This window comes from Phyllostomus hastatus, unplaced genomic scaffold (assembly GCF_019186645.2).
Source record: "Phyllostomus hastatus isolate PE091 unplaced genomic scaffold, TTU_PhHast_1.1 phas_scaffold_345, whole genome shotgun sequence".
NCBI lineage: Eukaryota > Metazoa > Chordata > Mammalia > Chiroptera > Phyllostomidae > Phyllostomus > Phyllostomus hastatus.
In genome coordinates, this window is record NW_025334024.1 from 4731717 (window position 1) to 4800301 (window position 68585).

A 68585-nucleotide genomic window follows, 5' to 3' on the forward strand; every position below is an offset into this window, starting at 1 on the left:
TGGAAGGCTCAAGCTCAGACCTCCATCACTCCTGGATCCTCACATCAGAACTCAAAGTCTCTTTAAGTGCAGATTCCATCCAGCAAGGTGACCTTGAGCAAGCCTCTTCCCTAGGCCTCCGGACCTTGTCTGCAAAGCAAAACTTGGAAGCCAAGAGACCAGACCTCAGAACCTCTTAAGAAAATTAAGAAGAGCCAATGTACATTGAGCGCCTACATGAGAAGACGATTTTGCAATTTCTGTCATCATCACTTCTTCGACTGTCCTCACTTGACCAGGGGAAAAACTGAGGCCCAGAGAGGTGGAGCGACTGACCAAGGGCACACAGCCAGGCAGCACAGAGCCGAGGCAGAGCCGAGGCCGAGATGCGGACGCCAGAAAGTACGCCTCTGCCTCCTGGCCCACACCAGCCAAACCCACAGAAGGGGCTCACTCTGTGGCTTCTGGTGTGACCCCCAACCCCTCCCATTCTCATAGTTTTTACAAACAAGAACAATGAGGCTCAGAGGTACTAAGTCACCTGCTCAAGGTCACCCAGCCGTTTACACTGGAGTCAGGGATCCAGGTGCATGTGATTCCAAACACACACCTCTTCCCGGTCCAGTCCATCGTGCAGCCTCCAGAACTCCCACCCAGTGGTGGGAGGCTGGGCTTCTCTGAACCTGTCCCAGACCTGGGCTGGTTCAAAGCATTGAAAAGTTCCTCCTGCAGCCGCTAGCTGAATACCTGCCCCTCACCAGCATACCCTAAGGAGCCTACAGAGTGCCGGTAGCTGCAGATGCCCCGGCCCCAAGTTATCCTCTGCTCCTTCCCAGTTATGCTCCTCCTTGGAGGGGAGGGGAGGGGAGGACAGCTCTCCTCGCTCTTAAGGCGGTTGGCAGAGCAGCGGCTGGCTGCCGCTGCTCCAGCTTGCTGCCTGGCTGATTGAGAGATTACTCCTAAGCCCTTCCCATTTCCAACCCCTTTCCCCCACCCCCCACCCCTTGCAGGACCACACTGGCTGTCCCCGTGGGACACGGAGTGCAGAGCTTGGAACCAAAGCAGGACAGCTGGACCCGCTCCCTCCTAGCATGAACCCCTCAGACTCTTGCCTCTCATGGGGGAAGGGGCTTCTGGGTCCCCTTAAAACCCCTACCCCACTCCCCCAGGGCTGTTCTGCAGCTGCTGGAGAGAGAGATGCAGAATGAATGAATTTTGGGTTTCTGGAGGAGACCAGGGAAGAAAGGTTGGAAACTAACTCTGCCAGAAACTGCTTGTTTGGAATTTTTAAAATTTCCCTTCATTTCCACCACAAACCTGTCTCTTCCCAGGACATCAAGACATGGGCTCCTCTTGCCTGGAAGAGAAACAGCTGGAAATGGGCTCCCTGAGACAGGCGGGTGAGTTAAACTCCCGGGGAAAAAGTTGGTGTTTGCTGCAGGGGTGGGCATCGGCAGGACACTGAAACACCCTTGGCCGAAGTGCTGTTGCAAGGGACTGCCTTTCCCGTGCTTTGGAAGGAGCTTCATGTGCCAGCTGTCTGGTGGTGGCGGGAGGCAGTGGATTGCCAAGTTGGGGGTGTGCAGGGAGTGCAGAAAGTACAGTTTGGGGGGTTCTAGAAAGAGACCCAGGCTGGGAGATAGAGCCCTGGGTTGGGTTTGGATTCGTTGTGTGACCTTGGATGAGTCACTTCAGCTCTCTGAGTCTTGGCTTTTGCAATCAGAAAATGAAAACACTTGGGAAGGGCTCCCTGGATTTCCGAACACTCTTCTCTCTGCAGGCTGCTCGTCTTCCTCCGGCCATACATTGTAAACGAAGCAAGGCACACAAAATAGCCTGACGTGGTGTGGCGAGCAAGTGTGAAGTGTACAGGCTGTGATTCCACTCTTCGCTGTCTGCCGGAATCCAATTGGCTCTGCAATTGAGAGGAACTTTTCTTTCCATTCAGCAGCTGAGTGTTTCTCTTGGCTGGAGTGCATCTTGGAATGTAAGGTTATAGATGCTCTGGAAACAGCTCTGGCTCCCATGAATAGCATAGGGAATGGTTGCAGGATGCTGAGGATGAGCACTATCATAGAGGTGATTTTTCAAAGGGCATGGGCAAAATCTAAAACCCTACTCTAAACCGGGAGCCCTGGTTTCAGATAGGTCTCAAATAGAAAGGGCATTAGAGGCCCCCTCATTTTGCAAATGACAAGATCTAGGCCCAGAGAGGCAGGGTAACTGGCTCAAGGTCACACAGCAAGGGTGGTGAGACAAGCACCCAGTGAACATGGAGGAGTGCTGTCATGGAGGGTAAAAACGTCCAAATGAGAATGCAAACAAGAGGGACAAGGTGACCATTGTGGAACTTCTCCTGAGAGTCAGGTGCCACGCTAAGCAGGGTCACATTCCTTCTTACTTAACCTTCCCGGGCCTTTGTTTCCTCATCCGTGAAATGGAAACATCACTGTCTATTTCATGGGGTTACTGAGATGAGTTACAAGGTGCCTGGCTTGTCAGAAGCATCTAGAAGTGTTCTTAATACACACTTCATGCATATTACTGCGTGGAACCCTCATTGTGCCCCATGAGGGGGGCACTGCAACCACCCCAGTGGTATAGACGAAGCAAAGGGTATAGGGTGGCTGGGTAATCCACCTGTGGTGGCAGTTCTTAAAGGGTTGGAACCTGGCAGTGACCTTGAGAACCTCTTACACACTGAAGCCCTATTTGTACCAACTGTACCTTGCAAGGTTGGTACAAGTTTTGTCATGGAATGAATGATGCTGAAGTCAGAGAGGTTAAGGCACATGCCCGAGGCCACACAGCCTGAGAGTGGCACAGTTCTGACTTGTCCGGCTCAGGACTGAGCTCCCCAAGTCCCGGCCCACATAATGTCTAATTCCAGGGAGATCTGCTGAGAGATAAGTATGCGCTTCTCCAGGAAGGGAAGGGATGGCATTGTCTCCTTTTGTTCACTGAGAGATGCCAAGTGCATAGTAGGTGCCCAACAAATCTGTGTTAGAGGAAAGATTCAAAGAACGAATAATGCAGATACAGTGGCAGGAAAGCAGGCCCAAGAAAACATCTGGGACATCTAGAACTCTGCCCTAAGGCTGATTCCTCCTGCTTTCTTGCTCTTTTCCCCTTGGGTGCCAGGACGTCGACGGCAATGCCCATAGCCTCCAGAGTCAGGGGCCTGCATGCCAGGCACCACCACTCCGGCTCCTGCAGCCCTCTGAGTCAGCTCTTGCCTGGCTCCGTGGAGCCGCCGTCCATCAAGGGCCATTACTACCGCAGGGCCCGGAAGGTGGGTGCGCTGGACGCCTCCCCAGCGGCAGACCTGAAGAAGGAGATCCTGGTGAACGTCGGGGGCAAGAGGTATGTTCTTCCCTGGAGCACGCTGGACGAGTTTCCCCTGAGCCGCCTGAGCAAGCTCAAGTTCTGCCGGAACCAGGAGGAGATCGCGCAGCTCTGCGACGATTACGATGAGGACAACCAGGAGTTCTTCTTCGACAGGAGCCCCAGCGCTTTCGGAATGATCGTGAGCTTCCTGGCGGCCGGCAAGCTGGCCCTCCTGCGGGAGATGTGTGTGCTGTCCTTCCAGGAGGAGCTGACCTACTGGGGCATCGAGGAAGCCAACCTGGAGAAATGCTGCCTGCGGAAGCTGCTGAAGAAGCTGGAGGAGCTGGCCGAGCTGCGCAGGGAGGAGGCGCTGCAGCGTCAGAGGGAGGCGTGCGGCCCCACCGTGGTCGCCTCGCGCTGGGGGCTCTTCATGAACTGGCTGCGGGAGATGGTGGAAAACCCGCAGTCGGGGCTGCCTGGGAAGGTCTTCGCTTGCCTGTCCATCCTCTTCGTGGCCACCACGGCGGTCAGCCTGTGTGTCAGCACCATGCCCGACCTGAGGGCCGAGGAGGACAAGGTAAGTGGCTTCTGACTGGGTTCATTTCTCCATCGGGCACAGTGCCCAGGGCCCACACGACTTAGGGTTCATGAAAACATTTTAATGTGTTTGAAAACAAGAAGGAAAAAATGAATATTATCCAGCATGGATTACATTTATTTTTAGACCAACACAGTCATGAAAGAGAATTTTTAATGTATTTTGGGCGGGAAGAGGCCCACAAAGGCCAAAGCACCTTGGGACCCACAAAAGTCACGAGGTGGCCCTCTCTCTGATCATGAGCCCTGGGCATTGACAAAGCCACCTCTGTTCTTAGCAGGCCTGGCAGGTCCAGCCTCCCTGCTTCCGGCTCTGTGGTCATTGGCAATTGGTTTCATTTCTCTGAGCCTCAGTTTCCTCCTCCATAAAAGGAGTAGAGTTCTGCACACTGTAGGTGTATTGGGCAATATTCTGTGCCATGCACTAGGCCAGGCCAGGAACCCCTGCCTTCCTGAGCCATCATTCAGCGGGCATCCCAACTCCTTTTCCAGATGAAGGGATTGAGCACAGGACATTTGGCTTTCTCACAGTTACAGCAGACACAGGCCCAGGAGGCAGAGATACTCTGTCCTCTGTTTTCCTGCTTCTTAGTTCACTCCTGAGCTTCTCAGTCATTCTTACTGAATGGGGAAGTGAGAGATATGTTAACTTCTAAGTGACTCTGCCCCAGGAGGCCAGAGCAAAAAAATTTCTTGTCTATTCCTGCGCTCTCTTTCCAGGAGAAAGGAATGCGCTCTCTTTCTCTCTTTCCAGGAGAAAGAGACCCCCGACCGCCCCAGGGAGTCAGATGATCTGAGAAATGAGTTGAGAATCTAAAATTTTGTTGAGAAGGTTATTGGAGAGCTTCAAACTAATTTAAAATGTTGCTCCTGCCCAGCTTTATACTCCTCCGTGGCTCCCCATCACCCTAACTTACAGAGCTTATATTACTGTACTTGGGGGGAGCCCATAAATGAAACACATGCATAAGACAGTGCAGCCCGTACGCGAGCCATAGCCATGGTCAGTCAGCGTAAGTTCCCTTCCCTTAAAGATGCATTCCAGGACAATAAGCTAGGATCAGAGAACGTAGATGGAGAACCAGCCAGGTCCTCACACAGAGCAGGCTCTCAACAATGATTTGTTGTGTAAAATGTATCTCATCCAACTTATAAATGCTTAGTCCTAAAGCAAACTAACCTGAATGTTAGACGTGCAGACAGCTTTTCCTCCCCATAGAGGACTAGAGTCCCAATTGCAGGCATTGCTTACATTCTTCAGCACAATATCATGTGAGTTAGGATCCTGCCCGTCCACAGAAATATTTACATGTGGACACTGCAGGAAAAATACTAGGACCAAAACAATGGCCTTGGCCCCCCTGTCTCAGAGGGTGCCCTTGATCCCAGTAACTGAGGGACGACCCCTGGATTTCTACCAGCCCGCTCCTGTCAGGGATTTCCAGGGAGCCAGGATTTAGGCTGGGCGGAGGAACAAGGACTTTCAAAGCCTACTGCTTTGAGAATTACCCAGGGTACGAACCCAAGCCTGGTTTAATGCTCGAAAGCTCGGGAAACAAATCAGAGGTGGAGAAAGGGCTGCAGAGCCAGGCAGCCCCAGATCTGAGCAGAGCAATCAGCTGTCACTCCTAGTCCTGGGGTCGGAGAATGTCACCTTGTGAAATGGCCTTTCCTCGCACTGCGTGAGAGGCTGGGAGATGCGGCCCTCAGAATAAGTGTCTATTTCTGTTTCAACAACAATAATAATAATGCAGGGAGCCAGGAGGCAGAGGACAGGGCTGTCTTTGTTCTTTCAAGGCCATGTCCTTCCATTTACGTAAGAAGATGATGTTCTCCCCCCACCACAAGTGCCTGGTGTTTCATATTTGCCTCCGGGGACATCAGTCCGGCGATCAGGCAAACGGGCTGCTACGTAGGCCATGCTGGCTGGCTCCTTCGGGCTTTACCCACTCAGCGTGTTTTTGAGGCTCACCCACGGTGTAGCATGTGTCAGCACCTCACGCCTTTTTGTGGCTGAGTAATAGTCCATGGTCCTTTCCCCCATAGTTCCTTATCCATCTGTTCGGTAATGAATGCTGCAACTTCCCACATTCATGGCTCCCCTCTGCCCAAGTCCTCTGCAAAGATCCTCAACTCTGTCACTCATTTCTCATGCCCTTCCACACGGCCTCAGCCTTGCTGGGCAGCTCTGCTGATCAGAGCACTTTCCTTTCCTTTGGGGGAGGCTGAAGGTCACTGCCAGCTGCAGCTGAACACTCATTCCTCCTCTCTTGACCTCTTTCTTCCTCTTCACTAGTGCTGAGATCCCAACAGCTGCAGACAGACAGTATCTCTTCCTGGAAAGGAGCCAGAATCTCTGTTTCACTGGTCCTGGGTTCAAATCCCAGCTCTGGTACTCCCTGGCTCGGCCCTTGCATGAGCCACCCTATTTCTCTGTGCCTGTGTTCTGTCACCTATCAAAGTGGATAATGGCCAACACCTACTCAGAGAGTGGCGGTAGGATTAAGTAACCTGATTTATCGTGTGCCAGCCCAGAGTGCAGCTCGCTGCTTTACCCACCCTTCGGAACTCAGCTCACACCCCTCCCACCTGCTCATCTGCTTTGCTCATCAGCTTCTCTCCCAGCTCACGGAACCCACACGGCAGCGGCAAAGGCAGCAGCCAGTCCACTCAGATGTCTTCTCTGTCTGTTTCCAGTGCCTGTTAACATCCTTCATGCAATCAATAGATCTTCCCTGAGGGCCTACTCTGTGCTGGGGACTCAGTGGTGACAAGTACAGGCACAAACCTGGTCTTTCTACCTGCCTGCAAGTCTTTGCTCATTTCTCTTCCCACTTTAGATTCTACTTTGGTCCCAGAGGGTTGCTTGATGCATGTATCGGGCTGCAGCTGTGCACAGCACCCTGGGCGGTCACGGAACCGCAGTGGGGCTCCGGCTTGGACCGCGGGGGCTCTGCGTCTCACTGCCCCTCATGTCTTGTACTGTGGTCTAGGCATCTTGCTAAGGTGCTGGGCTGGGGAAGAAAGGCACGGAAAGATTTTTAAAGGATCAGGTAGAACTATTGGGGACCCCTTGAACCTGCAGCAGGCTGCCCAGAGGCACAAATGGGGAACATCACAGGGCAGGAAGGAGGGAGGGAGGGAGGCCTGAGCTGCTCAGTGGAGCTCTGGGACCAGCGCTGAGCTGAACTGGAGGTGAGAAGTGGCCGAATCTGGCCACAGTCCCAGAGGGGGAGCTGGCAGACTGCGGCAGGTTCAGCGAGGGCCCATTCTAGAAGTTCCATCTGGGAGGGACTCAGGGCCCAATTCTTGACCTTGGAGCTTTCCCCACACCCTTCTGTCTCTCACAGCGATGCCTGCCAGCTCTGCCTTGGGAATATGGCCAATGGCCTTCTCACGAGGGTGCAGCTCAACTTTTGGGCTGTAGTTTCTACCTCCCGCGTTTGATAAAAAGCCTTGTGCTGGAGCCAGCTCCTCCTCCTCCCCGTGCCTCTCCTGGATCACAAATCAGCTCCATAGAGAACTGTTCGCTCTCTGTGTTTCGTGATATTTCATAATTATCTAGGGAATTCTTCTTAACTTGGTTTTTTGGTTTGGGGGGGTTTCTCCCCAGCTGAGTGTCCCTGTGTTTTGGCCAACAAGAAGTTTTCCCCATTTCCTGGAAGAGGCCCACCTTTCCTGGGTCTGGAGCTCACGCTGTTCCTCTGGCCTAGGCACGCTCTCTGTCCCTGGGCCCGGCCCCTAGTCCCCATCAGCTTGGCTCCACACACCCTCTGAGCCCCTTTTCCCAGCGTTGGAGAGTGGGGGTGGCTGGGAGGAGGGAGTACAGGGGGTGGGGAGAACTGGGGAGGGCAGGGGAGGCTCAAGGCAAGGGGGGAGTCGGGAGAGAGTTCTGGAAGGGCCACATAGGAGGCCAGAGAGGGCAGAGAGGAAGGGAGAAGCCAGGAAGAGGGATGAATCAGCATGGCCAGGCTCAGAAAAGGGTCAGAATAATCAGCCCAGACTTGAGGACAGGGCCAGAGGCACAGATGGGGGAAGTCACAGGCAGGCAGGAGGGAGGGAGGGAGGGAGGGAGGCCTGAGCTGCTGAATGGAGCTCTGGGACCAGCGCTGAGCTGAACTGGAGGTGAGAAGTGGCCGAATCTGGCCATATTCCCAAAGGGGGAGCTGGCAGGCATCACTGGGAGAGACAGAAGGGTGCGGGGAAAGCTCTAAGGTCAAGAATTCTGCCTCGAGTCCCTCCTTGATGGGACTTATAGAACCAGCCCTCACTGTATCTGCAGCAGTCTGTTGGGCAGTCTGTCCAGGTGGACCCTCGGGGACCTTGGCTTTGCCCTCATAAAGTCCTGCCCGCCCTCTGGCCCCAGAGCCCTTCAGAGCTGCTCTGCTCTGGAACTTGGGGACAGAAGTAGGGGCACGGCTGCGGGGCCCCACTCATTGCCTCCTCACCCAGGACTGACTCAGCCACTTCACCCTCACCCCTGGTTTCTCTCTTTTTACAGTATACTTCACATCCTATAATATTCATCCTTTTAAAGTGCACAGATCAGTGGGTTTTAGTTCACAATTATTCAATCATCACCACTATCAATACTTTCAGAACATTTTTGTCACCCCCAAAAAATCCCTGTACACACTACTAGCTACTCCACATCCCCAAACCCCCCAGACACAATCAGCCACGAACATACTTTCTGTCTCCATGGACTTGCCTTTTCTGGCTATTTCATACAGATGGAATCACACAATCAGTATCTGGCCTTTTGTGCCTGGCGCCTTTCACTGAGTGTAAGGGTTTCAAGGTTCATCCACGGGAAGTGTGATCGGTACTCGATCCTTTCTCTTCTTTCAGTGCTTCATGTTTCTTACAACTGGACGATGTCCCACTTTAAGAGTCCACCAAATTTCGTTTGTTCGTTCTCCAGCTGGTGGGCATCTGGGTTGTTTCCACACTTGGGCTGTCATGAAGAATGCTGCTCTGGGTGTCCGCATGTGAGTTTGCTGCGGATGCCTGTTCTCACTTCCTTCAGGGACACACCTAGGAGTGGGGTGTCGGGTCAGAGGGGAAAGGTCTACCTGAGGGACCGCCAACCGGTTCCACAGTGGCTGCACATTTGCAGTCCCCCAGCAATATTAGAGAGCTCTAAGTTCTGCTCATCCTCGCTGACCCTCGTTACTTTGTCCTTAGAATCATAGCTATCCTAGTGGGCGTGGAGTGGTAGCTCACTGTGGGCTTGATTTCTGGCCCAGTTTCTTAAACATTTATTTATTTTTAAAAATGTATTTATTTTTAGAGAGAGGGAAGAGGAGGGAGAAAGAGAGGGAGAGAAACATCAATGTGTGGTTGCCTCTTGAGCGCCCCCTCCTGGGGACTTGGCCTGCAACCCAGGCACGTGCCCTGTTGGGGAATTAAATCGCTGACCTTCTGGTTCGCACGCAGGCTGGCACTCAATCCATTGAGCCATACCAGCCAGGGCCTGACCCGGTTTTGTTTGTTTTGTTCTAAACTCTTCATTATGGAAAATTTCAGGCATTTACAGTAAACACAATAACATAATGCACCCCAGGCACCCACAGCTCAGCTTCCACAACTGTCCACATGTGCTATTCTTGTTCTCTCTCTTTCTCCGTCCCCTCCCTACTCCAGTTGTTTAGTATCATTCATTTTATTTTCATTTACAGTTTTATAAGTAAAATTTATAAGCATTGAAACGCACACTCTATTTAGCTGTTCAGTTTAATAATTGGACAGCCCCATCGACCCAGAAAATTCTCTCAGGTCCCTTCACAGCCCATCCCTACCCACCCAGATGCAGCTACTGTTTGGGTGATGTTGCCCACTCTAGATGAGTTTTTCCAGTTCTTGAACTTGACGTGAATGGGGACGTGCACCTGGGTTGTCTCGCACCACATCTTGTCTGTCCACGTGGTTGCACTGCTCACACCTCCAGCCTCCTCAGGCTGACTCACGTGTGCCTTCGCTGCCTGAGGGAAACAGAGCACACCTCATTCCTGCTGAGACAAGGGCCACCAAGAGAGTGACCAGCCGTGCTGGTTTGCCCAGGACTGAGGGGATTCTGGTGACCTGTGATTTTTCATGTTCAAACCCAGAAAAATCTGGGCAAACCAGGATGTGTTGTTCAACCCACCTGCAAAACACAACTAGAAACGTCCTTGGAGAGAAAAAAGTAACATTTCGTTCCTTTCTGTCTATTTTTCTTCAAATATTGGCTGGTCTGGGAATTCTTTTCTTAGCTAGAGTCCCATAAATCCCCACTGCCCCAAGGCCAGCAGCGAACAGGGCGTTTCTCTGGGGATCAGGGCTGGGAGGTCGGTTTAAGGATGCGGAGTGGAATGGCAGTGCAGGGGGTGAGTCGGCAGAGAGGGCGCGTGCTGCAGTGCAGGGAGGTGGCCAGGCCAGCTGGGGCCAGGCCTCAGGAGGGAGGTGGCTGGTGCATGCCTTGAATATCCAAACACCAGCACCAGAGGCAGTAGGGGGACCCACAGAGCTCTCAGGAGTCACCTTACTAAGCTATTGGGTCACTGGCCTGAAACAGCTATTCCCAGCAACCCTAGGCTCTTAAGCCAGGAGGCAATCTCCCAGAATGCCAACGATGAAAAAGACCTTGTAGGGAGAATCTACCCCGGAATTTGAAAAACTTCCAGATGCCCAAATATCTGCATTTGTAACAAACACCGTGGGAGATTCTGATGCAAGGGGTTCTAATTCAGCTTTCAGAAATACTGTTTCTGTTCCAATGTCTTCATTGGAAACTGGAGCACAGAGAGGGGGAGTTACTGCTACTTGGCCACAGAGCAAATTTGTAGCAGGATTGGTGAATCAGGATCCTAACTCCTGAGCTCTCCGGGATCCTGAAGCAAACCTGGGCAGGTGCAGCAAAGACCTCCCAGTGAGTTGGAGAATTTCCTCAGGTTCCTGTAGAATCTAGTGATGGGAGGAGGATATTGTTACCCTTAAACTGACCAGGCAGGCCATGTCTGTGACCAGTCACTCATCTCAAAAAGACAGCTCTGAAGTGTAATGTGCCTGCAGGTGCCGCAGCCTGTTACCTCCTTTACAGGCAGAGTTTCCATTCATCGCAGCAACTTCTAGGGCAGAGAACCGAAAGCCCGGAGGGGCTAAATAACATGCCTGAGTAGGCGGAAGTATGGGATTTGAATCTGGGTTACAGGCTCCACACCCTCAACAGCACTCCCACCTCCTCCCACCCCTTCCGTAGACCGGATACAGGTCAAGGGGGAGAGCTGTCCAGCCCTGGACAGGCAGACAGAGGGCAGAACAGACCGGCCCATTTCTCTTCCACCAGTGGCCAGACATAAAGGACATTTCAGTTTGGTATTCCTGTGGGCCCAGGCACTGGAAATAATTTCTTTTTCCACTGCAGAGCCTTTTAATACAAAGAAAATTGCAGTTGTCAACATTTTGCTTTTCACTGAGGCAACTGGCTTCGGTCATGCATTTACTCATCCATCATAAATATAAATGTATATAGTCATATATACTCATATATATTCATATATATATTTGTATATTCCGGTTCTCAACTCTGGCTTCACATTAGAATCATCTACGGAGCTTCTGGAAAATTCCACTGCTCAAGCTCAAATCTAGATCAATGAAACAGAATCTCTGTTGTCCCAGCCCAGACACTGGGTTTTTTTCAAAGTCCCCCAGGTGATTCTGCTGTGCAGCCAAGGCTGGGAACCACTGTTCGGGACCAGAGCCTCTCAGGCTTTAGCACGCATAAAAACACTTGGGGGTCTTGTTAAAATGCAGACTCTGATTCCTCAGGGATAGGGTAGGGCCCAAGATTCTGTGTTTCTAACAAGCTCCCTGGCGAGGTGGATGCTCCCGGTTCGAGGACCACACTTTGAAGAGCAGAAGGGCTGGTGGGATCCTGTTAGAAGTCAGAAGCAGGGAGTGTGGATGGCAGGATGACGAATCCACAACAGCCCCCACCAGACACTTGTGGGAACAGTCACAATCCATGTCACAGGGCCTCTCTAGGGATGTTGGGAGCCCTCCCAGCAGCCTCCAGGCCCCCAGAAACACCTGCTTCTCTAGTACTGTACCCCACCCAGAGCCTCACTCAGGGCCTGGCACAGGGCGAATGCTTTAGACGTTCTTAGGTGAGTAATAAACAAGGGATGGCAGGAAAAGGAGTCACGAAATAGAGTGTCGTGGCTGAGAGACCATCTACTGTGTGTGTGAGCTCAGGCAAGTCATTTCACTGCTGGGAACCGTGTCCTGGGTCATAAAGTGAGGCCGCACTGCCCACTCACGGTGTCACTGTGGGGCTTAAGTGACAGCACTAGAGCAGTGCCTGGTCCACAAGAGGGGCTTCTCCCGGAAAAGGTAAAGTCTGGCTGCTATGACAAAGAGTCCCCAAGATGGAATGGCTTTGAACAAAATAGAAACTGATTACTCCATGAAGAGGAGTCAAGGTGAATGGGCAGCTGTCATTCTGAGACTCAGGTTTTTTTTTCCTACCCTGATGCTCCATCCTCCCCTGGGCTGTTGGTTCAATCTGCTGGGTCCAAGTTGGGTTGCAGGGCCCAATGGGTTGTCCCAGCTCGTGGGGAGAAAGCATGTGCAGGAATTTACACCCACATTGTAAGTTCTGGAACCAGAGGTGGCATGCATCATATATGTTTGCATTCCACAGGTGGGGACTTGGGCATTTGGCCACACCTAGCTGCAAGGGAAATTGGAAAGGGGGCCTCTGGCCTAGCTGACCAGGCTCGTGCCCGGCCACAACTTGATAACTATGTAAAAGGGGGCTCTGGTAGCGTGGCTCAGTTGGTTGGAAAGTTGTTTCATGAACTGAAAGGTTGCCGGTTCAATTCCCAGTCAGGGCTCATGCCTAGGTTGCAGATTTAATCCCTGGTTGGGGTGTGTGTGGGAGGTAACCATTTCATGTTTCTCTTTCACACTGATGTTTCTATTTTCTCCCTTCCTCTCTCTCTCAGGAGAGAGGAAGGGAGAGAGGAGAGGAATAAATAAAAAAATAAATAAATAAATAATTTTAAAAGAGGGGATTTTGGTGGACAACTAAGAGTCCACAGCACAGCTCAATTGAGATAGATAATATATAGAAGAAAGAGAGAATATATAGTACACATAGAATACATAGGAGTATATTAATATGTAGAATCTACATGTAGATATCAATATCAGTATTCAATATATCAATATTCCACATATTCCATAGATAGATAGATAGATAGATACCAATATCGATATCAATACATGGGATGGCTTTCTGGCATAGTTACTTCCCCCCATTTCCGGTGCTTTTGCCCATCCGCTCTACCCTGCGTTCCGTTGCTTCTCTAGGGTGAGTGCTCTCAGAAGTGCTACTACATTTTCATCGTGGAGACTGTCTGCGTGGCGTGGTTTTCCCTGGAGTTCTGCCTTCGGTTTGTCCAGGCCCGGAACAAGTGCCAGTTCTTCCAAGGGCCCCTGAACATCATTGACATCCTGGCCATCTTCCCCTATTATGTGTCCCTGGCGGTGTCGGAGGAGCCCCAGGAGGAGGACGACAGACCGGGTGGCAGCTCCTACCTGGAGAAGGTGGGGCTGGTGCTGCGTGTGCTGCGGGCCCTGCGCATCCTCTACGTGATGCGCCTGGCCCGCCACTCGCTGGGGCTGCAGACGCTGGGCCTCACCGTGCGCCGCTGCACGCGAGAGTTTGGCCTGCTTCTCCTTTTCCTTGGTGTGGCCATCACCCTCTTCTCCCCTCTGGTCTACGTGGCTGAGAATGAGTCCGGGCGGGTCCTGGAGTTCACCAGCATCCCAGCCTCCTACTGGTGGGCCATCATCTCCATGACGACGGTGGGCTATGGAGACATGGTCCCACGCAGTGTGCCGGGCCAGGTGGTGGCCCTCAGCAGCATCCTGAGTGGGATCCTCATCATGGCCTTCCCAGCCACATCCATCTTCCACACTTTCTCACACTCCTACTTGGAGCTCAAGAGGGAGCAAGAACAAGTCCAGGCCCGCCTCCGCAGCCTGCAGAAAGCCACCACGACCAGTGAACATGAGCTCCTGAGTGATGTGGACGACCTGATCCTGGAGGGACCCACTTCCCCTATCAAATACATTTGACTCAAAACCCCTTGTGAACCTGCCAGCACTTCAGTCCATCGCCCTCAGCTGACATGGGCTTGAAAACGGCAGGTGTAGACCATGTGTTGGTACATTTCTAGAGCTCGGGGGGCAGCTCCTGAAGCTGAGGGGCCCAAGGCCAACAGTGGGGTGGTTGTGATTCCTGACCCTCCTAGCCACCACAATGCAGACTGCCATTAGCTGTGTCACTTATCTTTTATTGTCTCCCTGCCCATCCCTGAGCACATCCACTTTTGCTGGGTTAGGTCAGTCTCCATTCTCATTTCCTGCCCAGCAGAGTGTTCAACATCCCAAGCTGGAATCCATTCCCCTGCAGAGCTGAGCCTACAGAATTCCGCTCCTATCCAAAGACCCTCTTTCCTGGGCCACCCCGGCACCAGGACCTGGAGGGGCCAGTCACTGCAGACCCCCCTGCTCAGACCTCCCCACCTAGCCCCATCAGGGCTCCAGCAGGAATCAGTATGCTCTCCTGCTCACCACCGCCAGTGGTTTTCCTAACACAGCCGCCTTCCCCCAGCTCTGGAAGCTCTTACTGAGAAGGCAGAACTGGTCTCTTTGTGTTAAATTGCACAGAGACTGGGAGCGTGCCATCCTTCCTGAGTTGCCTGGGACCTGGGTAGAAATGCTACTTGCCAGCCACAGCAAGACCCCCTTGGCCAACTAGATCCTGGTGGGACATTCTCCAACTATCCAGTCCTTGACCTTGACAGAGGCTTCCTCTTGCAGGGCTCTGAATTGTCCCTTGAGAGGGTTGTTCCTGCTGGTGGTTGTGCCAGCACTGTGGGGACCTAGGCTTTCCACCCTCGGCAAAGCCACCACGGACAGACGCAGTGCAGCTTCAGTGCAGAAACAAGGGCAGCCTTAGGATCTGCCCCTTGCCAGCACCCTGGACCGAGCCTTCGATGCCAGAGGATGGACGTCCTCAGCTTATATTTAAATGTATCTATTTATGTATCCATTCACTCAATAACACAATTTGGCCCTTTGCATCCAGTGCAGGGGGCGGATATAGGACCAAGTCGTGTGAGATAAAAGCAGTGCCCGCTGAGGCCAGAGAGGAGAGAACAATGAATTCTGAGCATTCGGCTCCCAGAGGTTCCTCACAGAGACACAGAAGGGCTGAGTAGGGAGGGGTGTCTAGAGGCTGGAAAAGTGGGTTGGGGTGAGAAGTCGTGGGCTGTGGGTGCTGCGCAGAGGATCTGGAAGATTTGGTGAATGGAAAGAGGATGTTGGAGATGCTGGGGAAAGAAGTGATGGGAACGGACTGCAGGGTGGATGATGATGATGGGATGGGGTGTGGGAAGACCGGTTTGGTGCAGAGAATGATTGAGCAGTTTAGGCGAGGCACGAGGGCCCACCTCCTGCCAGTTATTTGTTGTTCATTGTGAAGCCAAGTTCTGGCATCTAGTCTGTGGTTGGTTCCCCAGCAAAGCACACCTGGGAGAGGTCTCAGGGGCACGTGCCCTGAGGGACTCGGCCACTTCTCACTCCAGCTCTGCCTCCTGCTGGGACTGGCTTCCAGCCCAGCCCCTTCGTTTCCCTTTGTGTCACAAACCAGGCATCTTAACAAACTGTGCGGGGTCTGAAAGAAAAATAGGCAAGCCTATCAGTAACATTACGAGGTTCTATAGTTTCTTAGTACATGCCCAGTAGAAATTCTTTATAAAATTAGAAGTGGAAAATTGGAATCAATTACCCACATGTGGAGTTTAATTAAATGGTCTATTTTTAATCCCCAGTAATGTTCTGGGGGACTAGTCTAGCCTCTGAGCAGACTTTACTTCATGACGATTGGATGGTGTAGGGGAGACAGGAGAGTTGCTAGGCAGTGTCTTTATCCCTATTGGCTGGAAGGAGTCTTGTGACTCCCAGAGGGTTTGTTTTATCTGAGGCCAATGGGTGTGACTGTAGCCAAAGGGAGAAAATTTCCAGCTATAAAAAAACAGCAAATAGCCTTTACTTCAAGCCACTTTCATGTTGTGTTGTAGATACATCTCCAAGAAGTAACTTTAAAATATTGTTTCAACATCATTCTAGCCAGACAGAGTTGAGCCCCCAAAAATGACTCGGGGGTGGATGGTTAATTCTTCAATGCAATGCAAATGGGACTCTACCCACTGGCTCTATTTTGATGGCTTTTAGGACTTGATAAACTGGTAACTGGAAGGCCCTTCAGAAGACAGTCTAAGCTGAGACTTTCCATGAGAGGGTCTGGGAACCTCTGGAGATTATGCATTTCCAAGTGCACAGCTTCAAAAAGGGGTCCAATGATTTCATCAGATCCCCAGAGGAATCCGTGACCCCGCAAAAAGGATGAAAAGTTCTTGAGTAAGTCACCTCCTGCATTTTAAGATGGGGAGACCAAGACTCAGAGAGGGAAAGCCGCCTGCCTGAGGCCACGTAGCCAGTTCGTTCAGTTAGATCCAAGTGTCCAGGTTCCCAGCAGTGCACCCTTCACAGTGCGTATGAGACACTGCAGCTCTTAGGCTCGTCTGAAACGGTGCCCGAGCCCTCAGAGAAAACCCTTGGGACAAGGTGATAGCGACCCTCTGCCATGCTATCCTGCGCCAAGTGAACAGGGGTGTCCGGGATATTTCGGGCGCCCACGCTCACCCTCCTTCACCGTGTAACAGTGGGCCTGGAGCTTGGCATCACCGCGCCTTCCCCTTCCCCGTGATCCCATGGAAACGGTAGATGCGATGGTGGTTAAAGTCTCTCTCAGCATGGACAGCTGATGATTCTGGGAAGTGGAGTTCATTGCAATGATTCGTACCGTGGAGGGGCAGGTAAGAAACAAGGAGAGAGGAGAGAAAAACAGACCTTGGCCCCTGACTCTCCATAGAATCGCTCCCTTAGCAAATGTCAGCAAGTAGTTCAAGTTTGAATAGGAGTCCACTGAGACCGCCGTCCACCAGCTGCCTGTCATGTTCCTACCCACCCCACCTGGGTCCTTACCCCACCTGACCCCGTGCCTGCCAGCACCTGGCTATTCACGCCCAGCTGCCTGCCCCTCTCCAGCAGCATTACACTCCCTGCCTCCCCTTCCTCGAGCTGAAATGCTAGTAGTGGGCATCACTTATTGAATGATATTTAGGCAAGTGATTGGTTAACATCTCATTTGGAAAAACGTGCTAAACTAACCCCCCAAAAAGTGTTGCAAGGACAAAAATAGTATCTAGAACACTTGAATACACCTCTTTTTTAAACACATTGCCCCATTTGTTTTATTTGCTATCTCTATTTTTAAAAAGATTTTATTTATTTATTTTTAGAGAGAGGAAGGGAGGGAGAAAGAGGGAGAGAAACATCCATATGCAAGAGATACATCAACAGGTTGCCCCGCACATACCCCTAACTAGGAACCTGGCCTGCAACCCAGGCATGTGCCCTGACTGGGAATCGAACCAGCAACCCCCTGGTTTGCAGGCCGGCGCTCAGTCTACTGAGCCACACCAGCCAGGGCTCTATTTTTTTTATCATATACACATAGTATGTGTTTCTGGGCCATGTGAGAGGAAGTTGATACTACTGTGCCCTTTGCTGTCGGAACTTGAGAACGAGGTAACTGAAGACCCACCAGAAGAGCATCACTCCAAGGGTCTGTGACCTCTGGACATACCATACAGCAAAGAATGTGTGCGTTGTGTTGCTTCAAAGTGCGGGGTGTCCAGGATATCACCAGGTTCTCCAAAGAACCCGTGATTCTCCCTCAAAATCCAAGGATAGGAAGCTGTAAGGTAAACCAGCCCCTTCACTGTAAGGCAGAGAGCCCAGGAAAACCAGAAATACTTCAGTGTGTAGGCCCCAGAGTGAGGAGATTCTCCTGTAACACTGCACACAGTTATCTGCATCAGCATATTTAACTTGGATGCAATATTTTAATTTAATCTACTGTCTGTTCCAATTTTGTCAGCTGATGGAATAATATCCTTTCTAGCCTCTCCCCTCCAGGACAGGGTCCAGCCTAGGACCGAATGTTGCATTTGCTTGTCTTGTCTCTTTAGTCTCCTGGGATCTGATCCTTCCCCCAGCCTTTCCTTGACGTAGATACCATTGAAATTTTGGATAACTCTCATCCCTTTTTAGTAGAACTGTCTCATCTTGTGTGTGTTCCACATCTTCTATTGCTTAGACGGAGGCCGTGCATTCCCGGACAGATGCTGCACTCGTGAGGTTGCATCCCTCTCTGGGCATCACATCCAGGACACCATGCTCTCTCCGGTGACAGGGGCCTTTTATTTAGGAGGGGACCCCAGGAAACACTGGTAGGGGAGTGGACAGTGAGAAAGGAAGTGCTGGCTGAGCCCAAAGGTATTCGAAGAAGAAACAAAATTAACTTCTACTCCTAGGCAGGCCAGATAGAGCATGATGGAAGGCTGGGGGTGCCACCTCGGGCCACCTCTGTGAGGAGAGAGCATCTGCTTCCAAGAGGAACTAGTCCCTGAGACTCAGAGCAGCTGATCTCTTTCCACCTGCCACCAGGGGGGACCCTCTGCTGCCCTTTCCTTACCCCACCAGCTTAGGAAGCCCTGCCTCATAGCTTCTTAGAGCTAAAAGTAACTCTAGGGTCACCAGACCCAACCCACCCATTTTACAGAGTGGACACAGAGGCCCTGGGAGGGGACTTAATGTGGCAAGTCACACAGCCAGAGGTGGCAAAGCCGAGACTGTTGATCCAGTGCCCTCAGCCCTGCCCCTGCCCCTTGCCCAGCACCTGCCTCCCCCAGCATTTCACATCTACCCAAGGGGCACCTCCAGGGACACAGTGTCGGTTAAAAACAGAATGAAAGTAAGGGACGCCGCTGGCTGTCTCCAAGGGCCCAGTGGATCATTCGCTGTCGAAGCAACCGTGGCTGGGGCCGTGCGGAGCCCAGCCCTGCCTCTGCGCAGCCTGCTGTAGATGACACACGGAGGAGAACGTGTGACCGTGTAACTCACCTTTGCTGTGAGGGGGAGGGAGCCGGGGAAAAGGGAACAAATGTGGGCGCCCTGAGCTAAAATTAGCCAGCCTTGCTGTTCCATAGGCTTCCACTCTGCTCAGCCAATGACTCAGCAGTTTCACCCGGAAACCCCACCCCAACTCTGAGAGAAACATTAAACAATATTAAGAAGAGATGTTGTGGCTTCTCTGGTTCATCAGGGCAGGTCTAATCTCAAAGCCTGCTGGGGCTGACCTTGGGATGTGGGAGGAGGCGAAAGGGTCCCCCAGGCGAGGGGTGGCAAGGGTGAGGGTCACATCCCCTGGGGCCACTGCCAAGTCAGAAGTCAGGAGGGGCAGTTGTTGGGCTCTGGGGCAGCATTTCTCCATGCCTGCCATGTGCCCAACGTTGTTCTAGCTCAATGGAGACAGTAGTCACCAAGACAGATGCTCATGTGGGCCTGGGAGGGTGGGAAGAGGGGAGGTAGGAAGGCACACCACAAATAAGTCAAGAAGGAAATATACAGGATGAGCAGATCTTGTGATAAGTCCTAGGAAGGAAGAGGAGTAACTATACGTGGGGGCACAGGGGTGCCGAATTTGAATAGGTTTCTGAGGTTGCAATGGGTTTGTCAACATTTGGTTGCTCTTCCAGTCTCCTTGCTGGTAGGGGGAGGCAGGGCCGAAGTTCTGGTCATTGGAGTGCAGCTGAAGGGACTGGAGCCACTGCAGGACCAGTCGCAAACACCCCCTGCCTGATCCTCTGCAGTGCCCGTCCCCTGCCCTGCAAGTTGCATATGGGTGCAAGGAATACACAAAGTCCTAAGGCAGAGTTTAGTCAACTACTTCTGGCCCCATGCCTGTTATTGTAAGTAAAGTTTTATTGAAACACCGCCAGGCCCACTCATTCAGATATTGTCTAGGGAGCTTTGGGGCTGCAGCAGTAGAGCTGAGCTGTGCCCCAGAGACTGCTATGGCCTTCACGACGCCCTAAGAGCAATGGAGCCACAAGATGAAAGCAGCTGTGTCCTGAACTCTGCATGCTGGTCACCCACATCAGTGGATTCAATGAGCAAGAGAAAAACATCTCTGTGCAAGTCACTGAAATTGGGGGGTTGTGTACCATAGCAGTTGGTTCACCCTTCCACCCTGCACCCCACAAAGTGCTCATTTCCTGTAGAAGCTTCCAAAGATGTCCTTGGGCCAGACATTCCCTGGCCACTAGCCCCGGTGGCGTGAGGAGCCTGGCTCTCCATCTTCCTTGGCTGGCTCTGGGGATCTGCCACTCTGGAAACAAGAATCTGCACCCAAAGTGCAAAAGCAAATCCCTGTGGAGAAAATGTGCACCAAACCCATTACCACCTCGCCCAGAGCAGGGCCAACGTCCACACAGGAGTTCTTCTCAGCAGATACCTACTCTAGCCAATGAAATAGTCCCTTCTCATGATGATCCTGCACAGTTGTTTAGTCCTATAAGCCTGTGTGCAAGTCGCCAGCCTCCGCTCCCAGCCCATTCCGGCCTTCAGGGCAGGGCCTGGCGCACAGCAGGAGGGGAGCAAAAGCCAGCACCCCTCCCTTCCCAGGAAGGTTCCCTTCCCCTCATTTTGCCAAGCGCCCCATGAGTGCCAGCCGCCCTGTCAGCCCCAGTATGGTCCACAAGGAGGCCGGGCCTGCCTCCCGATGAGCTTCTCAGGTGCATACACAAGTGCTTGCCTTTACCTAACTCCTGTGTCAGAGCTAAAAACCCTGGGATCTTTAGAAAGCAAGTAACCAACCCCAGGCTCACCCTGGAGACCACCAGGATAAGCCAGCAGGAAAATCCAGAGTCAGAGGAGGGTGCTAGGCATGGGGGATGCTGTGGAAAGCAACTGGGGTATCAACGATGTGGCCTACTGGGCTGCCAGGTGACAGCAGGGACAGCAGGGAATGCTGATTTTTTCCCCACACTTATTCTTCATTCATTCATCAACAAGTCTTTATTGTGCCAGGCCCCATCCCAGGCACTGGGGGCTCAGCAGGGAACAAAACAAACTAGGAATGAAGCAGGGTGTCGGGTAGGATTGCCAGAGAGGGTTGCAATTTTGTAAAGAGTGACCTGGAAGACCTTTCTAAGTCATGGCATTTGCGTTAATCCTGAAAGAGTGAAGGGAGCAAGGCATGTGGATCGCTGGGGCAAATGCTTTGGGGAAGAAGGAACAGCAAGCGCAAAGGTCCCGAGGCAGGAACGTGTTTGGTTCTTCAGAGGACGGCCTGAGGTACACTGCCTCTGGAGTAGGGGAACTAATGGAGTGGAGGTGAGGTCAGGGACCAATAGGAGACGGAGCGCAGGACTCCCTGGTGTGATGCTGGACAGGCAGACTGTGTGGGGCCTGCTTGTTGCTCCCCTTCTTGCTGTGGGATGCTCCCTGCATTGCCCGGTCCTGCCTCAAGGGGTAGAGCTGGTTGGTCCTCCCAGTTCTGTGTGGGAGAGACCATCAACCACTGCCCATATCATCCCCACCTGCATCCTTTTAGTAATAGAGCCCACCCAAATTGTAGCTGGGTACCCGGTTCTCAGCCACTGCTGCAGCTAGGCATGGGGTGTAACTAAGTTTGGACCCATGGGCGTGTGAGCACAGAGATGTGGGGAAGCTGTGGGTCGTGTCCTTCAAGAGGAGGCCACCTTCTCCTGACGTGAGGATGGTGGACAGTCATGTAAGGACTGGTCACCTCTGGACTACCATGAGGAATGAGCTCTGACAAAAGCCACAGCATGTGGCTCTGTCACAGCAGCTTAGCATGTACCCAATGTTTTTTTTGTTGTTGTTGTTGTTTTTTTTTTTTTTATTTATTCAACAGAGAGAGAGAGGGAGAGAGGGGGAGAGAGAGATTGGGAGAGAGAAACATCAATGTGCGGTTGCTGGGGGTTATGGCCTGCAACCCAAGCATTGTACCCTGGCTGGGAATCGAACCTGCGACACTTTAGTTCGCAGCCCATGCTCAATCCACTGAGCTACGCCAGCCAGGGCCATGTACCCAATGTTTTTAAAAGTGTTGTCCCACCACTGAATCATGGAGCAGAGTGACAACTGACGGAGCAGACCCTCTTTCTCTAGACTCTCACTAGGTTTCCTCCAGGTCTTACAGACTGCTCCCACAGGGCAGAGGAGAAAAGGGCCACAACAAAATGGAAATTCTCAGAATGGTCCCTAAAACCCTATTTTAGAACAGGGTCACTCCGTTCTCCCTCTAACTCCCTCCAGTAAAGAGGAGGCTGTAAATCACGAATTTCCCGTTCACTGCGTGTCTGCCGGGCATCTCCTGTGCGGCAGACCCCACAGGAGGGAAAGGAGACAGACAGACACTGGGCCTGCCTCTGGGAGCTGAGAGGGGGCGGGACTGACGGCGGTCACTGACTGAGGACTGCCAATGGCCAGGAACAGTGCTCCACCCACTGACCAGTTAGTTCATCTGTTCCCAAATCTGTGCCTCTGTGACCAACTCACATTTGCTGGATGGGAAACCTCGGCTTGGAAAGGTGAAGTGGCCCCTGGGGCAGCTAGGTCCACAGTTCTGTTCAGCAGTGAAGACCACACATGGCAGAGGGACAGCACGGTGCAGGGGGTGCCCTGGGCCCCAGAGAGATCCTCAGAGCCCAGAGCTGCAGGGAACCTAACAGCAACCGAACGGGCTTCCTGGAGGAAGCAGCATCTGAGCTGTGCCCAGCTAGACCACATCCCCTCCTGATTTAAGTGCGCCAGGGTTGGCGAAACTTCCCCCAGAGGGGATCCGGCCAAGAAGACGTCAGCGGACTCACCACTTCAAAGGTGGGGTTGTCATCACTGGGCAGTAACAAGCTGAGTCAAGGGGCCTGAGCGAGAACTGTGCGAGGAGGACTGTCGGGAGGGAAGGACTGGACGGGCAGATTTACGCGATGTGGGCACAAATACTACTTACTGGCATAACCCAGCGGAGTTTATGTCACTTTGAATAACTTGTTTACCCAGTGATTATGTGACTAATGAGCACCGAGAGGCTCGTTGCATAAAACTGCAGTTGGAGTGGCCGGTGTGTCTCTAGACTTGGTGGTTGTAGTCACCAGCGAAGCACAAAAAATAAATCAACTTAAATTATCTCCTGAGGAAAACAGTGTGTAATAAATGGGCTAACTAATAGGCTTGGGCATTTTAAGAATCCTCTCCATCCCTAAAAAATAACCACCACAAAAAACCATTTCAACATTGGCCTTAGAAGTTGTTTAAAAAGAAAATAGCAACCTAACAGTAAATAACTGTTTCTCAAACAAAGTCAGTGCTCACTGGCTTTGGAGACCCTCCCTCCTGGTTCAAACTTCCCTCCCTCTGATCCTTCCCTGGGCACATTCCTGAACACCTGTCTGGCACCTGCCCTCCCACCAGCCACTTTCTCACCCCGAGCATCTCCCACCTTCGGCGGCTGTTAGGTGAGAACATCGAAGCCAGGAGGGAGGTTAGGAACCATACCATCCAGTTCTCATTTTATGAAAGGGGTTGGGAATTTTGTCCAAGGTCACAGAAGCCAATCTGGCAGCAGCCTGGCAGTGGGTGGGGCTGAAGGGCTGGGAAGCAGAGCCCACATGGGACCTGCAGCTCCCTGGCCCCACGAGCTCTCCTGGAAGTTAGCGACTTCCCCTGTGAGGGCCCTCACCTGTGAAACCTGTCCACGCCTCCCTCCCAGCTTCTGGTGACTCCAGGCATTCCTGGGCTTTGGCAGCACTGTGTCCATCTCCGCCTCCCTCTTCACAAGTTCCTCTGCGTGTCTGTGTGTCTCCGCTTCCAAGGGCCCCAGTCACTGGATTCACGGCACACCCAAACCCAGTGTGACTTCATCTTGATTGCATCTGCAAAACCTCATTTCTAAGTAGGTCGCTTTTACAGGTTCCAGGTAAACGTGAATCGTGGGAGACACTCACCATTCACCCCAGCACAGCTGCGGGGTTCCAGGCCCTACTTGCCAAAACCCAGAGGACGTTAAGGGCAGGGACTGGGCCTGCTGTCGGCCCCGGGCCCCACCTCTCCTCCTGACGGAGGACTACAGTGCTCCCACCATGCAGGCACCCTTCCACACGGGATGCTCACCCCACGGAGCTTCCTCAACCAGAGATGGGGGGCCCAGAGTAGGCACCTGCCTTCCCTACCACCTGTCCCAGGTCGAGCCCTGGGAAAGGAAGGGAGGCTGGAGCCCCACACCCGCTGCCAACAGCCTGGACCCAACACGACACAGCCTCAGCCTCCCCTGGAACGTGCAGCACTGCAATGAGGAGGACATCCGGCCAAGAGCTGGCCATGGCTGGGCTTCTCTCTCCACCAACAAGGGGCTCCAGGCTACCCCTCCCCACAAAACAGCCAAGACCACATAGAAGGACCACAGTGTCTTTATTTGAGCCCAGATCTGCAGCAGCCCCCATCCCTCCATAATGCCAGGCAGGCCCCTCCCTCCAATTCCAACCTCACCCTGTGCACCCACCATTCTCTCCCAACCCCCTTGCCCCCCTCCCCAGAAACGGCCCTCCTCTAGTGGGGTCCAGCTCAGCTCAGGGCCGTCAGTCCTCTGGAGGTCTCTTTTAGTTTCTGAATTTGCCCACCAATGGCTTCGAGGGCCAAGCCCCCAGGCCCTGCTGTTCCAGGAGGAAAGACAGCTGCTGGCGAACCTCCTGGTAGGGACCAGCCTAGGGAAGGGGATGAGAAGGGGTGAAGAGAGGGTGTCTGCTGGGGGAGCAGGAGAAAGAGGACAGGAGGGGAGGGAAGGAGCTGACCTTGGCCTCCTCGTAGGTCTTCAAGGCCAGGAGGTGGGACTTCCCCAGAGCGTGGGTAGCCTGGCGGAAGGCCCGGAAAAAGGCCGCCTTGCAGAGGCGGGAGGGAGGCCCGAGGGCAGCACTGGAGATGGAGGGAAAGGACACGAAGATCAGAGGAGGGAGGAGGCGGCCTGAACTAACATGTCTGCACCACACCCCCCACGCAGGCCATGATGATCTCAGGGGTGTCATGGGGGGTCACGGTGTGGGTGACAGAAGCACTGGCCGTGGTCACATCGATGTAAGAGGCAGAGCTGGGATTGGAACCCAGGCTGGTGACTACACGCATGCTCTTACCCCACGGGCAGGGAGATGGGGCCCCTCACCACCAGGCCCCGCCATCGTCCTCCCACAGGCCCTTCTCACTCGGCTTTCACACGCCCGGTAGTCACATCCACAACCTCGACGTCGGCGTCCCCCAGGCTCCAGTTGAGGCTCACGTCATGGCAGCTGTTGGAGGTGGGGTCTGAAGGAGCCACAGGGGGGCCCGAAAACAGGTGTAGCATGGTACGGGCGTAGGGAGGGGGCAGGCATGACCCCAAGGCCCTGTCTAGGTTGGGCCGGGTATGGATGGCACTGCTCAGCGTGGGGGGGTCGTGGCAGGGGTCAGCTGTGGAAGGAGTAAAACAAGGTCTGAGTCACCACCCTCTCCTGCAGACCACCCAGAGCCTGCCTTCCACCCTCACGCCCCTCAGGGCCCTCACCCAGGACAAGGCTGGTGGCGTAGAGGGGAGGCAAGAAGTGAGCCAATAGGGCACCACCCAGCCCCAGCACAGTCCAGCGCGACAGCTTGTCGCTGGCTGAGAGGCAGCCCACGTGGGTGTCCCGGATTGTGGGGGACACGAAGCACACGGGCTTCAGCTCCCCCCGGATGTGGGCCTGCAGGCGGAAGGGGGCGCCGTGCAGGAGACGACCCTCTGAGGATGGTGGCGGGAGGCTGCAGAGGCAGGGGAAGAGGCAGGACCTTGGACACCGGAGCCAGGGCCGCTCTTCTGACCCCACCTGACACCGCCCTTCCCGATCCATCACACCAAGGGACCCCGCAGGGGCTCCCCGCATACTAGATATCATGAGCAGCTCCCTTGGGAGTGTTGCTGATGTAGAAATGTATGAAGATCCGGGGCTTGAGGACAAAGGGGAACCCAGGCCCAGGCTGGGGGGCCAGCACAGACTGCTCCCTGCCCTTGGGGCCACCCTGTGTTGCCAGCAAGAGCTGCCGGTACAAGAATCTGGGAGAGACAGGGAGGGAGCAACTGGGAGATGCCGCGTCCTGAGCAGGGCTGCCACAAAGCACCCACCCACCCCACCCTTCACCTCAGCAGGGCCCGGCGCGCAACCACCAGGCCATGGCAGTCATGGAGCTGCCGGCCTGAGAACTCCAGCCAGCCAGCACAGCTGCTGTTGCCTGTGCCCAGAGCTACCAGGTTGTAGATCTCCTTGGCATGGCCCCTGGCACCTGGGACCTCTGCAAGGGGAGAAAGCAGACACAGTGGCCTAAGTAAGGCATGGGACCAACAGGGGCCTCCCAAGGTGGGGGAAGGTGTTGGCACAGCAACTCCTACCTCTCTCCAGGATGACGGCAGCCACAGTCCCCTTACAGGCCCGGTACGGTGAGGTTTCACTCACCAGGCGGTCAAAGCCAGCACTGACCACAGCTGCGCAGCGCTGCTCGTGGGTCAGGATGTTCTCTGCATATGAGGAGAGGGCAGAGGTGGGGGCCCCACAGGCCATGCCCCTCCTCTCGCCACAGGTGTCAGGTCCACAGGGGCCCACCTACCTACATTCAGATCGCCGAGTGGAGGTCTACTGGGCGTCTTTGGGGGCTCTGGAAGAGAGTTAAGGGTGAGGGTCGCCATGGATGCTAGGGTCTGCCCTCCTGTCTTTTGTCCTTCAGGAAACCAAGAGGTTCCATGGTTAAGTGGGGTCATCTTCCAGAAACCAGTTCCTGGCTGCCCCTCTAGCAGTCCCTGCCCCAAAGACGGGCAGGCTTCAAAGGACATTAGTGCAAGGGTCAGCCCACACCCCCCTCCCTAGCTCCCCGCAGGCCCGATCCTGATGCCCAGACAGTCTCTGCAGCAACCCACCCTGCCCACATATAGGCACACAGGGCTTCGGCCCCAGCTCGGGCTTAGTCACCTGGGTTACCTGGTCCTTTACCTGGGCTCTCCATCTGACTCTGGATGTACTTGAGGGCAAAGAGAGCTGCTTGCTGTTTGGCCTCCTTCTTGCTGTTGGCAGTGCCCGCAGGGCAGGCTACCCCATCCAGTTCTGCCCACACAGAGAAGGGGCAGCAGGGGTCTAGGGAAGGAGGGGGAGCGAAGTGGTGCCCTGCACTTCATGTCCGTCATGGCCCGCCCTCTCTGGGAGGGCCACGGCGGCTGTCCCACCTGAGCCACGGCAGCTCAGCTGCGTTTCCTCCCGCCCTCTGACGCCCGGGGAGGCCAGAATGATGGGCACAGGGACTGCTGACTCCTGCCCCAGGCCCAGCACGGGCCTTGCTGTACTGGGCCATCACCACCCGGAGAATCCTCACAAACCCCTCTGAAACAGGACGGTAAGACCCCCTTTTACCAGAGGCTACACAAAGGGCAAGCAGTGTGCCCCGGTGGTGCCAGGACCCAAATCCCGGGCTGTGCTGTTCTCAGGATCATGGCCCTGAGCACACGGCACCCGCTGCCTTTCCACAGGCACTCCACGCCTCTGTTTCTCTTCTGCGTCTGAAAGTTTCGAATACCACGCATTATCTTTTCAGGTGTTACTTATGACACGAAACACGAAGATCCTGGAATGGGAATCACGTGGTCAAAGGGCATAAACTTGGTTCAGTTCATGGTAATTGCTGGTACTTGCTGCTAAACTGTTTCCCAAAAGGACTGCCCTTTTAGAAGAGAACCCCCATCTCAGCACTGCTCACTAGCACCCAGATTCACGCACTCTAAAAGGGCATCAAGAACGCAGCTGGTGGATACAGAAGGAAAACTGCTATCAAAAAACCAACATGCGGCAGCCAGTGCAGTAGTAACAGAATCTGGCAACAACCATCAAAACAAACCACCAAACCAACAAAACCAGCTGATGGCGTTAGGGGTAACATGATGCTCACACCACCTCCAGATGCCACCTCCCCCCATGATGGACTAAGCACAAAGGGGAAGTACAGACACCTGTTGCAGCTACTCCAGTCAGGCCCCCCCAGCGGATACTGCCAGTGGTAGGACAGGAGGATCACAGGCGTCCTGGGGATTTACGGCCCACATGCGCCTGCCGACAATGCGCATCTTGAACCCAAGTCTGAGGAAAGAGACCAACCCCAGTGCAAGGACATCCTACAAAATGACCAGTTGCAACTCCTCAAAAACACCAATGTCCTGAAGACAAAGACAGACTGAGGAACTATTTCAGATAAACAAGGAGTAAAGAGGCATGACAGCTAAATATGACAGTTTGTGCTGGTTTGGAAAAAAAAGTGGCCATTGTTGGGACAACTGGCAAAATCTGAATGTGAATGGTAATTGGGTAATGATATTATGTCGATGTAAAATTTTCAGATTGTTCAAAAAATCAACGTAGATATTCATATATAAATAAATACATAGAATGGGCAGAGAGACATACACAAAGCAAAGGTGGCAAATGTTAAATGAAGAGTTTGGGTGAAGAGTTTATGGGAGTTCTTTCATACTATTTAATTATGTCAAAATTTTTTTAAAAAATGAATACAAACCATACCTACCCATGTAAACAGTGGACGGGGTACCTTAAGCAGAAGAGGGGGTCTGCCTCAGATCCCAGGCTCAGGCCCAGCTCATGGATCCCCCTCTGGATCTGGGGTTAGCCTGGGACGCGCTGCCGCCCCGGGCCACTAGACCTCACCTGCCATCTGGTCCTCTCGGAAGATCAGGGAGACTCCTAGACTGGCGGTGTACTGTGCGAGCGAGGCCACAGCCCGGTCAGGCGGCAGATCTTTGAGTTGCAGGCCCAGCTGTCTGGCCGCCTTTGGGAAGTCCCCAGCGGGCCCTGTAGGTGGGACAGAGACCCTCGGGGACCTTCCCATCTGTCCCTCTAAGTCTTCCGATGCCTGAGCTGTCCCCAGTACTCCAACTACGGCCCTCACCAAGGACCCACCGTCCCCCACAGCTGAGGCCAGGGCCTGCCCACCCCCCTCACTGTCCACGCTGGGGACAGGCCGAGGCTGCCTGGGATCTTGGCCAGGGTTGGCAGAAGGACGCCTTGGACTAATCTGCAATGAAGCCGCCAGGCGGGGCTTCCTGCGGCCACCGTCGTCGGCTCCTGGGCCGGTGCTGGCAGACGAAGCCATGGCCGCACGCAAAGGCCAGATAGAACAGCGGCTGATTTCACGGCGCGGCGCGTGCCGTTTTACACCAGCCACCCAGCACCCACGTGGAGAGCACGTGGTGCAGCGTAGAGTGCGTAGTGAACTCAGCCCGCCCCCTCCCCCCACATGCCATTGGCCAATGAGAGCCCGTAGAGCTGTGGCAGACAGTGCTTTCGACCAACGGGATGGCCAGTCTTCTGGACAGCCACCGCCTAGCTGTGGACAGAGTGGTCACCTGGCCCATATCCTGCTTTCCCGACAGAGGTTGGGGGTGGGGATCGTATGAGGGAACTCCGCCCTGTGGTGGTCCCGGGGAAGCAAAGACTAGGGAAGAAGTCTGGGGACTCCAAATCCAACATCGTACCTTCCTGCTGCTCAAAAATTCCCTGAAACCACAGCCATCCCAGCAGCCTACCCGAGTTACTTAGCTGTGTCTGGAGATCTCATCAGGTAAGTGAAGGTGTTCTAAATGGAAGCAGCCCCACAGCATCTTTAGGATCTACATTTTAAAACCATAAACTGGGCCCTGGCTGGCTAGCTCAGTTGCTTAGAGCATCACTCTGATACACCATGGTTGTGGGTTCAACCCCCAGTCAGGGCACATGTGAACAAATAAGTGGAACAATAAGTTTCTCTCTCTCTCTCTCAAAGATACCGTGGAGAAAAACCTGTAAACTCTATGCCTTCCTGAAGCCAACCAGAAGTGCTGTCTAGTCAAAACTAAACACTTGGTACCCTGCTCTTTTCCTCCTCAAAAAGGATTTTGACTTGGCTCATAAAAATACTACAACACAAATCCTTTAAGATGAGAGACGAAGGATGAAGGAGAAATAACAAAAATAAGGTGAAACTAGGGATGAAGACAATCTACATGTGGCCTGCTATGCTGCAATACATAAGTGCTTGAAGGGGGCCGAAAGTTGGAGTCGTATAGCGGCCTATTTCTGGCCCCTGGGAACCGCCTCCACTCCCATTCCCCCTCCACCCGGGAGGTGGCGCTGTAGGGCGCCCGTGAGGTCGGCCTGGGAGGCGGGACCTTTTGCCTTCCCGGGAGCTCTTCCGTCCCAGCCCGGAAGTCTGTTAACTGCTATTGTGGGTGTGATCCACGAGGGTTGGCGCAGCTAGGGTGCTGCTTTGGGGCTCCTGTCACGAGGGTCGGACAAGCGTCCTGCGGAGGTACATGTTCTAGACGGGCACGGCGAGGCCTGGGCCACGTAAGTGCTTGTGCCGCCTGGAGGGCAGGCGGAAGGATGCAGGGGGAGAGCTCGGTTCTGCTCTCCGCGTGGGTCCTGCGGTCCCAAGCTGTATGGCTTTGGGACAAGTCACCCGACACCTGCAAAGTGAGTTATAAGCCTCTAGCTCGTGGAGTGGTGAGCGTCCTACAAATAAGAAGTGTGGCAGCAGGTGTCTGGTATGCAGCGCTTGATGAGAGTCCTCTGCTGCTAAAATTCTGGGACCTGGAGGTGGAGTAGGAAGAGGAGCGTAGGGGGGACTTCGCCGAGTAGGTGTATGAGGGGAGGGACCGTCCAGATCCCCTGGCCCATCCGCTGCGACAAGTTCACTTTTTGCCGTGTTCCTCATGGCAGTAGTGTACCCTTGGAGGTCTGAAGAGATCTGAGGAGCCACAGGTGAGGTTGGGAAGTTGAGGCTGCCTTGTCTTGGGGCTTTATCTGAGGTTGTAGGCTCCGCCAGTACTCTCAAACTGTCTGGGTTTGTTTGAGTCCGTTAGGTTCCTGTGTCTTCATTTTGTCCTGGATTTGTTCCTTCAGCTTACTTGTACTGACTGTTATGATGTAGCAAATACCAAGGCACTAGGGATAAATCAGGTACTTTTCCCACGGGGACTATTGCAGCAGCTTTTAATCAAATAGCTTCATCTTTAACTATGCAGTTACACATTGCCTGCGTGTTTTGGAGGAAGCATGCAAGGTGTGGTGGGAGGATAGGGTTGGGGAACTGAGAGAGGCTTCCTGATTGAAAGCTGGAGGAGGAGGAGGAGGATTTTGTAGGTGGATAGGAAGAAGGGCCTTGGCACTCATTCGAAGAAGAGAGAGTGTGCACCGACCCTGTGGTGAAAAGCATGGTGAGGAAGAATTTAGAGGAGGTCAGTGTGATTGGAGCCCAGGAACAAGAGACAAACTGGAAACTTTTGTGTGTGCATGCTGGTTTATCAGGGATGCAACCCACTCCAGGAGGCTTGGTTGCTCCTAAACTTGCACTCGGTACAGTCAGTCCTATGCAAGCTGGCATTTTTTCACAGGGACTCACTGAGCACCCCCGGATTCTTGCCACTGCCCTCCCTGGCTGTGGAAAAAATGACAGCAGCAGCCGGACACCCGTAGCTCAGGAATGAATCAGATACAGTCCTGGCCCTCAGAGAGCTTGCACCTGGTGGGAGAGATAAGTCTGTGCACATAAGCCACAGATAGAATGAGGCTGACGTGCTGGAGAAATATACTGATTCATTTGACATGCATTCACTGTGTGATGGGTATTATGCACAGCCATGAGGGTACATGGATGTACGGAGCTTACAGAATAAACTGATAAAATGCAGTGGCCGTGCCAAGGGGAAAGACTTGTGCTTGCTAAGACCCTACTGCGAGTGTTTCCTTTTGGATGCACCTGAGAGTAGTGGTGCAGGATGTGGACTTTGAATCAGACAGGGGATCAAGCTGTTGGCCTCGGGCAAGTGGCTCTTTCCTGAGCTTCAGTTTCCTGAACCCAAATTCGGAGAACAGGAGAACAGAACATGCAGTACCGTGCCTGGCAGGTGTGTGTTTGCACTCAGTGAGTGAGCACTGCTATTATTTTTGCTGTTAATAAAATAAAAAAGGATAATGTGGCTACTTATACTTCTAGAGCACTTTGTAGTAGGCAAAACCCTTTCACTAAATTTATTTTTATTCAACACAGTGCATTTTCTGGAAGATGCTATACTCAACAGACAAGACTCAGTCCTGGCTTTGGGGAACTTGAGTTTGTATTGAGCATGTAGGCTGGAGTGTAGGGCCTGTGCAGTCTATAAAATATGTAATCATAATATCTGAGAGTAATGATAGAGGCCGGCCCCTCGCCACCTGTCTGAGTTCATTCGCCATCACTCTCCTCCTTGCTCGTTCTATGGCCTAGTTGTTTCTTAAACACTTCCTGCCCCAGGACTTTTGCATTTGCTATTCATTCTGCCAGGAACCCTCTTCCTAGTTGTCTCTGGTTCTCTGCCTCATTAGGTTCAGGCTGTGCCCAATGTCACCTTCTCAACGAGGCTTTCCCTAGCTATTCGGGAAACCACACCCTTGGTCCACTGCCATCCCCTCCCTCATGGATGGTTAGTTGGTTTTAACATGGCAGGAGGCTGTGTATTCATCTGTTCTTTATTAATTCCTTTCTCAAAGAAAGTGTACTGCTCTGAGGGCACATCTTTCCCAGGAGCTCTGGGGGCCATTGGTCAGGTTCAGGCCTTTGGAAGGCCAGTGTAATGCGCCGGTCTTGTTTTCTAGGATGGACTTCCCCAGCTCCCTCCGTCCCACGCTGTTTATGACAGGCCCCCTTGGACTGAGTGATGTCCCTGACATGTCCTTCATGTGCAGCTGGAGAGATGCACTGACCCTTCCAGAGTCCCTGCCCCAGACCTCCAAGGTGAGTATGGTGGGGAGAACCCTGGAGGTTCTGGGGTGGGCACCTTCACTGTTTTCTAGCATTGACACCAGCTGGCAGGAGTACAGAGTGGTATATCTGCTAAGACATGGGGTGAGCCAGAATCCCCTCCTTTGGGGTCCATGGGATGACCTACCACCCACAGAGGGTCCACTGAGTGGGAACAGGCTGGCTCGCTCTTCCTGCCTCTCTCCCCTCTGTTTGTTCAAAAGATACTCACTGAACAGCCCCTACAGTGCACCAGATACCTCATTAGGCCCTGGGAATCCAACGTAAACAAGTCGGATACCATCCCTGCCCTTGCGGAACTTAGATTGAGTAGGAATAGACAAGTGAGCAGCCCCAGAGACAAAATCATTACAAAGTGGGATAATAGCTTCGAGCAAAACCAGAAGTATGCTGTAAGACACGGTGGGGATGAGGTGGGGAGGGGCGGGAGACCTCCTGGGGTGGGAAGGACATCAGCTCTTTCCCTAGAAGCCTAAGCCATCGGGCTGCTCCTCGGAGACAGACTGGCTAAGGGCTCCTGCAGGCAGAGACAAATGGGTGAGAGCATTAAAAGAGACGGTGGGGTGAGGGAGGGGAGCCGTGGGCTTCCTTGATGAGGAAGGGCTGAAGTCAGATTAGCCCTTCAGGGAGCATGGCTTGCCAGCCCTTCCATCCCCTGCGGGTGTGAGCTGCGCCATCTCCGGCCCTGTGGTGGGAAGTGGGGTGGCCTGTGGCTGCCCTGAGTAAGTGATCACGGGGTCTTGAGTAGAAGTGAGAGTCAGGTAGGATTTGGGGTGGCTGATCATGGTGCAGGGGCTCCTTTGAGAGCCAGTGCAGCCTGGAGGTAAAAAATGTGGACCAGCTGTCACCTGGGACAAGTGACAGCCTCCCTGTGCCCCCATCTTTTCATTAGTAAAGTGACGATGATCATCAGACCGACTCGGCGGGTTCCTTGTGAGGATCGAACGCATCAATAAAAGACAAGTGCTGGTGACAGCGCCTGTCCCGGGAGTATGCTCACTGTGACATTGTGTCCATGGTTGTGTTTCTGCAGAATGGGACACCACATTTGGCCAAGGGCCTGCTCTGGGAGCCGGACACTCCTGGGCCCCTTCCCTTGCTGCCTCCTGGTCCCGGTAAGGGTTTTGGTCCTGGGGGGACCCCTTCCAAGCTGCTCCCCCATTGCTTCTCTCCTCCACCCTTCCCTGAGACCTTCCCTCTCCCTGCTAATGTCCTCCATCCCCAGGGTCCTTGGGTCCCTCCAGTCACCTGGGATACATGACCCCACTTCTGGGCTCTTCCTGGTCCCTGGGACAGACTCCTTCCCCAACTGCACTCGTCCTTCAGATCCCTGGGACCCTGGCCTGACTGCCCAGGACCTGCTTTGCCGGGGAGGTCCCAAGTTCCGGAGACAGCCCAAAGCTGTGCTGGATGTTACTGAGCAGGTGAGTGGCCCCACAATGGACAGTGCCGTGTGGCGGGGGCTGTGCTTAGTGAGCTGGTGTCCTCTCCTCCCACAGTTCAGCCGGTTCCTGTGGGACCATGGGGACATAGCCTTTGCACCCCTGGGGAAACTGATGCTGGAGAATTTCAAGCTGGAGGGAGCACGGGTGAGTGACCCTGGTCAGCCAGGAGAGGGGCTCCCAGTTCACATCCGGGTGAGCTTGAGGGTGTGCGTGCTTGACAAGGCCTTTCCATGCAGAGCTACTCTAAGAAGAAGACAGTGGTCAGTGTGCAGAGGATACTCCAGGACCTCGGTGGACACCAGCCCTGGGGGCAAGTGGCTAATGAGAAAGGATGGGGTGGGAGCCCTAGCTGGCAGTGGAGACGTGGAAGGAACTGGGCATGGGTGGGTCCAGGTTTCCCTCACAGTTGCTCCCCATGCCATGTGGTCGTGAGCCAGGTTCCTCACACCGACCTCCTAGCTCCACCAGTCTGCGGGGGAGAGGGAATTTCAGTTCATGGGCTGCAGGCATGGCTGCGTCCAAGTTTTTAAGTGATGTTTGAAACAGGGCTGTGTCTCTTTATTTTCTCATCCGCTTGCCTCTGCCTGGCTTAATTCCTACACAGTTTCCGAGTGCAGCAAGATGGCTTATGAGTCCAAGGAAAGAGCCAGTGACTTTTCCTGAGGCACCATCAGAAGTCCCAGGAAGGGTGTTGCTGGCTTGGCTTGGGTGTCCTGCCCACCTGTGAGCCGGTCACTATGGCCAGGGTGATGGAGTACTCCAGTGGCCGGGTCTGGGTCATGTGACTGCCCCTGGTGGGGTGGTTCCTGCAGGAAGAATTCTAGGTAGATTAACAATGTGTCCACTGCACCTACCCAGTCCTCCTCCTCATCAGTGCTACAGCCTGACCCTTCTGCCATCCTCTTGTCCCCAGGTGTCCCTGGGCTTGCTTCAGCCACCGACAGCGCCGGTTCTCCATCCTCGGGGACCCGATCCTGGGCAAGTCAGTGTCGAACCTCCTGGGAGAGCTGCTGCACGAGGAACTGGTGATGCGGTGGGAGCAGCTGCTCCTAGATGATGCCTTCACCGGAGGCGCACTGGCCTGGCTGCCCGGAAGGACGCCCCGGGTCAGGCAGCTGGTCTACCCTGCAGGAGGTGCCTTGGACAGGCTGCGTATCCTTTCTCGCTGGGCAGGACCCCAGCAGCTCCCTCTGGTGGAGGACAGGCTCTTGGCATGGTCCAGGGGAAAGACAGGAAGTTTGGGGGGCCTTGCAGTGATCAGAGGTTTTGTGTGTATCCTTAGCAAAAGGCCCAGATTTCCAAGAGGTTCGCCTGACCCCAGGCGGTGACCCTCGGATCCTTGGGAAACCTGGCCACATCCAGCTCCGGGGACCTGTCCGGCAGGTGGTGACCTGCACCGTGCAGGGAGAATGTAAGGCCCTTGGGTACCTCCTTTGCCTGCTGCTGACCTGCTGCCTGACCCTCACCCTCACCCTCACCCTCACCCTCAGCTCTGCTGGCTGTCCGCTCTGACTACTACTGTGCCCTATGGAACGTCAGTAAGCAGGGGCAGCCCTCCCCTCTCCAGGTGCTGCAGGTCGAGAAGGGGGCCACAGGGGTCAACCTCAGGTAAGGGGGCCGAGTCGGGCTGGTTGGCAAGGAGACAGGCATGGGAGGAGGGGGTGGCCCAATTAATCACACCTATGCCCTGTAGCCCTCACCTGCCTGGGGAGCTGGTTGTCTGCAGCCGTTCGGGAGTCGTCTGCCTGTGGACACCCCAAGATGGGTAATGCCCCTTTCCCGAACAACCCTTTACCTCCACAAACGGCCCCCCCTGGACTGCGGCCCGCACTCCCCACATAGCTTGTCCTGGACCCAGGGCCTGGTTGCCCCGCCTCTCCCCCAACCCCCTCAGCTCATCTCCCCACCCATGGCTGCCCTGTCTCCCCAAGGCTTCAGCAGATCTATAAGGATCCTGAGACCCTTGTGTTTCGAGACCCCTCTCCCTGGCGTTGGGCCGACTTCACCGCCCACCCTCGGGTGCTGACTGTGGGCGACCGCACTGGAGTGAAAATTATCGACACCCAGGTGAGGGGTGGGGGTTTGTCACAGGCTCAGCAGTGGGACAGAGCAGATAACACGGAGTGGGGGCTGGCATGAGGGACATCCCCCAGGGCATGAAAAGCAACAGGTCAGGGACTCCCACGGCTCGTGGTGCTCCAGACCTCGGACTGTGGGAGGGCTGACCTGGCTTTCTCCCCCAGGGCCCACCAGGTTGCGGTTTGCTGCTTTTCCGTGCGGGTGCAGAAGCATCATGCCAGAAGGGGGAACGTGTCCTGCTAACCCAGTACCTGGGGGAATGTGGCCCTGATTCTCTGCAGCCCACACTCCATCTCATCTGTACCCAGGTAAGTGACACCTTCCTCCTGCTGTTCCTTGGCACTGTCTCAGCCAGTTACTAGAGAGGGTCCTGGGACAACTAACTGCAGGTGAAATAAGAATCAAAAACCCTGAAGAGTCTGTGGCCAAAGCATGCTGACGGGCAGGTAGGAATGGCCTCGTGGATTAGCCATCCAAGCGGGGCTGTAATCCGCCAGTGGGGATGCACCAGGTGAGGAGGAAAGGCATGGGGTAGGGGAGCAGGGTGGTCTCTGCACAGCCAGCCGTTCCTTGTGTGCTCAGGGAAGGGTGGGAGGTCTGAGGGTTCCCAGGGTGTTAGTGTGTCTCAAGCATGGGTCCCAGGGTCTGGTGAGTCGGGAGAAGGCTGGGGGAAAGCCAGGTGGGTTTCTATGTGACGGGACTTCTCCGCACCTCCCCTGAGATCCCTTCTCCCAGTTGTGGCCATCAGGATGAGAGAGATAGATGGTCCTGCCCACTCAGGAAGCACCTCTTGGGCGGGGCGGGGCACTTGAAGGTGGAGAGGTGGTCAGGGCCGGTCATGGAGTGCATGCGTGACCACTCGGGTTTGGACTCATCCTGAGAGCCATGTGGGGCCACTGGATGTCAGCAGACCATTATTCCCTGTCTCGGTCACATCCCCTCTCTCTCGTTTCTTCTGGGCTCCTAGTTCTCACTCTACCTGGTGGATGAACGCCTCCCCTTGGTGCCCATGCTGAAGTGGGACCACGGCCTCCCCTCTGCTCCCCTCCTGGCCCAGCTGCTGCCTCCACCCCGCCCTGGCTGCCCGAGGCCACTGCTTCTCGGAGGCCACGGCGGCCAGCTGCAGCTGCTGCACATCACAGGTGAGGGTCCAGTGAGGGCAGGGAGCGTGAGGGAGGTGGGCAGGGCTGGAGCCTGGATGGGACCTCAGCTGTCTGTCCTCCCTCCAGGGGAGGGGGCCTCCATGCCCCGGCTGGCAGGGCCGCCCCAGTCTCTCCCTTCCCGGAGCGACTCCCTCTCCGCATTCCCCCTGCTGGAGCCCAAGAGTCAGCAACAGCTGCAGGAACGTCTACAAGCACCAACTATAGGTACGCTGGGGTAGGGAGGGAGTTTGGGGGACTGCACCCCAACAGGCCTTGGGATCACTGTCACTCTTGTCTGCAGGTCTGGTTGCCACCCTTCCACCCTCTGCCTCCACACCAGTCTTGTCGCTGTTCCAACTCTCAGCAGCTGGGGATGTCTTCCACCAGCGCCTCCATCTTCGGGAGGACTCCCGGTCCCCTGGAGACCCCAGGCCCAACTTCCACGCCCCCACAGCTTCCTGGAGCCCCCGTGCCACTACTTGTTGCCGCAGGTGGCTGAAGGCCCTCCTGGAGGTGCCTCCGGCTCCCCCTGTGTGGGCCGCACCCACCTTTTCCCACCGCCATCTGCTGGGCCTCAAGGAGCAGCGGAAGGTTGAGGGGAAAGTGCCAGAGGGTCTTCGGGCAGCCATGGCCGAAGGGCGGCTGCTGCAGCAGAGGGACCTGGGCTCGCTCCCCACGGCAGAGCCACCCCCGGCCCCTGAGCCAGGCCCCAAGGATGAGCTCAGTGAGCGGTTGGAGGAAGCCTGGGAAGGCCCGGCGGCTGCCTGGTGGGAGCGGCAGCAGGGCAAGGGCTCCGGGCCCAGGAAACAGCCCAAGCGACACAAGCGTCGGATGCAGCTGTCCAGTACCTTCTCCTCGCTCAGCGGCCGCCTGGACCTCTCAGATGCCACCAGTCCCCCTCACAGCCCTGACCGGACATCCCCTGTGTCCAGGCCTCAGCTCCCAGAGACCTTGCCCTCCCAGGAGTTGACTCAGGATCTGTGGGCCCGAGGCATCCCCTCAGAACGGCAGCAGACTCTCCGGGACTATATGGCCAAGCTACCCCTTCAAGGGGACACCCCAGAAGGTGTCTCCATACCGCCCTCCCAGACCTCCAGCATCCAGGCTACCCCCTCCAGGCAGCAGACTCTCCAGGACTGCACAGCTGAGCTGCCACACCAAAGGGACACCCTGAGAGGTGCCACTGTGCCCCCTTCCCAGACCTCCAGCATCCAGACCACCCCTTGCAGACAACAGGCCCCTCGAGACTGTGCAGCCAAACTGTCACTCCAGAGAGACACACTAGGGGGTGCCGCCATGCTCTCTTCCCAGACCTCCAGCCTCCGTACCACCCGCTCCAGGCGGCAGACTCCTGTCCTCTCCGGCTCTCAGCCACGCCGGAAGAAGCCCCGCATGGGCTTCTGAGGGCCTGAGAAAGCTGCTCCCCCACCTCCGCGGAGCCTCGGTCCTGGACCGGCTGTGCCTTCTCTGACTGAAACTTTGGGAACGTCTCAGGGTGCAGGCTTCTCTGCTTCCTGAAGGCCACTGTGGCTGGAGACACGCACAGATGATGTGGAGCCCAGTCGGAGGGACAGGAACTTCCTGTAGTTTGTTTTGCCTGAAGATGCTAACAAAGGCAGGTTCCCTCCAGGAGCAGCGCTGTGCTTGAAGCAGGGCCTCCAGTCAGGCCGTGGGCTCCAGCTCATGCAGGCTGTGTCCCCAGTGTCCCCAGTGACAGGGTGAGACAGTGAAAGGGGACACGGAGCAGCTGCTGGTGCTGTGGGTGTCAGCAGCTGCCGTGGGCTAGTTGGTGTGTGTGAAGCAATTTCTACCATGAGGGAGATGCTTTGGGCCTGCTTTTAGGGACTGAATAAACTCATCACTTGAACATGGTTTTGAGTGATGCAGTTTATAGGACTGGGAGGTGTCCACTTGGGTAGTTTTTGGTGTCTGATACATAAAGTTCATTTGCTCAAAGCTCTGTGGCTCTGGTGGAGGAGTCTGCTCACCTGTGAGGAAAAAACCCACTTGAAATTTCACAGGATGCCAGGGTTTGGGCTAGATTTCTAATCACGTGTGAGGGGAATGGTCTTATCTCGGGGTACCTGATAAAATGGCTCATGGCTCACGTGCGATGTGGAGATATTAAATAACCCACTAGCGCATCTCACATTAATACTGAACTGTTTATAATGTTCGAATGAGGCATTGACAGTTGTACCACATACAACTGCAGGAAACAGGTCATGCTTCGAGAACAAGGAGCCCAGTGCTGCCCAGCACGTGAAGGGGCTGAGAGCGCAGGAGATGAGTTGTGTGACAGGCACATGTCACAGACAAGACCCCAGAGCACGCTCAGGAGTTGCAGGAAGGAAGGGGGTCCCAGCCTGGGGGTGACCTGCACCCAGCCACTGGCTCCCTGTTCAAGCGCAGAGGGGTTCAGTCCAAACCAAATTCAATGTCTTCCTGGTCCCCCGCCTCGGGTACTGCAGGCTCTTCAGGCTTCATGTCGGACTGCACTCCACCACTGTCTGTGCTGGTTTCTAAAGAGGAAAGAAGGTGATCAGTATTCTTGGGAAGTGTGGTCATCCTCTCAATTCTTGCATGCAAGCCTTGCATCAGCCATGCAGGCTGGCGTTCGGAGACAGACCTGGCTGCAAAGCGTCGAGCGAGAGCAGGGCTTGTCTGGGTTCAGCAGGTGCCCTCCTCTGTTCCCAGGGCAGCTGCTGTGCAAACTCCTGCTGGTTTGCTATCGGAAGCACCAGCCACCTTCCCCCTGAAATGCATCTCCCTGGTCTATGTACAGGCCCCCATCACCAGGCCAGGCTGATGTGCCACATTGTGGTTTCATTTGTGTCCCCCCCCCCAAGCTGCTCTGGACACTGTCCCTGCCTGGCGAACCTCATGTCCCTGCCAGCACCGTCACACATCATGCAACCTGATTCTGGACCTTTGCTGTGGAAGGTCCACAGTCTCAGGTCTGCGGTCACCCTTGTTTGTCCCACGTTCCCAGCGGTGGTGTTACCAGTCCTCTCCCTCCCTTGGAAGCTTGGTCTGGGAAAGCTGAGGTTTGGGCTGCTGAGAAAGGGGGTGAAAATGCAGGCTCTTCAGCCCTGTCTACACCTGCTGAATGAGCCTGCAAAGATCTGCACAGCTCCAAGTAGCCTGCAGATGCCACTCCCCAGGAATGGGTTGACTTGGCAGCTTCAAAGAGGCATAAAGGCTAGGAATGTGGTCACAACCATCTCTGTGTTCAGTTGTGAGGGACCCTCTCCTAGAGCAGGGGACTCAGGGGGCAACGGCTCAGGTGGCTATCCCCTGCAGGGCCGGGTGGTCAAGGGTTCATTCCTCCACTGCCAAAGCTTTTGACTCCCATTCCCTTAAGAGTAGGGTGGCATTACCCGGAGGAAAGGCTGGAAGTAGGCCCCCATGCCCGTCTTCACTGTCCTCACTGGAAGAGGGCGGTGCAGGGTCCCTCTTGCAGGTTGGGGGTGGCGGTGGTTGGCCTGAAAGCTCGTCATTGTTGAGCTCCTGAATCAGTGGGCGTGGGGACTTGGAGTTTCTGCTTTGCGTCTCCAAACCCCTCTTCACTGCCTCTTCGAATATGTGTGCACAGGGTGTCTCAGCCTTCCTGGAGGTGTCCTTGGAGATTGCAAATATGTTTGAAAGGCTGTCTGTGGACGTGCTGTCCAAGACTGGCAGTGAGCTGTAGTCCAGTTCGGGGTCACTGTCATCACTCAGGCTCGAGATGGTTGTAATCTTTGGAAAGCATATCTGTTTAAAAAAAAACAAACGTATTGCTTTCACAATACTGGTTCTAAAATGTGCAATGCTGATTCCACTTTTTTCTAGCACAAAATACTCTACTGCTACAGATGAGGAAGGGCCCAGGGAGCAGAGCTCCCCCCTGGACAGCTGGGTCTCAGGACAGACACCCTTAGCCATTTCTGAGCCCCAGCGTTGTGAGCGCTCCACAACCACCTCCACATTTCTTTCTCGCCCTCTGTTGGGTCTCCACGCTGCCCACTCTGTGCCGGGTACACCTGCATGCCCCGGGGCCCCGAATGGGCTCAGTTGCTGCGCCTCAGCCTCTGGCTGGCACGCACCTAACCCAGCCCACTGGACTTAACCCCTCAGAGGCCGGGCCCTATGGGAACTGTGGTCTATGTCTGTCCCTTCCTCAGTGATGAGGTCTTGCACGGATTATGTCCTATCCTTTCCTGTCCTGCGAGGCCGGCCTAGTTCTGGCACACACAGGTTTCCGGCATCGCTGGAGGCAGGAGGGTCAGGTCAGATTGGGAGAACTCCCCATTGGGCCTCATACATTCTTCCTTCCTCCTCCCTTCTCCTTTCCTTCCCTCTCTATGTATCGCTATAGTACAGACGTATATAAGACGGACATATAAACACATCAGAAGGGCAGAAAAATGTCAGGTAATTGTGTGAATACAGAGTGATTAAAAATCAGTGGTAGCCCTGGCCAGTGTGGCTCAGTTGGTGAAGCGTTGTCCTGTAAACCTAAAGGTCACAGGTTCAATTCCCCATCAGGGCACATGCCTAGATTGTGGGTTCAGTCCCCAGTTGGGGCATGTATGAGAGGCAGCCGATCAATGTTTCTCGCATTAATGTTTCTCTTCTCTCTCCCTCTCCCTCTAAAATTAATAACCATGTTCTTGGGTGAAGATAAAAAATGATAATAATAAATATTAGTGATAAAATATGTTCAAGAAAACCCCAGTGGTTAATCATAAAACCTTAAAGAAGTAAGTAACAGCCAGCAGCTGTATTTCCTTTGGAAAGGTGAAAATACAGGGGGTATGCAAATTGTTTCAGCACAGAGTGCATTTTGCTTTTGAATTAAGGGGATATTCTTCGTAAGTTACAAGATTAGAAGTGAAAGGGGAAATTATGCTGATTTGGGGAAAACCTGTGTTACAGCCTCGTCTTGGTCTTCTAGAGATTCGCCTGTATCCACGTCTTCTAAGTCGGGTAGGTCCTGAAAGAGCAAATGAGCCCATGTCACCAGGAGGGCATCCACACTCTGGAGGCTGGGGAGGTGAGACAGATGCCTCCACACAGTCAAGGAAGCCTGAGTCATGTGCAAGCGAAGCATGGAGGGCAAATAGGGAATAACCCAAACCACATGGGCAGCCCCTCGCACGCTCACCACACACACACAACGGCTACTTCAAGTATCTGGACCTGATCGATGAATGAGATTTGCAAGGTGTGATGTGTTTGAAGAATTTCCACATCTTTCTGCCCTTGACGTTGTCATTGAACATACAGCCAAGTTACCTGGGGAGGATGTGATGGGGCCCAAACCAAATGCACGTTGTATGTACAAATTAGTCTCAGGATTCGGTGTGGTGTGAAGTTAGTACATTTTGGACCTCCCCAATACTAGAAGGACTTTTGTGTTGTGCTTGGGTGTCTTTATCTCTAGCAACTGGTCCAGCGTGCAAGGCAGGCAGCACCGTGTGTGTGGTTGGACGTGTGAACTCTGGAACCAGACTGCCCGGGTTGGTATTCCTCCTCCACCGTTGCCCAGCTGTGTAGCCATGGGCAGGCTGCTTAACCTCTCTGTTTCTCAATGTCCTCATCTGCAAAAGGGGATGAGACTAGTACCACCCTCTCAGAATTATTGGAAGGGTAAATCATCAATACATGATGTATCTGGAAGTAAGAACCATAAGAGTTAGCTATTAGTTGTCCTGTATACAGTCGTTTCTCAAATGCTAGATACTAATTGCCTAGTTGTTGTTTCTTAGTATATACAGGCCCAGAGAACTAGAAACCCACTTGGTTTGTCTTATTGAGCCACGCGAAATTGTGAAGTTAGGAATGAAACACAGTTTAGAAATTTATCAAGGAAGTGGGTGGGGAACAGTCGCACCCATGGATTTAAATGGCAGGAGCTCACTTGTGGGCAGAGAAGCAGAGCTGAGCAGAGGAAGCACCACCTGCCCACTAGGCGTGAGGCTAAAGGTGTGAGAAATGCCTCCCCACTCCTTGCCTCACCAAACTCCAGTTCCTGGGGTCGGGGGCAGGGAGGTGACAACTGGTGTGAGTTCTCATGGTGCTCACTCCTGGGGCCAAAGCCCTGAAGACCTATCAGAACAGGAAGAGCTCCAGGAAGGAGAGGGTGCATGAGGCTACAATCTGTAATTAGGTCAGGTAGCCCCAGATCTATAATTAGGTCAGGCAGCCCCTCACTGAAGCGGCATCAGGGTACCAGACACCGGACAGCCACATAAGGAAGCTGGAGCAGCCACAGGACGGGAAGATGGCATCAGCCGCTTGCTGGGCAGCTATCCACAGGTCAGCGCCTCTGATGATAAAATGTAACTGTTTCAACCATTAGGTATAAGGCTAGCTGGACAGAATGGCTTAACGGTGTAACTTCTTTGGGGACAACAAATCAAAAGTTTTGTAGACATAGTTCAAGGGAAATCATTTGGGCTAGCACTTCACAGTCTTGAACCTGTACATCACTCCAGGGAGACCTTATCAAAATGCAGATTCAGATCAGTAGGTCTGGGTGGGGCCTGGGATTCTGCACTCTAACTAGCTCCCAGGTGATGTTCAGCCTGCTGGCCCAAGGACCACGCTTAGGGGAGTGAGGATTTTGAGGGCTGTATCAGATCACTTGTTTTACAGGTGGTAAAACAGATACTTATCTCCACATGCAACTATTTACATACATTGATGAAGAGTGTCTTCTCTGTCTCCAGTGTAACTGTTTCCAAATCTTCACTTCCATCAAGTTTTGCACCTGATGCACACTTGGTGGCCACAATCTGGGGAGCTGACTCTAAGGAACGACAACAAAGAGTTATTAACCTTGGAGTTAGTTTTATATGCAGTGGTCAGATTGACAAGGCCAAAGTCAAGGTGGATTCCAAGAGAAGAGGAAGGACAAAACCCTCATGGGTCAGAAAGGTCAGTCCCTGTGGCAGAAGCTGTGAGAACCCCCCAATAAGAATGGGGTTAGATCTAAAAAGAAAGGAAAGGGAAAAGGAGAGAACTGCCCCCTTCTGGAGCCTAGAGATGACTCAGACAAAGATGGCAGTGCCAGCCAGGAGGAATCAATGCTGAATCAATGCGGAAACTTGGAAAAGGCATGATTGATGGTCAAGGAGAGACTGAGCAAGGCAATAGCATCGAAGGCCAAGTGGGGAGCCGGAGAAGAGGAAGCTGGAGAGCCAAGTTTCATAGCTCCATCTGGAAGGGCTGAACCCACCGCCTTCCTGGACTGCCCGTCCCTCAGGGCACACGCCCCTCCCACTGCACAGGTGTTAGGGAGACCTGTTAAACGATCTCAGTGTTAGCTAGGGAACAAATATGGAATCCAGATGGGGTTCCTCTTTCTCCTCCAGACTCTCATTTTCCTCTCTTTTTTAAAAAGATTTTGTTTTTAGAGAGAGGGGAAGGGAGGGAGAAAGAGAGGCAGAGAAACATCAATGTGAGAGAGAGAAACCTTGGTTGCCTCTTGCATGAGCCCTGACTGGGGACCAAACCCCCAACCCAGGCATGTGCTCTGACCGGGAATTAAACCAGCAACCTTTCACTTTCCAGAACAATGCCCAACCCCCTGAGCCCCCACTCTTCACGCTTCCCAAGGCTGTGCCTTTGGGCCCCATGCTCTGCTTTCTCATAGGTCTCATGGCTCCAGTCACCACATGAAAGGTTAACGTCCAACTTGTCCCACTGCACGTCAGCTCAGCATGTCTGCCCACAGCACTGGCTGTGTCCAGCTCGATTCAAAGAGCCACTTCAGGGCACAAGTTCAGGGTAAAACACAGGAGGAGGCCGGGGTTCTCTGTGGCTGCCATTGTGGACGACCCCAGGCCCACAGCACACTCCACCAGTGATGTGCTTTGCGACTTGGAGCAAGTTACTTCCCCTCTCTGAGCCTCAGTTTCCAACTCCAAAAATGCAGTGATGCCCTTGGCTCGAAAGGTTGTTGGGAAGGCCAAACAAGACGGCCTGTGAAGCTGCGGCCTTCACTGAGTGCCGCGCCTGCTGGACACACACAGAGCTGCCTTTGCCTCAGTCACCGGCATCTGTTAATGACAGGTGCTCCAGTTAACCGCTGAAGCTTTTGGAATGTGCCCTTTGTCCGGTGAGGCAAAGGCTGGTTTCATTCATAGGAAATTCTGCTGCAGCTCCCAAGTGAGAAATTACAGGACAGGGAGTGATTGGGCAGGAAGCACGTATGTCAACACCCAAGCCCGCAGTTCTCCCAGGTCTCTCCCAGACAGTGGGGGCCTGCATTCGGGGGAACTTCTGTCCTGGGCCAGACCAGCTGGAGTCCCCAAGCAGGCCTCAAATACCTCATGGGCTGGGGATAGAACGACCCCTGTCTCCCAGGCCCTGTGGACCGCACAAGTTCCAGGTCTGGCTCATACTCACCAAGGTCACAGCGACAGGATGGCATCCCAGACAAGACCTGGGTTTATCTGTTAGCCGGCAGGACCCGGGTTCCTTGGCTAGAACCTGCTGGGGCTCCTTTTCCTAGATCTGCCTCATCCCCTATGGGAGCCAGAGCCACGGATGGCTACTGAGTGCTTACAATGTGGCCAGTACTCCTAAGGAACTGAATGTTTGATTTTTAATTTTATTTCATTGTTTTTTTTTACATTTATTTTATTGTGTTTTTTCATTACCATTTATCCCCCTTATACCCTCTTTTACCTCCACCTACCGCCCTCCCCTCCTGCAATCTAATTGCTTTTATTTTTAATTAAATGTAAAAGCTGAAGCAGTATTCAAGAACTTGCTCCTCTTAGTAGGACTTCCTTTTACTTTGTGGAACAGGTAGCCTCTGGATTCTGAGGTGCTGTTTGGGTGTCAAACACATACCGGATTTGAAGACCCAGTGCTCCCCTTGCAGTAAAGTATCTCCTCAGTAATTTTATATTGATTTAAATGATTAAATTTTAGATCTATCAGGTTAAATAAACTCTATTGCTTGTGTTTCCCCCATTTCTTTTTGCCTCGTTGAATGTGACTGCTAGAGAACGCAGTCCTGGCTCCCGTTACATTTCTGTGAGCAGCACCGCCCTAGGCGACCACACGACCCGTGCCCTTTATCATATAGAAACAGCGACCGGAAGTGGAGACCTGCCCCTGGGCCCGCAGACGTGTGCTCGTGACTCTGAGGCTGCAATACCAGCAGCGCTGCCCTGAGCCAGCACCTGTGCTGTTTGGATCCCGTTACCTTCCCAGGGAGCTCCCAGGGTGGCTGGCTTGGGGGCCTCAGCGGGGAGCACCCCTCCTGGACCCTGGTCCTCAGTCTCTGCTTCGACGTCTGCAGGCAGCTCCTCTAGGAGACTCGACTTTTCTGGGAAGAGCTCATCCTTGGCCTCAAAGCTCTCTTTGACAAACAGCTCCATTTTCTGCCGCTTCTCTCCATCCTCACGAGGCTCTCCCTTCCCTTCCTCACCGACAGCCACGGTCTCAGTCTCCTCTGGCGCTGGCACCTTCCCTGGACAAGAAAAGTCCAAAGGTGGACAGGGAAACGTCCTGGGAGGACAGGAGTGTCTGCAGGCCACTAGGGGGTGTGCCGTGAACTGCCGAGTGAGCCCAGGGAACTGTCGGGGACCAGCAAAGAATTGCCCTCTGGGGTGTTCACTGCCTTCTGTGACTGCTAAATAGACAGAGCTAAATGTCACTCAGCTCACCCATCTAATGGAACCAGACACAGCCATTGAGAAAACAATGCAGGGAGCTGGGAGATGTGCATGGAAGCACATGGGTTTTAGGGCACGATGAATGGCCACCTTTACTCCCAGATGGTTCAGCAGAACAGGAAAGTGTGTGTGTAAAAATGTTCAAAACCATCTGACCTAAAGATGCAATATAGCTGTTCATTTTATTATTCTCCAAGCTTTCCTGCAAATTTTAAAAATATTCAAATAAAAAGTTGAGGAAAGAAAAATCATGCTGAGGGAGAAAGTGCATTTTATGGAAAATTATTATGCTAATTCAAAAGAGTTGGCAGAAAGCAATATAATTACGCCATTTTTCTATAAAACACATACAGGTTACATGTGTGGGAAAAGCCAGGAAACACACTAAATATTGGTTGGTTCTTGCTGTGATTGTTATTCCTGTGATTTTCCACATGTAGTGTGTTCACATTTTGTAATTAGGTGAAAAACAATAGATGTCACTTAAAAATATACTCAGAGACTCTTGCTTCTCTAAGGTACAGGGAAAGGAAGGGGCTTCTTACTAATTAAGGTGCCCTCAGCACCATCCCCAGGACCCTGCAGGCTCGCGTCAGGGTGGGACCCGGACCCACCCAGGACTTGCGCTCTCACTAGAAGCCTCTATCAAATGCTGGCTAGGGGCATCGGGTGTGGTCCAAAACAATATATAAATAAACCCCACCAAATCCTGGAGATGAAAGACTGTGAGTTTGGCAGCACGGATGTCTGCCTCAAACAGAGCTCTGGGCCCTGTCTGGGCGTGGGTGCACACCTTTCTCTTGACTTTGCTTCTGCAGCTTCCTCTCCTCGGCCCGCCGCTTGATCATCGCCAAGGCCTCGATGCTGTCCGTGATCTTCTTCCTCTCTCTCTCCTCCCACTGCTGCCTCTCCTCCTTCTCAGCTGCATACCCTCCCCTCCCCCAGGCCTCTGCACAGGCTCTGTTTAGAAGGATTTCAGAAAGAAACACAAACCAGGGAGGTTTGAATGTTCACAGGTTAAAGGTCAAGTGAAAACATGCACTGTCGGACTAAGCTTGTTCGTATGTCCCCAAGTCAAACCTAAGCCGCACAGGACACGGGACCGTAAGGGCTGCAGTTAACATTTGTACTTTTTACTCTTTCAAGTCAAATGGTTTGCAAGTCTTCTAGATATGATACCAAAAGCACAAGTGACAAAAAAAATTTTTTCTTCATCAACATTGAAAATGTTTGCAGTGCAAAGAATACCATAAAGTAAAAATATAACCCACAGAATGACACTATATTTGTAAATCATATACCTGATAAGAGACTTTACCTAGAATATATAAAAAAATTTACAACTCATTAATAAAAAGACAACAACATTTAAAAATGGGCAAGAGTTAAAAGAATGAGAAGATAAGCCACAGAATGGAAGAACAGATTTGCAAAAAAGATAAATGAATAAGGGCTTGTATCCAAAAACATACAAAGAGCTAATTAAACTTCAAAACTTAAAAAAAAAGGAGGGAAAAAAGGATCTGGACACCTCACCAAAAAAGATGTATAGTTGGTAAGTAAACATATGAAGAGATGTTCAGTTTCATATGAGATTACAGAGATGCAAATTAAAACAAGACACTGCAACACACCCCATTAGAACAGCTAAAGTCCAAAACCCTGTCAGGCCCAAACGTTCGTGAGGAGGCGGAGCAACAGGAGCTCGCTCTCATTCATTGCTGGTGATACTGTGAGATGGTGCAGCCGCTATGGAAGACATCTTGGAAATGACCAAGCTAATCATAGTTTACCATATGATCCAGTGATCATCCTTCTAAGTATTTACCCAAATGAGCTGAAAACCAACGTCCACACAAAACCTGCACACCACTCTTCACAGCACCACTAGTCACAAGAGCCCTAAAGTGGAAATGACCCAAGTGTCCCTTAACTGAAGGATAAATAAAATGTGGCATATCCAAATAGAATATTATTTTGCAACATTATTGTGGAATGATTTAGTGACCCCTGGTGCAATGTGGATGAGCCTTGGACACATTATGCTAAGTACATAAAGCCAATCAAAAAAGGCCACATACTATATGATTCTCTTACAGGAAGCATCTAGAACATGTAAACCTATACAGATAGAAAGCAGATTTGTGATTGCCAAGAGCTGGGAGAGGGGGAAATGGGGAGAGACTGCTAATGAATAAGAGCTCCTTTTTAGGGGAATAAGAACATTCTAGAACTGATTGTGGTGGTGTGAATATACTAAAAACTACTGAATTGCACACCTTAAATGGGAGAACTGTTCTAGCAGCTGGAGTTACATCACGGCAGGTGACAGAGGAGATGACATTGCTCTCTGTCAGCACTGCCCTTTAATGGGGAAAGACAGACCCTAAACAGGGGAACAAGCATGTCAGAGGCTGTTGTGTCCTAAGAAAAGAAATCAAGCTGAAAAGACAGCAGGAGGAAAAGGGGCTACCAAGACAGGCCAGTGGGTCATGGAGGTCTTAATAGAATGCCAGGTGAGCGGGCGCCTGCTAACACCTGCGGTGTGCACCCCAGGCAGAGAGGAGAGCACGTGCCCAGCACGGACCAGCCAGTGAGTAGTGGAATTAGGATGAAGACCCAGGTGACTCTGAGTCCTTCACTGGAGTCGTGCTACACTCCATTACCCATTGTCCTTGGGAAATGTTTCACAATATTGTTCTGCAAGGACAATGAGATGGAGAGTCTGAATCCTCAGGGTAATGGGTAATGGGTCTCACTGTGAAGGGCTTGCCTGCTATCCCTGCTTATACTCTCTAGTGGGCCAGTGCTGCCTCAGGGCTAGGCTCAGCATCCACAGCAACAGCCACACCCACTGGTTCACTCCTCTGAGCCCGGTATCTGCTCAAAGGGTGCACATCTGTGCCAACTTCTCAGAGGCAACTCTCCTTGTTTTGTCATCCAATTTGGAGTGGAGGCTCTCACTTCTACTTGAAGTATTTGTTAGGTTGACTTAAATTTGTGAGTTCAAAAACAAAATTACCAGCTATATTTCTTTTTTTTAAAAGATTTTATTTATTTTTAGAGAGGGAAGGGAGGGGGGGAGAGAGAGAGAGAGAGAGAGAGAGAGAGAGAGAGAGAGAGAGAGACATCAATGTGCGGTTGCTGGGGGTCATGGCCTGCAACCCAGGCATGTACCCTGACTGGGAATCGAACCTGCAACACTTTGGTTCGCAGCCTGCGCTCAATCCACTCAGCTATGCTAGCCAGGGTATATTTCTTTTTAAATGTTATATCATTTAAAATTCAGACTTCCTTACTCTTCAAACTGTGTCTATGTGACTAAGGTTTTATTCCAAGTTAGAATAGTGATCTCAATAAAAAAACACAGATAAAATAGTGACAATACACATGGCCATCCTGGGTTTATTATCCTTAGTATATAAAGAGTTCTTATGAATCAATAAGAAAAGCCCTCCCAGATCAAATGCAACTGGGAGGCAATCATGAACAGAATACTCACACGGGAGAAAACATGTTTGACAAAGATGGAAAGTGTAACCAACCTCGTCCGTTATCCAAAAATGCAGATTTGAAAGGACACACCATCTTTGCTCATCAATTCACCTAGCCAAGATTTCTTTTAAACGGCAATGTCTGGTGAGGCTATAAATTGTTACAAACTTTCTAGGAAACAATTAGAAAACACGAGCACCTTTAAAAAGGCCCAGACCACATTCTTTGACCCAACAGTGCAACTCCTTAAATTCCATCTTAAGGAAATAATCAGCAACAAGGTCAGAGGCATTGATACAATGATATTTATCAAAGGATTATTTCTGAAAACCTAGGAATAAATGTTCAAAAATAGAGAATTTTCTATTATGAATAATTATATAGCCATTGGACCCATTTCTAAGGAACTTAAGGATGGGTGAAAATGCTAAAAAATCAGAATGTTTTAGAAGTTTAACAAGCAGGCTCAGCTATGACATATTAAAATGTGATCAAAAGGCTTTGCTCTCCCTTACCTGTCCTTTGGAAAAACTGGTCTGTCATCCAGGTACGTTAAGTGTTTCAGTCGAATGGTGACTGTCCTCCGATAATTGGGGATGTTCCGAATAACTGGGTTTCCCATCAAATTCAGGACACGCTGTAAGTGAGCAGGCAGAGCCAAGTTAATTACTGAAAAAAAAAAAGGGGATGTGATTTAACTATTTAACATGTGCTGTGCTCTAAGAATAAATAAAAAGGAAGCCGCAACATCATATCCTGACGACTTTGTTAGAGAAGCCGGACGGGTGTCATCGTTCCTGTGCCATCAGAAGCATCCCGACTTTCTCTGCCTGACCTTCAGACCCGCAGTCTCCTGGTCCTTGCGGAGCGGCGCTGTAAAGCATTTCCTGAGGCACTTCCTAACAGCGGTGATCACATTCGCTTTGCTCACACAATCTCTTGGACTGGAATGTATCTCAGTCTAATGGATTGCTTTTCTCCTTCCCAGCCGGGACCCATTTTAAGAAAAGTACACGGCGGCTCGGCAGATAAGACGTGGTGACTAAGGGGGAAGGGTGGCAAGGGCCCGCTTATCTCCTGTGAGGGCCTTTCCTGCCAGGCCCACGGGTCTCTTGGATGTCTTGTTGGTATCACGGATGAGGAAGAATTATTCCATGATGGCACGCCGCCCCCCATCTTTAAATACTGTCACCTCCCCTTCTGCCTATGAACCTCAAAGAAGGCAAACACGTAAGGAGACGTGTGAGTGAACCACTTAAAACTGGTTACTTACGCTGATGAAATGTTTTTCATACCTGAAGTGGTTTTTGTTGTTGGCGAAAATATACTGTGAAGTAGTTAGCTTAGCCTTTCCCTAATGCCGTTCTCATACTGCCTTCACCGTGCTTGTCCTATTTTCAAGTGACCCATCCTGTGGGGGTGGGCTGGCGGCAGCGCTGCGCTGTGGGCGCAGGCAGTCAAGGGTGCACAGGGTGCGGAGAGTGTTAGGGCAATCATAAAGCAAACTGTAAGGCAGACTGCTCTTGTTAGGGGCATCATATATTGAAGTCCCTGCCCCCAGGACCTTTAATGTAACTGTATTTGGAGATGGGGCCCTTAAGAGGTAAATTAAGACTAAATGCAGTCACAGCAGTGGGCCCTAATCCAATATGACTGGTGTGCTTATAAAAAGGAAGAGATTAGGGCACAGGTAGGCACAGAGGAAAGACAGGAAAAGACAGCCAAAGATCGAGCCCCAGAATAAAGCTAACCTTGCTGATATCTTGATGTTGGACTTCTAACCTCTGGAATGATTAGAAAATTAACTTCTGTTGTTTAAGCCCTAAGCCCATGGTAATCTGTTATAGCAGCTAATAAGAAAAAAACATTATGATGTAATACAGCTTTATATTATCACCATGTGCCAGCAGTTCTAAACTAGTCCTTCATGATAGTATTCTCTGTGGGTTATTCCTGAACTGTTTTTTGATTGACTCACCTTTTCCTTATTTATCGATGCCCTAAGTGGTAAACAGTGAACTTGAGGGCTTCATGTGCTATTTTAAATATTTATTTTGAGTACAAGTGGCAACACATATACCCTGAAAAGCAAGGAAGCCAGCAAAAGCCAGTGGGGTTGAGTGAAAAGGACACAGGTGCCACCTGGAGGGGTTGTCATGGACCAGAAGATGGGGCCCTTTGAGCACCCAAAATTAAAATGGCAGCAAGGGTTAAATCATATCAAATGGTGTATATATAAACCCCTGAGTTTGTAATGATACTGAAAAAAGAAAAACCCTTCACTGGCATCATTCATTTGTTGCTGGATTTTTAACTCACTTCTCTGAAAAATTGATCTATTTAATTGATCAATTTGCCCATAATCGATCAATTAAAAGAAAAAAGAAGCAGACCTTCCCCCCAGCCTTTTCTGTGTGAGCTGCTACCAGGATGGTTCTGATGGCACAGAAACAATGATGCCCTTCCGGTTCTGCTGACGAAGTCGTCAGGACGTGATGCTGGCACTTCCTCTTTGATGATTATTCTTAGAGCACAGCACACATCGAATATTCACATCACAGCCATTTTGTAGTTGATGGGGAAAGTTCTTTGTAGCAGCATTCCAGCTAATACACGCAGAAGGAGTAAGAGAAGTGAAAAGGGACCACCATCAACTCCTGACGGGACAGGGCACTTAGGCCACGCCCATCAGTGGGGACTTTATGATGGCTTGGTCAGGCCGAGGACACCCAAACTCACCAATCAATTCTAAAGCTACAACAAGAGAGACCACCGGTATGACGTGCTCGATGGTGCCGTACAACAGTGCACCTCCAAGTCAGATATTCAGCCTGGACCTGATGAAGCCTCTGGTCCCATTGTCATTCTGCAGGGAATACCAGGAACAGCAGTGCATGTTAAACGACACCATGGGGATGCCATCGACTGAGTCCAGAATGTGGCACACGGCCGGGGAAGGACCCCGTTTCTTTGGCAGATTAACAGGGAGGGGGAAACAGAGAAGGGGAAGAGTGAGAGAGCAGGAGACTCGAGAGACAAATAATACAAACGTGATGTGTGCACCTGCTTTGAATTTAAACAACCCAATGGTCAAAAAAATGCATTTTTTAGACAAATGGGAAAAACTGAACATGGTCTGCACATTAAATGTAGTTATTACCATACTTTAGATATAATGACAGTACATTGTGCTAAAAAGAAGGTCCTCAGCTGTCAGAGATACACACTAAAATATTCGTGGGAGAAATGATGTAGCGCCTGGCACTTAAGCTGATCCAGCTAAAAATACGAAGAGAAAAAGAGTATGAAGGGAGGCAGAGAAGGGAAGGGAGGGAGGAAAAGGAGAGAAGAGATGTGCAATCTAAAGAAAGTTAAAATATGCAAGTTTTGTGTGTTTTACCAAATCAGGCATGATCTCCAGAACGCTCAGGATTTCTGGGTCACTCAGCTTATTGTGGGAAAGATCAAGGACGCAAAGTTTCACACACTCCTTTAGATGCTGAATGTCTTCCACCGTCTCGAGGTGATTGTGGGCTATCTGGAGCGTGTTCAGGACTGGCAGGCAGGCTGGAAGATGAGGTCAGCAAGGGTAAACAACCAAGGTACACACATGTTTTTGCCCATAATATAAAACTGTAGAGCCTCCCCCAGGGGAAAGCGGTGGACATAATAGCATTTAGAAAGAACTCTTGTGGGGCATCCTCACAGAGGTTTTCAATGGTCTTGATGTAATTGTTGCTGAGGTTAAGAGCGTCCAGTTTCTGCAGAGGTTCTAGGTTCTCGATTTTATGCAGCAAGTTCACTTGCAAGAAGAGGCAACGCAATTCGGTGAGGGCTTCCAGGTTCTCGATTTTCTGTATTCCATTGCACTCCAGCCAGAGACAACGCAGCCCCGTGTACTCTTCCAAGTTCTCGATGCGATCGAAACCTAGCAAGAACGGGTGTTGATGAAGCTCCTCCATGCACATGAGAGACAAGAGTCATCCTAGCTTTTGCCTACCCGCCTAGCATCCACACCTCCTTCTTCTAGTGACGGTACTGCTACTTTGGTTTGAGGAACATTCCTTTTTGACGCTACCCCATGGCTCTCAGAGTCACCACGGTTCATTCCAGGCTGGTCATGCTTAGTTAGATAAGCAGGGCCAACTTGGATGAATCCCGGGGCATGCAGCTGGCTCCACTGGAAAAAGTCAGTCTTTATGTGAGAGAGGCCAGCTTGGCAAGGGGGCACCTAGCACAGCAGCAGCGACCTTCCCTTCATGGGTGAAGGTGAGGATTGACTTACCTGAAATGAATCAGAGGAAATGAGGATCAAGAAAAGGAGAGAGAGAACCTCATGGAGACACATTATGAACACCAGGATGGAGCTAAGCCTGAAGCTAGCGCAAACTGGGTCTCGTTTTAATTCATTTTTCAGTTTTATGAGCCAAATTGAAAGTTAGCAGAACAAACGGTCGACAGGTTGACTGCAACCTCATGAGAGAACCACCCAGCTAAGTCATTCCCAGATTCCTGGTCCTGGGAAACAATGTGAGATGCTAAATTTAGGTGGCTAAGCTTGGGGTGAAGTTGGCATGCCGCAGTAGATAGCACAGGCCCATCTCTCTCTCTGACCTTCTACTTCTCTGACTCCCATTTGGTCTAACCTCTGGGTCCTCTTTTTCTTCCTGCCTCTTAAATATCAGTCCCCTGGGATCTGCCTTCCTAAGTCATCTCCTCACCACTCCCCCTGGACATTGGATGGAGAATTTTGAAGGGGACAATGTGGAGGTGAGGAGACTAGTCGTTCCAAACCATTAAGGGATTTGTGCTGCTGGAGCACTTCGAGAACCCCCCTGGCCTGGCACCCCTCATGGGGGCTGCGCCAGGGCACCGAAGGCATCCTCGTTGTGTCCACCACTGTGTCTCTAGCGCTGGGCAGTGCCAGGCACACAGGTGGCCCTCAGCAAATACTTACTAAATAAACAGAGGACTGATGAGGCAGGTGGCCATCCGCAATTCAGCCCTGACCGGGAATTAGCACTCTTTCTCATTGCAAGGACTATCCCTGTCGATGAACCCAAACTTTAATTTATATATGAGATGGACACCAACTCTGAGCCCTTGGGAATGTCACTGTTTATACCTCTCCATTCTGAAAGGCACCCCATGACCCTCATCCTTCATTTTCTACACCAGTCTTCAATCCTTCACAGTATATCTCGCCCAAGCCCAAAGCATTTACAATTAATTTTTGGCTTGAAAAATTACTAAGTCTTTGGAAAACTTAAGTAAAAGATTCCAATGTGTTTTCCTTGTATCCACAGAGCAAGTGACCCCTTCATAAACTCAAAGGTAAGGCTTTTTCTTCAAAGAAATATTATTGCTCTTCCCTAAGTCTCCACTAAATTCTGAAATTTCTACTTAAATACAGTTTGAGAACTCCAGATGATCCCTGCAAGTAATTTTTTATACCAGCAGAATCCTTCTGCCTGACAAAGACACTTCCTCTACCAGGTCCTTACCTTTAAAGTGTAAATACAGTGTATCATTCAATGCTGGGGTGATATAAAGCTTGTGTTGCTTGCAGAGTTTTCGAAGAAAGTTTTTAGTCATTCTGTTCAATGAAAAACATGAACAAGAAATTTATCTGAGTTTGTCAGCTCTGAAACATATTCCAAAAATTCTTTACCACATCCTTTCCTTCCCCCAAATCCACAAGACCCTATATGCCTGATAACTATTTTAAATCCTTTACTTTTTAATAGCTTTCAAGGACTTATCTAATATTGGTACTTTCAGCATTTAAAAAAATTGCAATATATGTTCTAATAAAAATATTTTTAAGAGTGTCATCAAGAACTATTGCTGTTTCTCTCTCCAGGTCTGGCATTCAAGTTTAACAGATTGTGGATAGGTGTGCCGCAGAGGCCGGCCAGCCTGACTCCATGCCCACAGACATTGGGCTGTTTAACCTCCATGAGCCTAACTTCCTTACTGTGCAGTGGGGTGGTTACACCCTCTCCCTTAGCGGTAAACATGTGCTGTGACAGGCTGCACCATGCCCGCGTACCTGGGGCTATGATCTTCTTGGTCATTTCTTTGGTGAGCTAAGCAACTCTCTGACCCGCTGTCACCACTCTGTTTCTGCTCGCTTTTGTTGGATGTGTCAGCAGGACTTGCGCATGCTTCCTTAGGATCATTAAATTCTGTAAAATTAAGAGAGTGGTTCTATGCAGATCAAGAAATATATTTAAAAGTTCCCCCAATTTCAACTTGATTAATAACTGTCCACTTCATAGTATGAAACACCAGTACTCTCTAGATGTATAAACATTTTTAAAGGTCTATGGAAATTTTGCTTCTAGGTAGGTCCTCTGTGAAAGCTCTTGTACAGGTGCACAAGGAGATGTGTACAAAGACATTTGTTTCTGCATTATTTGTAACAGCCACAAACTATTAACAGTGCAAATGTCCATCCATAGGAACTAGTTAAATAAAGAAATGGATTATTATTCTGCATCAGAAAAGCATGCAGTGGCACTATATCACCAATATGGCTAATTCCCTCCTGTCTCTCTCTCTCGATATAAATATAAAAAGAGAAAGAGAGAGAGAGAAAAGTGATAGAAAGAATCCATACAAAATTATAGAGGAGAAAGGAACGGTACTAGGATGAGAGGGCATCGAATTTATTTGAACTATATGGTGATGTAAGATGGTTTGACTTTGGGCGGTGGGCACACAATGCAATATACAGATCATGTACCATAGAAATGAACACTTGAAACCTATATGACCTTATTAACCAATGTCACCCCAATAAACTTAATTCTCTGAAAAACACTTTAAGTGAATATGATAAAAATATTAATCATTTTCAGTTCTTAGTGGTGCTACATGGGTGTTGGTATAATGTTCTCTGTTCTTTTTAAAAAGTTCTCAAAAGGAAAAAAAAACAAATAGAATCCAAAATAGTGGAAATGAGCACATTCAAAGGCACTTAATCTTAAGGGTTGCTGGCTTCTCCTCTGTGTGTACTTGTGAGGCCTATTGAATGAGACTCTATGCTCCTTATGTGGAAATGGGTGCTACATTTCCCCATTTCCCACTGCATACAATGCCCAGTCACAAGAAACACCAGATAAAGATTTGTGAAATAAATAATAGGTGCTTAAAATACATAATAATGCTTGATTATATGAATAACAAGAGCTACTGCATTAATTTTTTAATGGCCCATTGTATGACAGAAACTCTGTAATTATCCCTGCTTGCAGATGAGGAGACTGCTCCACAGAGAGGTTAAGCTCTGGGCCAACAGCCATAAAGCTGGCCAATTGCAGAGGTGCAATCTGAACCTAGAGTGACCGGCTTTCTACGGAACAACATGGCTTTCCAATAGCTCCTCATACAGGGCTTGCCTGGACAGTTGATGCTCAAGATATACTTGTTGACTGGGTTAAAAAATGAAACATAAATCTAGTCGTTTCTTTATCTAGTCACTAAAAGGTCTCCCGTAGGGCCGTAAGTCAAGTGGGTGCATAGGCTGAAATCTCTCTTCTATGCCCATTCTGGGAAATGGCAGAGTCACCTGCTGACCCCAGAATGGCCGGCTCTTCATTCCCTTTCTCTAGCATGAATTCAGTTAAGATGTCCTGCCCTGGCATCTTTTGATCCTACATGGTGATAGTAACAAAGGGGAAAAGGATGTGTGTTGGGTAAGGACTTGGGTTCCGGAGTCAGACTGTCTGGGCCTGAGTCTGTTCTGTTACTGACCGGCTGAGGGCAAGCTGTTTGAAGCAAATTCTATAAACTTTTTAAGTTCCCGTTTCCTCATCTGTATGAAATGGAGGGAGCAGTGACTACTGCAGAGGGCGAGTGTATGGCTCAAATGTAGTGAGCGCTTAGCACACCTCCTTTAATAAGTGTGGGCTGTTATTGCTATTATTATTATTATTATTATTATTATTATTATTGCTGGCTGTGAAGATCAGGTATATGGTGTTGCTCGCAGCCCGCTGCCTCCCTCGCCTCCCTGGGGCGGCGGTCAGCACCTTCCTTGAGGTCGCCTTGGTCTGCGTTCCCGTGGTCACCTGCAGAGTCCTCCACACCCGGCACCACACCCGGCACCACACCCGGCTTCTGCGCGCAGTCCTGTTTCTCTACCCCGTCCTCCGTGGGCTCCGAGACCTCAGGGTGCATGTTTACTCCGGAAACACCGAACAACCCGTAGCAATGGGGAGCCCCGTTTCGCCGGGTAGGTACTGCCCCTAGCCGAGCCAGGGAGGTCCGACTTTCCTTCGCACCCAACCACCGGCGCACGAGTCTTTTGCAGACCAACGCTTTCTTGGTCTCCAAGGCAACCGCTGCACTCACGCACTCGGAGGGACTTGCACGTCCCGACGCTAGGGGTGGGCCTCACAACGGCTCCGCCCACCGGCGCAGGCGCGGGTCACGTGGGGGCGCGGCCCAAGGCAGCTGCGGCAGCGGTGACAGGGTTGGCGTTCGCGCGGGTCCGATTAGAGCGGCTTGGAGACTGCGCCGCTTTTGCAGGTACCGCGACCCCCGCACCCGACCCGGGGCCCTAGACCCGCCCCGTGCCCCTTGGTGCCTGCGGGATCTTGGGCCACTTCTCCCTCCGCGCCACGCCCCCCGGGACCGTTGTCTTTCTGCGCCGTGGGCATTTAGGACCGCTTCCTCCCTCTCCCCTTAGACCCTCGCCCTCAGCACTTCTCCCTCCAGGCCCGTGTTCCCCAAACCCAGAGCGCCGTTCCCCACCTCCATCCCGGCGCTGCACCCCAGAGGACCCTCTCTGCTGGGCCCGTACCCTCCCCGCCGGACTCGACAGATCTTGGGCCCCACCCACCCCAAGCATTTGGTCTCCCTCTCCCCCCGACCCTGTTCTGGGTGCTGCCCACGAGGCTCTGAAAAATCACTCTCTTTGCCCATGCTTCTTTATTCTCATCACCAAAGGACTTGGTCTGAGTGGGATTTGTTCTGAATTAAAAGTAATTCAGAATAAGGTAGCGCTCGAAGAAATGGCACCACCAGTTCCTGAAGCAGAGGTCGCTTGCTCAGGCTTGCTTGGCCGTGACAGGTGCTGGAAGGGAGGAGTTCTGGAGACCTGTGAGGCCGCCCCCTGTCCAGAGGAGCGTGCAGCCCAGACACAGCCCAGCAAACCCTGCGGCCCCCGGTGATGCCAGCAAGATGCCCTCCTGGGAGTCTCCCAGTGGGGCCACCAGCCAGAGTTCTGGACTTCCACAGAGTTTGATCTGAATCACCACCGCCCACTTCTTAGCTGCAGGGTCCTGGCCCGGGCACTTTACCTTAGTTTTCCCTTCTTTAAACTTGAGACGATTATTATAACACTGCTTCATAAGGTTGATGAGAAATAAGTGAGCCGGCAGGAATAAGCACTTAGAGTCTTTTGCATAAAGCCAGCTCTCAGTTTTAACCCTGACCACCACAAATAGCCCATAGCTAACACTGAACAATAATGACTAATAACTAGGGTTTATTGAGCACTTATGCCCCAGTCACTGTTCTAAGTGCTTTATGCGTGTGACCTTACTTAATTATCATTATAATCTTAGGAACTATTATCCCCATGGTTTATAGGTGATGAAAAGAAAGCTCAGAGGTGAAGTAACTTCACCTTCACCAGAAACACCTCTCTTACATGGGGAGTCCAGATTCGAATCCAGGAAGTCTTTTCAGTCTGGGTTTTAATCACCACAGTAATAGTTTAGGAGCATGGAATGGTTTTTTAATTAAGATAGATTATATAACATAAACTTTACCATATTAGCCATTTAGAAGTATACTTTTCATAGAAGCACATTCTTCAGTGTGCAGCCATCACCACCATTCCAGAACATTCCTGTCTCCCAGAGAAGCCCCGCCCCATTAGCAGGTCACACCCTATTTTCTTCTACTCCCCTGTCCCTTGGCGACCCTAATCTACTTTCTGTCTCTGTGGATTTGCCTTTTCTGGACATTTCATGTAAATGGAATCATGATATTTGGCCTTTTCTGTCTTTTGGCTTTTTTTACTCAGCATAATGTCTTAAAGGCTTGCCTAGGTTGTAACATGAGTCATTACTTCATTCTTTTTATTCATTTTGTGGACAGACCACATTTTGTTTACCCTTTCATCTGTTGTTCACGGACATTTGGGTTGTTTCCACTTTTTAGCTATTGCGAATAGTGCTGTGTTATACAGGTTTTCGTGTGAGCATAAGTTTTTAGTTACCTTTTGTGTATACCTAGGAGCAGATGCTATTATTAGTTTAATTTTTACATCACAAATGAAGACCTGAAATTGAGGGGCATTGGCCCTTAAGTGAGCACCTAATTCCGCTGCTACTCAGCTCTCAAGGAATTTAGGTTAGGGATGCACAGAGCAGAGAAGGAAGGCAGGGCGATTTGAAAAAGTCATTACACACCACAGTGACTGTCAAAGCACTGACACAAAGTTTGAGAAGCTTTTTAAGTTTCATCCTTCAGAATGAAATGTGAGCATTGAATGCAAAGCAGTATTTGCTTGTATTTATCAAATAACTACTGTGTGCACAGCAGCATGCCAGGTCCTGAGGAGGAATGTTAACGATGGGTACGATCCCAGCTTCACACCTTCACGTAGCTGCAGCGGGGATTAAAGGCTTAAGCCTGAAAAACAAAACTGAAAACTTGTAGTAAATAATATAGAAAAATATCTCTCTGACCTGGGGCTAAGATGAGATTCCTGAAATAAAACACCAGCATAAATTGTACAGAAAAAACATTGATGAATTTGTCCACATTAAAATGAAGACATTCAGTTTTATTGAAGATACTACAAGGAGACAAAACATACAGAGAACGGGTATCTAGGAAATAGAAAGAATTCTTACAATTCTGAAGTAAAAAGACAACACAATAGAAATAAGGCAAAAGCTAGGAATAGGCATTTCAGAGATGAGAAAACTCAGCACACGAACATCGGAAGAATGCCAGTCAACCTTATTAGTAATCAGGAAGTGTCGATTAAAACCATAGTGAGGCCCTGTTTCACAGTACCCCGTGGGCAGCAGGTGAACTGTTGGACATTGCCAGCTGCTGAAGAAGAGGCTGTGTGAACTCACACTCACTGCTGCAGGTGTGCAAATTGGTTCAGCCACTTTGGCAGTGTCTTCTTGAATATGTGGATGTCTTAGGCCCCAGCAATTTGACTCTTAGGCTTATCTCTTTGAGAAACTCACACATGTGCTCAGGGAACATGCAAAAAAAATGTCCATGACACTGCTGATTATAATTGTAAAGTGAAAACCAGCAAAACGACCCAAATGCCCATCGGCAATAGAATGGATATACGAATATAGTATGTTTGTACCATGAGGTGGTGTGCAGCAGTGAAGGTGTACCTCACAGCTACAGGAGCATGGATGAGTCTCAAAAACAGTGCTGAGTGAAAGAAACAGGTCGCCAAACAATGCATGCAGTATGACTCTTTTATGTAAAGCTCAAAACCAGGCAAAAAACAGAATACAGTTGTTTCAGAATCTATGCTGGGGTAATAGCACAGCTACTTAAAAAAAGGGAGGGGGTGATTATGTCAGAATTTAGGAGAGTGGTTACCCCCAGGGTGGCAGAGGGGGATACGGTCAGGGAAGCAGCAGATGGGGCTTCTGAGACTGGCTTTATTTATGCAGTAGGGTGACTATGTGGGTGCTTTGATTTATTACTCTTTGAACAACTTCCATGTATATTTTCCACTTTTTTTAAGTTACAGAAAAGTTAATTTTAGGTAACACTCCTGCCCTCAGACAGAGACAAGTTAAACACTTAAGTAGAATGCAGAGCAGTGCGGTGAGTGCTGTGTTGGTAAGAGAGACAGAGTGGAACTCAGAGGCGGGGGTTTCTGCCATGAGCTAGGAGGGGAAGGGAAGGGGTGAGGGGGCTCCGGTTCATCCCCAGGGCCTGGCGTGCCATCGGTGCTCATCAGCGAGTACTGGGATTGAACTGGGGAGAAGGAATGGGACTTGAGCTATTTGGAGAAAGACATATAGGATTTGAGTGCTGAGCACATGGACAGATTCAGACTCTGTGTGAAGGAAGTAAAATTCCTATAACAAATGTTAATGAAAATAAAGTCCAAGCCATGGAGCCTTACTGGAAAGTTTTACAGTGCCTGCTGTTGATGAGGATGGTGAGGACCACCCACGTCTGTCCCAGTCAATTGAAGATCTTAGGACTCTCTGAGGCTACTTTCCGCTTCCTGAATACACTTGAAGATTTTGGTTTAAAGGGTGTTGCAGGATTTTAAACTTGTCTTTTTACTGTCCTGAAAACTAGACTGAGGGTCTGTCTATCCATTTATCAATTTCCCATGCCTCCTGTAACAAAGAACCACAAACTTAGTGGATTGAAATGACACAAACTTGCTCTCTTTCAGTTCTGGAAGCCAGAGAGTCTGCAGTCAGCCTCACTTGGCTAAAGTCAGGGTTTCAGCAGAGCTGTCACTTCGGAGGCTCCAGGGGAGAATCCGGCCTTTGCCAGATTCTGGAGGGGCCAGCATCTCTTGACCCCTCTCTCCATCTTCAAATCCAGCAGTTTAGCATCTTGAGGTCTCTCTCCGTCTTTGTTTCTTTCTGACCTCTGCTTCTTGGTTACTTCTTCTCTGACTCTGACCCTTCTTCCTCCCCTTAGTAAGGATACATGTGATCCCATTAGACCACCCGGATAAACCAGGATAATCTCCCCATCTCAAGATCCTTAACTTAATTATACCTCTTAGCAAAGTCCTCTTTGCTACATAAGGTGGCATATTTACAATGGTGGAGGATTAGGAGGGGGATATCTTGGGGTGCCGTGATTCCGACAACCATAATGCCTTACTGGTGGGGCTTTGTGATACTTGCTTTGTTTTCTTTGACAACATTTTGGTCAGTCTGATTTATGTTCCTTTACCATCCATCCCAGGTGCCATTCATTTGGATAGCCTGGTGATGTTTGTTTCATGCAAAATCACTTTTCCCAGAACTCTTGATTCATGAAGGTTTTCAAGCAGATGCATGGTCAAACCAAACCCACAGCGTCCCCAGGTAGGCTGGGGTACAGCGTACAGGTACTCCTGGGGTACAGGTACGCCTACAGCAGATGCAGTTGCTGAGTTGCATCAGCTAAATAGTAGGCCCGGATAATGTTGCAGCCACAGCAGTTGTGCTTTCAGGAGGTGACTCTGCTCTTTGCAGCTTTGACCATAATTTTCCCGTGACACTTTTATAGTTGTAATGTTACTGTTAAGGGGTTTTTTTTTTAAAGGTTTTTCATCTTACAACTTTTTTTTGGAGCTGTTTTAGTTTACAATAAAATTGAAAGGAAGGTACAAAGATTTCTCGTATACCTCCTTCTCCCACACCTGCAGAGCCTCCTCCATTACCAACATCACTTGCCAGAATGGCACCTTCTTACCAAAGATAAACCTACATCAACGTCATAATCGCCCAGAGCCCACAGTTTACCTAAGGTACTTTAAGTGCTTGATGAACTAGCCCTGATGAACATTGCCTTATTGAAGTCCAAAATGCCTCATAGACAACAGAGAGTTGCTCTTTAAAAAACAAAAAATATTTTTTTATTTATTTTTAGAAAGAGGGAAAGGAAGAGAGGGGGAGAAACATAGATCAGTTACCTTTTGCAAGCCCCCAACTGGGGACCAGGCCTGCAACCCAGGCATGTGCCCTGACTGGGAATCAAACCAGTGACCTTTCTGTCTATGGGACATTCACATCCCAGTGAGCCACGCCAGTCAGGGCAGGAATTGCTCTTCTTTTCCTATTTGGGGAAGTTCTGACTTACTGTTTTCCTGCTCACTCTTTTCCTTAGTATTTTACTGTTTCTCTCTTGATGTTTAAATTTTCTTTAGAGGCAAGAAAACAAAGCTTTATAATAACTTTTAAGGTATGTTGTATAGGGACCAAAATTTTACTGTGATTTAGTGTTGCTTTCTAAATGATGGATTTCCCCAAGTTTTAGACTAATACCTACCACAGAGAAATTAACTAGTTAAACCTCCAAAGCAAGTTAGCAGCTCAATGTCTATACACATTTTGGCCGGTGTCTAGGCTTAAATGTGTGTTACACTCCTTTAAACCTGTGTTTTCATGAGCTTTCTTGGAACTTAGTGGCTTTGGGGGAAGTCCTGATTTCTCCTTTCATTAAAAAAACATAATTGCCCTGGCTGGTGGCTAAGTTGGCAGGAGTGTCATTCCATTCACCAAAAGATTGTGGATTCGATCCCCTGTCGGAGTAGGTACGGGAAGTAACCGATCGATGTTGCCCTCACATCTGTATTTCTCTTTCTCTCCCTTTCTCTCTAAAAATCAATAAACATATCCTCAGGTGAGGATTTAAAAACCAAGACATTATTTTCCATCATGTGCTTAAAGGTAGAGAAGACGCTTGAGAGAATATAAGAAATTTATAATTTCCTGTTATTTTCCATTTACCGTCCATCAAGTTATGAACAAATGTGAAAATGGTGTGTCTGGGGAGCAGCAAGGAATCAGTCCCAAAGCCGTGTGTTCTCTCTCCATCCAGCCTTGCTCCGTCCCCGCTGGGATGCACAGGGTGCAGCACACCTCACTTCCTGCCTGCGCCACCGCAGCCGCCTGGACTCCTGCCGGCTGACTTCCACAGCAAACCCCAATAGCTCCTTCCTTCGGCCTAAGGGACTTACTCAAAGAGTAAGGCCAAATGCTGCCATTTGCCGTAAAGACATTTCACCATCTGGCCTTCCCTCCCACTCCCCTTCCCAGCCCCAGGCACACATCCTGTGTTGTGAGTACATTGAACTTGTCACTGTTTCCTGGCAGGCTGGTCTTTTACAGTGCTGGGCCCTTCCTCCTGTCTGCCCAGAAGAGTCTTACACCTTCTTCAGCAGCACTCTCACCCCATGGCATTGAGCCCCTCTGCTCATCTCTCAAGATGCACAGGGGGGCAGGAATTGCTCTTCGCCGTGTGCACAGGGCAGCAGGGACTCCTGGTGTACTCGGGATGGTCCTCAGCCTCGAGCATGTAGTTTTCTTCATTGCTCTTCTAATAGTTGGGATTTCCACGTAGTCTTTCCTACAAATCAGTGACTGTATGTGCTTAGGCTTCTTGGCTATTATTCATAAATAACTTTGCACCTGAATTTTTCGGTCTTCTGTGAGTTTGGTTGATGTGAGTCAGATCTCCCCAACTCAAGCTATGTCTGGAGAATGATCAAGTTACCTTTCTGTACTTCAGGGCTGAAGACCAGACCTAGAATGGCGTCAGCCCTCTCATTCTCTGTGACTTTAAAAAATAGAGCAATGGCTATGGTGGAACTATAATGTTCAAATATGGTAATGGTATTCTTCCGACAAGATGATGAAGGGGAATGGAATAGGTAGAGTTGAGAAGCGGGGCCAGCTGGGGGTTGAAGCCCCTTGACGTGACTGTTCTCACCCCTGCAGTGGGTGCATCTCTCCTGCTGGCCCTGAGCAGGGGGTCCCTGGTGGATTTTGCACGTGAGGCTTTTCTTTCTGTGAAGGATCAGAGGAGTTGGGTGGTCCCCTCTGGAGTGGGGGAACAGGATAGGGTGCAGAGACTGAGAGCATGGTGGGAAAACAGCCTGGGAGCTGAGCAGAGACGGGGGAGTACAGCCCAGAGCCACAGACTTCTGTCGAGCTGCTGCTCTGTGCCAGGGATTGTGGAAGGCACTGGAGTCACAGAGGAGTAGGATTTGGCCTTCGCCCTAGAGGAACTCAGCCTCCTGACGTTAGTTCAAAAACAGAACAGTTACAGTGCAGTGTTGAGGGTGGAAAGAGAGGGGAAAGGTGTACGAGAGTTCCTTTTCATTTCCTCATTCTTACAGCACCTGCCCTTTCACAGGCTAGAAGAAACTGCTCCAAATACCGCAGAACGCTTCCTTCCTGCCACCTCTGCCAGCTGATTAGACAAGTGCTGGATACCTGAGCTCAGGTGGGCTGGACAGAAAGTCTGCCAGGAATTTGGAATAGAGATGCCAGGTGGCTGCAGTCATGTGGAAGTTCAAGTGCTCTACAGGTGGAACACAGGAAGGTGGTTTGCAGAGAGAAGGATGAGGCCCAGGGCAAAGGCCAGGTGGGCACCAGGGGGAGAGGGAGAGAGGGAGGATGGCTGTGTCTGCCTCTGTTCCGGGGCTGCCAGCCTCTTCCTGCACATCATGCCCTAAGCTGCCGATGTCTGTGCGGAGCGCCACCTCTCTCTAAGCTATCTGAACAGGCTCTGTCCCATTGGTGAAAAATTCCTTAAGAAAGGTGCAGGAACTGAGTGACATTCCAGCCCAGCCTTTCACCAGATACTTTTAGTGTCTTCCTTATTCTGAGGTGAGGAAATGCTTTGCTGCTTGTGTCTATTTATATACATATATATAAATACACACACATATATATATATATATATACTCATACATATGGAAGGATTCACAGCATAAGAATTCTTGTGCTTTCTTAATTTAAAAAATCTTTGATCTTAGTTTTATATAAAGTTCTCCCATCTGAGCTATGAGGGCAAAAGAAAGGAATTTGTTGTTGTTGTTTTTTAAAGATTTATTTATTTATTTTTGGAGAGAGAGAGGAAGGTAAGGAAAAAGAGAGGGAGAGAAACATCAGTGTGTGGCTGTCTCTCATGCACCCCCTACTGGAGACCTGGCCAGCAACCCAGGCATGTGCCTGGACTGGGAACCCAACCTGCGACCCTTTGATTGCTGGCCGACACTCAGTCCACTGAGCCACACCAGCCAGGGCAGAAAAGGAGTTTGTTTTGTGTTGGATTTTGTTCACAGATTAGCCTTAAGGAGAGACTGAACAGCATGTTCCTGAAGGCCTAGAACTGGCAGAGAAGATAAGAGGAAAACTAGGGAAGTTAATAACTGGAGTAGAAAAATCGGGAAACTCCTTTGTAGTCAAACATCTTTCACATTCTTGGAAAACACTGTGTTTGAGAGGGAAGCGATTCAGTTTCTCTTTAGTGTGAGGTCATTCCATGTGGCCTGTCAGACCTCCTCCTTTTCAGCTGGAACCTTGTTGTATATGCTTTGTACAATTACCTTTCCCAGAAGCGTTACTTTGGCTACCACCCATTAGGTCTTGGTATGTGGTATTTAATTTTTCATTGAGAACATTGTTTTAACATCTTACCTGTATGCCCACCTATTATTTAGAGGAAAAGATTGAATATTCCAAGCATCTTGTTTTTTGTCATAGTTTTGTTATATTTTGTTTGAAAAGTGCTAGTGTGTACTAGTCATTGTTTTTTTGTGTGTCACAGACTAGTATCTGTTTAGTTATAACAAAAGCACATGTACTCTTTCGAATGTTATTTCAGAACCTCCCAGCTTAGGCTGGTTTGACATAGTATCTCAGTTTTTATGTTCTTTTTTTGTAAGAAATGACTGTTTTGGTTATTTCTTTGGGAATCTTGCTGTTAATCCTATTTAGGGACTGTGACCACCACAGCCCTGTGAAACCAAGGCGGGTCCGGGGCACACCCAGCAGCCAGCTGTCTCAGCTGTGTATGGAGACTGTGGAGCAAGGGACCCTTGGAAAGGGGCGGCATGGCATTCCCTGTTGTCTGGTGTCTGGAAACTTTGAGAGGCATTCATGCACAGCAGAAAAAGAAAGAACTGTTTCGAGACAAATGATCCTAACTTTAAAAATATTCAGAGGCTCTGGGAGCAACGAGGAGTATTACTGCCTGTAGTCTGGCGGGTTGGTCAGGGAAAGAAAGGCATCTGCAGTCTACACTTGGTTGGTCTTGGTGCTTCATGTTTCAGGAAGCCTTAGCCAGTGTGGTCCATGAGGAAAATTTACCCCAAAGGGGCACTGGACTGTTTTTCCGTATTTGGTTTGTGCACTTAATAAAATGTATAATGTTTTCCTGATCAGTCTTGGCATTCTTCTTGTAGGAGGTTTCTATGGGCAGATTCCTACTATGTA

At 51.1% G+C, this 68585-nt stretch overlaps 4 protein-coding genes across 8 annotated transcripts; 2 read left to right on the top strand and 2 right to left on the bottom strand.

Moving 5' to 3' along the window:
* Positions 1 to 1054: 1054 nt before the first annotated feature.
* Positions 1055 to 17240, top strand: KCNG4 (potassium voltage-gated channel modifier subfamily G member 4). 3 transcript variants are annotated; one of them, XM_045818403.1, is made up of 4 exons: positions 1055 to 1379; positions 1760 to 1966; positions 3121 to 3883; positions 13261 to 17240. In XM_045818403.1, coding segments are annotated over exons 2-4 (1536 nt in total). In that variant the 5' UTR covers positions 1055 to 1379; positions 1760 to 1964; the 3' UTR covers positions 14032 to 17240. The 3 variants fall into 3 exon arrangements, with proteins under 3 accessions (XP_045674359.1, XP_045674361.1, XP_045674360.1); XM_045818405.1 differs by lacking the exon at positions 1760 to 1966 and having other exon boundaries at positions 1222 to 1379; XM_045818404.1 differs by lacking the exons at positions 1055 to 1379; positions 1760 to 1966 and adding an exon at positions 1967 to 2058.
* A 7311-nt stretch (positions 17241 to 24551) lies between these two features.
* On the bottom strand, positions 24552 to 29100 carry ADAD2 (adenosine deaminase domain containing 2). The gene is made up of 10 exons (XM_045819128.1): positions 28656 to 29100; positions 26940 to 27080; positions 26560 to 26607; positions 26345 to 26470; positions 26097 to 26247; positions 25844 to 26011; positions 25487 to 25719; positions 25149 to 25392; positions 24744 to 24864; positions 24552 to 24656 (listed from the first exon to the last, which is right to left on the bottom strand). Exons 1-10 carry the CDS (start codon positions 29098 to 29100, stop codon positions 24552 to 24554), a joined length of 1782 nt encoding a protein of 593 aa, XP_045675084.1.
* A 1087-nt stretch (positions 29101 to 30187) lies between these two features.
* On the top strand, positions 30188 to 39344 carry TAF1C (TATA-box binding protein associated factor, RNA polymerase I subunit C). Of its 3 annotated transcripts, none has more exons than XM_045819221.1 (15): positions 30188 to 30294; positions 32619 to 32757; positions 33818 to 33899; positions 34111 to 34208; positions 34284 to 34373; positions 34466 to 34539; positions 35143 to 35381; positions 35524 to 35640; positions 35720 to 35837; positions 35923 to 35994; positions 36161 to 36296; positions 36473 to 36616; positions 37276 to 37450; positions 37538 to 37675; positions 37752 to 39344. In XM_045819221.1, the coding sequence occupies exons 2-15, from the start codon at positions 32620 to 32622 to the stop codon at positions 38852 to 38854; spliced, it is 2724 nt and encodes a 907-aa protein (XP_045675177.1). In that variant the 5' UTR covers positions 30188 to 30294; position 32619; the 3' UTR covers positions 38855 to 39344. The 3 variants fall into 3 exon arrangements, with proteins under 3 accessions (XP_045675177.1, XP_045675178.1, XP_045675179.1); XM_045819222.1 differs by having other exon boundaries at positions 30198 to 30332; positions 32663 to 32757; XM_045819223.1 differs by lacking the exons at positions 30188 to 30294; positions 32619 to 32757; positions 33818 to 33899; ... (1 more) ...; positions 34284 to 34373; positions 34466 to 34539 and adding an exon at positions 34857 to 35053.
* Positions 39345 to 39659: 315 nt separating this feature from the next.
* Positions 39660 to 58803, bottom strand: DNAAF1 (dynein axonemal assembly factor 1). Its single transcript, XM_045819052.1, has 12 exons — positions 58656 to 58803; positions 56672 to 56807; positions 56124 to 56215; positions 54326 to 54547; positions 54020 to 54186; positions 51135 to 51256; positions 47918 to 48084; positions 46653 to 46919; positions 44134 to 44243; positions 42366 to 42425; positions 40831 to 41203; positions 39660 to 39972 (listed from the first exon to the last, which is right to left on the bottom strand). Exons 1-12 carry the CDS (start codon positions 58801 to 58803, stop codon positions 39869 to 39871), a joined length of 1968 nt encoding a protein of 655 aa, XP_045675008.1. The 3' UTR covers positions 39660 to 39868.
* Positions 58804 to 68585: the final 9782 nt, after the last annotated feature.

What these genes read in the sequence shown, in the direction of transcription:
- KCNG4 (XM_045818403.1), top strand. An exon ending in TGAGGGCCGAGGAGGACAAG is followed by an intron (nt 3,884 to 13,260) that starts GTAAGTGGCTTC and finishes TTGCTTCTCTAG; the next exon opens with GGTGAGTGCTCTCAGAAGTG.
- ADAD2 (XM_045819128.1), bottom strand. Translation starts at nt 29,100, where the DNA reads ATGGCTTCGTCTGCCAGCACCGGCCCAGGAGCCGACGACGGTGGCCGC. An exon ending in CCGAGAGGACCAGATGGCAG is followed by an intron (nt 27,081 to 28,655) that starts GTGAGGTCTAGT and finishes CTCCTTCCCTAG; the next exon opens with ACCCCTGCTGCCCCTTCTCT. An exon ending in GAGTCAGATGGAGAGCCCAG is followed by an intron (nt 26,608 to 26,939) that starts GTAAAGGACCAG and finishes ACTCTCTTCCAG; the next exon opens with AGCCCCCAAAGACGCCCAGT.
- TAF1C (XM_045819221.1), top strand. Translation starts at nt 32,620, where the DNA reads ATGGACTTCCCCAGCTCCCTCCGTCCCACGCTGTTTATGACAGGCCCC. An exon ending in CTGCACCGTGCAGGGAGAAT is followed by an intron (nt 35,641 to 35,719) that starts GTAAGGCCCTTG and finishes CCTCACCCTCAG; the next exon opens with CTCTGCTGGCTGTCCGCTCT. An exon ending in GCAGCTGCTGCACATCACAG is followed by an intron (nt 37,451 to 37,537) that starts GTGAGGGTCCAG and finishes TCCTCCCTCCAG; the next exon opens with GGGAGGGGGCCTCCATGCCC.
- DNAAF1 (XM_045819052.1), bottom strand. Translation starts at nt 58,803, where the DNA reads ATGCACCCTGAGGTCTCGGAGCCCACGGAGGACGGGGTAGAGAAACAG. An exon ending in CCAAGGCGACCTCAAGGAAG is followed by an intron (nt 56,808 to 58,655) that starts GTGCTGACCGCC and finishes TTAATTTTACAG; the next exon opens with AATTTAATGATCCTAAGGAA. An exon ending in TGGAGATCATGCCTGATTTG is followed by an intron (nt 51,257 to 54,019) that starts GTAAAACACACA and finishes GCTCACTTACAG; the next exon opens with CGTGTCCTGAATTTGATGGG.